Raw genomic sequence first — 72,089 nt, forward strand, 5'->3', positions numbered from 1 at the left:
ATTTAAGGTGCAATGTGCCATAGTGACTCTCGAAAGAGCATTTCATGATTTTGGCCTCCATTCACTATTTTCGTGCATTTCAGTTATTATGAATATTATTTCATCATGTTAGGTGCATTTTTATCATGACTAAACGATGGTTCGATATTGGTTCGAGTTGGTACGGAGTCATGGTTGAAAATTAGTTTGTTGGTCGTGTTTATCTCGTTTTTGGCTCGGATATGAGGTTTTTGCCAAGTTGAAATTATTTGCATGTTTCTCATATTAGAATTTGGTTGCAGTAAGCCTGGGAACGACCCAACTCTTCTGGTAAAAAAAGGGTTATAATTATATTACGTGCATAATATATAAAATGTTTATTTTGAGATATATGCGATATATCTTGTGGCCACCTCACGCTTATGAGATCTCTCCACCCGGCGACTTACGAACGGTTTATGTTTATGTATGGGTACGGACATCCAGTCCAAGGGCTGTGGTGATCTATACGCCCAGTATTCTGTGGTTTAGTCTGATCAGACGTTCATGTTATATATGTTACGGGCCACTTGCGTTGAAACATTATCTCTACTAGGAAGATCTCGATATGGTATTTTTATGACAGGGCTCCATCGAGCAAATTTTTTACGTACGATTTTCAGATATGCACGTATTTATAATTACTCATGACACGATTTTCACCTTACGCTATACGATACGATATTTTTACGTTGCATGCGATTTTATGATATATTACTTGCTATTCACGATATATGCATGTTGAGTTTTTAGACTCACTAGACTTGATTGTTGTAGGTACTGATGAGGTCGAGACTGAGGGCGGAGACCAGTGAGCTAGCTTGGGTCAGCAATAGTAGGAACCTGAGGACCTCACATTTCATCATTTATTTTTACGTTCAAAATCAGTTTTTAATATGTTGAATTATTTCTAAATTGTGGTTTGAACACAATATTTACTTCCGCTGTTATTTTAAAGTTAAATTTATTTATCAGTTTATTTTATGAATGATGCATGTTATTTCCTTTTTATTCATAAAATATCATGTCATTTCCAAATTCGTAAAATAGCATTTTAACAAAAAAATACAACTTTAGCTTAATTCATAAAATTCAATATTTTCATCATAAAAATTTTAAAATATCATTTTGTATGTATTATGATTCTTCGGGACACTGCCACACCTTTCGAACTACCGGGACGTAGGGCACTAAAATTCCCGATTTTGAAGTCTTCTTACTTTTATCGACGCAAGCCTATACCAAACCATCATATAAGCTTAAAATTAATTTCTAATATTTTTCTCTTACGTAACTCGGGCGGCCTTTTGATTTAATAAGTTAATGACTAAACCATGAAGCGTTTTTAACCCGAATAAATTCAAAACTTAATATTTTTTTTCCCAAATTTTAAATATAAACTTTTCATCCCTACACTTAACATGACACCTTAAAATACACCCATAAACATTTATTAGACTTAAAATTCAGCTCCTCAACTAATTTCCTAATTCTTTATTAAACTTAACCGCACGTGCTGGTTTTAACCCGTATCGACTCAAAACTTAACCAAACTTGAACCATAGCTTATTAACACCTTACTAACCCTTTTTCATCCGAAATCAAGCCAATTAAAACCTTTCAACAAGCCTAGAACCATGCTGGAAAATTCTGCTCATTTTCGAAAACCCTAGCTTGCACAAACCCTCAATCCCTTCGACCCTAGCCTATGGCCGAGCCAACCAGCCCCTAGCTGACAATCCTAGGACCATCATTGAACCCTAGAGACTCTGTTGGACCAAGCTTAAAGAGCCTAGAACCCAGGCCCTAAGCCGTGCCCCTACATGCCTTGAACAACCCAAAACGACGTGCAACTTTTATCCTCTCTTTCCAGCCCTTGCACTGCCCATCTAGGACCATGACTAGACTCCTTAGGACCCCTGAACACATCACAAACAGCAGCTATCAGTCTCCCTCTCCTAGGACCCGAAACGCAAACCCTAGTCCATAAAACCCAATTTTCGTCATCAAGGTATCCTATCTTGTTCAGCCTTTAAACGTACACCTAGGGACCCTTAAAAATGTTGAAAAACAACCCTTCCCATAGCCCTATCATAGCAGCCGCTTTGTGCAACAAAACCATGTGTTTAAAAGCATAAAAATCAAAGTTTTATCATGTAAATGTCCCAAAAACAAAAATAAAAGGAGAGTTTCATATTTTTCATGAAAACCGATTAAACACACATATGATTTGAATGGTGCAAAAAAAGGTTTGGAAACGTGCTTTTGCGTTTAAAACGCTCGAAATACGAATACCAAAGCGGTGGAAGTTGGTGAGGAATGGAGGACGATTTTTAATTTTTTTCTACCCTTCTTTCTTGTTAAACCCCACAAAAACCCACCTTTGGATGCAAGGGAGTCGAGTGATCGTTGTTGGAAAGAAGAACAAAGAAGAACAAAGAAGAACGAAGGAGAAAAAAATCGAAACTTCCTTGCCCAAGCTTCCCTTCTTTGGCCTCTGTTCCCCTTCACTTTTAAGTGAATGTGTGTGTGTAGGTGTGTGTGTGTGTTGTGTTTAGGTTTAGGACGTTTTTTTTTTTTTTTTTGCTTTAAATAAATAATAAAAGGCTTTCAAAATATTTAATTAATAGGCTTAATTAACCATAGTTTTAATTAATAAATTAGGCTCATTAAGATTTATAAATCATTAGACCTCAAATAAAAGATTTAAAAATACTCGTTTCCAAAAAAATTCCTTATAAAATACATAAAATTTCTTGCTCTTGCTAATTAATTTTACTTGAACTTAAAAATGCAATAATTCTTAAAATATTTAAAATAAAAATTTAGCTTTTAAATTTTTAACACTTTAATTGTCTCCGGTCCTCCATCCCCAGTCAACCCCCGATATTTATCTGAAAATTTTTTAAATTATGAAACCGATCAAAATTACACAATTAATCATTTAATCACTCAAAATATATCATTCATGCATCTAAAATCATTTAATTAAAATATTTTAGCAATTTAATACTTTTCTCGGGTGTCAAAAAACGATATACCTATCCTACTCCGGGAGATTTACTCCTCTTTGCTATTTTTTTTCTTACACTTGTTTTTTTTTTAATTATTATTATTACATTTCACACTACTTTAACCAAAATCAACCAAATTAATCATTAAACTAATTTCGTTTCATGTATATTAAATGTGATATCATTATATTATTATTATTATTCTCAAATTTTAAAACTTAATATTTTATATTTAAAAATTACGTGAAATTTTTATTTTATAGTAAAACTTTTACGTTTGAGGTCTGAGATTTTCATTTCTATTATTCTTATTTTTGTGGTAGAATCATATAAAATGTAAGAAATCAATATTTTAAAATGTAATTATTATAAGAAATTCTATGTTCTACCCATTTATAAAAGCTAATAAAATTATTGTAGCTATTTTTAAATGCTATACATGTATATATTATTTATTGACAGGAAGTAAATCTCCCGGAGTAGGATAGAATTGGCCCCATTTAATAGTTTTTCCCGGTCAGTCGATAATTTACCCCAATGTTCCGTAAATCTCCAATTGGCATGTTGGAGTTTACTTGAGCTGAATTTATGAAACCTGAAGGGTTGCCGTCGTCAATTATCAGGTTAAAAGATGGACGACGTACTGCGATCAGAAATGGTCCGAAACAAGACCAGAAAATGAAAAAAAAAAAAAAAAAAAAAAAAACGGAACGAAAAGAATGTGGCCTGAGAAATTAGAGCCGACCTTTCTCTTTCATGCGAAAATATGTTACATATTGTATATTTCTTCAATAGTATGCACATATATTTACTTACTTGCAACTTGCAAGGCAAGATAAGTCCTAGAATTAGAAACTTGCTCTATAATTTTGGGATTCCTAACAAACAATCCCCCTAATCTATCTATGGCAATCAAATCAAACAAACATGCTATAAATTCAAATTTCAAATAATCAATCTAGTGAATCAATAATCTCCAACATAGCCTTTTCCCAAGTTGACTTTTGAATAGCAGCACTGGCATTAGGCCATAATCCCAAAAGGAGAGCCTAAACTGGATAGCCAACATTCTATGTTGGCGAATTCCTTAAAATTATTAAGGACTTCACATTTTTATCGTAGAACGAGGTAGGATACACAATGCATTTCTCTTTCCTCTTTCTTAAATTTTAATTTAATGCTCAACAAAAGTAGCAAAATGAAGCATATAGAGATCAAACATGACTTGAAGTAAAGCGATGCCGCCTATTCATACATTTGAGCACACGGATTATCAACTGTAACTGATCGAGAATGTACAAAACCAAAGTCTAGTCAGAGAAATCTTGAGGGAATATACTCGTTGATTCTCAAAGGATAACTGTAAAACTCTTCGTTTCTACTATCGCCCTTCCGTCGCTGGAAAGGCACAAACCATGGAAGGCCTCGGTCTTCAAATGAATGATGAGCTTCAAGAGTGTTGTCTAGGAGCGTCCCAACTATTAGGGCCACGGAAGGTGGTGAAGAGAATATCGTATTCAATATATCATTGAACTGCATGAAACCAAAAAAAGAGAGATGCATCCCGTTTGAAACTTAAGCAATACTGTAAGCATTGAAAGGCAAAAGGAGAATCACAAACGGAAATGAAAATTACTAAATATTTTCACAGTTTCATATTTCTAATACAGGACCAACTTTCTCATGTGCCTACCAATGTTCCATAACAATAGATACAGAAACGTGATGCTGATTGTTCTGTTGTTTACAGTACTTGGGTTGTATCCTTAGAGTCAGTTATAACTTCATAATTTGGGTGCCACTCGATCAAAAGAATATATTAGACTAACAATATAATTTCTCCGACTCCGCTGATCAGTCAATCTGGTAGGTCAACATCATAAAATTTGCTTAGGTGCTTCTCTCTATAGAAACTTAGGACACTAGCAAAGCTTCAAAAATAGATGGAAGAAGATCTTGTAGCACAGTTTAGAAGAAATAGGTAATCTACCATCACCGTTCTTGAGCAGGTAGACTCCTCGCTAGTTGGGGTGTCGCATAAAAATCCTAAAAATAATCAACCAGAGTGTCCTGTGTTCCATGCTAATATAATACTGAGCCTCATGCACACTTCAATATTCTTAATATTTTTTCAAGATGTAAGTTTTTATCCCAATACATCAGATGCTTTTCGGCTAAACATATGGATCCATCCACGTTCAAACTAATAGGAGAAAACCTCAAGTGAATTACAGAAAATCCATACCTTTCCCATTGTTGCATGATATGAAAAATTGGCATCCATTACTACAATATCCTTCATCCCAAATTGTAATGTGTTTTCAATGTTAACATGAAGAAATCAGAGAAAAAGTCAGGACACCTACCCATCCTGCATTCGTTCTGACAGGTCCATGTCCAGACATATCTGTGTTCATCACAAAATATTGAGGAATAGATATACCCAAGAACAAAGAGACGCCCAATACGTAGATGTTTCGCATTGAGTTGCTATTTGCGAACTGTATAAATGAAATCCCAACAGCAGCTGCAAAAAGCTTGCAAAAATGATGAAACAAGTAAAATACATGATGGTAACAGGTACTACTGCTCTGACAAGTGACTCACCAACAAAGCCGTATAAGACACAATATATAGCAGCAAATATTGGCAATGGAATTGATGCGAAAAACGCACCAAATTTTCCTGCAAGCCAAGAATTATAAAATCATAAATTCAAGAATTTGTGCCTCCACCCAAACAACCTTCCGTAAAATACCACCCAGGCCAATAATGAAGAATTCACTCTTTAATCTTATTCAATTATCATCTGCGACTTGCCTAATCTTACATTAATAAAAAATTTAAATGAAAAGAGAAAAAAATTTAGTGAGGCTCAGTTAACAAACCAAATATGGAAAAGAAGATCATAAAAACGGTGGATATCTGAACCACTCTTCTGCTCCCAACACGTGTTAATCCTAGGAGCCCCACATTTTCTCTGCATAAAGGAAGACCAACAATCACATAAAACTTGTTTCATAGGAGTTTTCACTGCAAGGCTGCTCAACTCAAATTAACCTTTAATTACCATAGTCCTACTTCTTCATACTCTTCTCCACTAATATTAGAGACACAATTCAATATTTTAAGCATTTCAGTAAGCTTTAGAGTAAAAACATAATGTTTGCTGACAAAAAAAAATAATTAAGTAGAAGACGAAAAAATTTCTTAAAACTATCAGTTCTAAGCTGTCGTTTGTTTTTCTCATATGATTCTCAACCATTTGATAAGGTAAGTCTGCGATCAGTCATCAGTTGAATATTCAATTTGCACAAACTGAGCTAAGTAGCATTCATGATACCAAACAATTGTACCTACACATCAAATGTTTTAGTTCTATTAAATAATGTTAGAAACTTGATATCTTTTAACAAGTGTTGTGAGACATTTTTGGGCCTGTTTTTGATGGGGATTTAAAAGTTGACGTGGAAAGCAAGAGGTATTCCCGAAGGATTGTCATGAAGTAGTGCATGCAAGTTTCTTTAATTTTTTTTATGAAATGAAATTATATCAAGATAGGAAATCAGAGTACAGGGAGACAAATAATATATCCGCAAAAACACAATACAAGAAAAACTACAATGTCGTCAATAACATAAAAAAATTTCAATCCCTAACTAGATCTAAAATAGATAAATGATTAAACTCTGCAAGCTTTCTTGTCCAACTAGCAACCCTAAATATGATATTTTCCCAAAACTCGTCTATAGACTCTGCTGTATCGTTGAAAATTATTTTGTTCCGCTCAACCAGATTGACCAAAAAAGCAATGAACTACACATTCCAAAAGGTCCGGCATTTCCATCCGTTAGGTAATCCTGGATCCAAAAGAAACATACTGTGCGCCGCTCTTGGGAATATCCACTACATACTCTATTCCAAATTCCAATCGTGAAAGAACAATGCAAAAGTAGGTGATCTTGATTCTCCTCTTTGTTCCAGAAAGTGTACACCAGTTCGGAAATAATTCACAGTTAGGCCACTTTTTTTGCAAAGAATCACAAGTCGGCAATTTTTCCCAAAGTCACAGCCCACGAGAAAACTTGATTCTTATTAGGGATAGGTTCTCTCCCGATATTAGAAAAATAAGGAAAATTAGTGACATGAGAAAAAGACTAATGAAAAGATCTGACAGAAAAGACCTGGAATAGTCCCCCAACCAAGCCCTAAAATCCACCCTATCCAACTCCAAATGAACAGTTTCTAAAACCCCTAACAAAGTACTCAACTCATCAATTTCAAACTCATTCAAAGCCCTTCTGATGCCCAGATCCCAGGCATAGGTGGAATTAACCGGAAGGTCCACCTCACATAAGAAACTGGTAATAAGTTTGTTATGACTCAAGGAGATCATGAAAAGAGATGGAAAAAATCTTTGAACGACAAAACCTCCCATCAAGTATCCTCCCAAAAACGAATAACATTCACACCGCCTTAACTAAAAGATGAAAAACTTGGTAAGATCGAGAGATAAATTTCCAAAGATTTCTAAAAGTCATATTCCTTGCCAACCCCACGTCCTAAGCATTATCTTGCAATCCATAAATGCTTTAAATAACTTTTTTCAAAAAAAGATCCCTTTCATCATAACATCTCCACCATCATTTCCCTAAAAGTGCTTTTATTCCTCAATCAAATATTCTCCAATCCCAACCCCCCCAATTTTTTGATTTGCAAACTTGATCCCAAGCAACCAAATGACAATGCACCTCTCCATCGGCTCCGTCCCACAGAAAATCACTCACAATCTTTTCCACCATTTGCTACTTTAAATAGAGACATGAAATACGCCGGCATTGCACTCAACACTGCCACTATCAAGGTTAATCAGCCCCCTCGATAAAAACGCTTTTTCCAGCTTGCCAGTTTCTTTGACATCTTAGATACCACAGGTTCCCAAAAGTCATAATTCCTTGGATTACCTCCCGGTTCCCCCTAGATATTTAATAGGCCACTCTTCATTTTTACACTCAATCTCTGAATCCAACCCTTCCACTTCCATCTCCGAACAATTTAAACCCAACGCAATGCCTCTTTGATTTAACCAAAAAAAAAAATATCATCCGCAAATTGGATGTGAAAGATCTCTATTTTAACTCAACCAGTTTCCAACCCGCTGACTTCATTCGCAACTTTAGCCCTATCCACCAACCGCCCCAATCTATCAATCACAAGATTAAATAGGAAAAGGGCTAATGGATACCCTTGCCTAAGACCTCTTTCCGCTTTTATTTTACCATGTGGCCTTTCATTAATAAATATTGAAAAAGAGACATCCGATACACAACCTTTTATCCATTTTCTCCATCAATCACCAAAACCTTACTTTTATAGCACGAAATCCAAAAATCTCCAAGCCACATTATCATACGCCATTTCCAAATCAATTTTGAACACCCACCCTTTTTTCTTCTTTCATCTACACTCATCGACTATTTCATTAGCAATAAGACAACAGTCTAGAATCTTTCTCCCTTGTATAAATGCACATTGATTTTCCGTACCTTAGCCAAAATCTTATACATGCTCGTTATCAGACTGATTGCCCTAAAGTCCTTCACCTAGACCGCCCTAGACCGCATATTGTTTATTAGGGATTAGAAAAATGTAAGTTTCATTGGTTCGCCTCCATCAAAGAATTCGTTAAACACCTTCAGTAAATCCTCTTTGACAGTCTACCCAACAACTTTGACAAAAAGCCAATGTAAACCCGTCCAGGTCTGGAGCCTTTGATCCATTGCTATCAAACACCGCTTTTTTAATCTCCTCCTCTGAAAACGGAATCTCCAATTACTCTGCATCCACCCTACCTATAGGGCTCCACTCCATCCCGTCGAACCCCCCCTACACTATCCGATTTCCTATAAAGATTCCTATAAAAACTGATTATAGACTCTTCAATCTGACAAACCTCCGTAACCACAGACCCATCTTTCGGTTCCAATTTATCTATCAGTGATTTATTCCTTCAATTATTCAGTAAGGCATGAAAAAACTGAGTTCTGGTCCCCTTCCCTCGGCCATCTCACTTTTGCTTTTTGAATTTCCAATTGAAACCTTCTAAACAACATTTCTTCCATTTTGCACCTCACTACCTATTCCTTCGAATCTTCAGTAAGGCATGAAAAAATTTCGAGTTTTGGTCCCCTTCCCTCAATCACCTGACTTTTGCTTTTTTACTTTCCATTTGAAATCTTCTAAACAACTTTTCTTCTATTTCGCACCTCACTACCCTTCTTTCCTCACTAAAACATCATACCAAGTCCTCTCTGTCTCTAGCTCATCCAGCTATCTAATTTTTTTAACTAACTCCGCCTATTTCACATCCACATCCCGAAATACCTCTTTGTTCCATTTCGATACCTGAACTTTTAATTCTTCAAGATTCTTCATGAACTTATACCCTTCCCATCTCTAACTATCCTCATTATTCCACTAGGACGAAACTAAGTCTTCAAAGCTTTTATGAGTCAGCCAAGCATTCTCGAAACAGAACGGAGATGGACCCCAAGTAACCTTAGAAGTATCTAGCAAAACTGGAAAGCGGTCTAAGGTAATATGGGTAGCACCGTTTGTCTAAAAATGTCCATTCAACCCCCTAAGAAAATATATTTGTATAGCTTACAGCAAATCGGTATATCCATGAAGTTCGACCGTGGGTACTTTGCATTCAATAAAGGTGGATTGTGCAGTTCCAACTCCTTGATCAATTTATCAAAACACGACATACTCGTAGTTGTTGATAGACTATTCATCTTTTCGCTCAATGTTCTGACAATATTAAAATCTCCTCCCAAGCACCACTTGTCACAACAATTGTTCTCAAACCCGCCAATTCTTCCAAAAATAATTCTCTTTCTCTTGGCTTACATGGTCCGTAAATAGCTGAGAACCACCATTTGATAGCATCATTAAGTTGGATCTCTATCGAGACCGAAAACTCCCATATCAAATTATCGTTGACCACCACCAATCTAGGATCCACATCACTAGAATAAGCCCTAATCTTCCTATCGCCGGTAAGAAAAACCAATCAAGAAATCTAGTCTTTCACAAACTTGTAACAAATCTACTATCCAACCCTCTCTCTTGACTTCTAAAAGCACTGCAATGTCCGGTAATACAGTACAAATTAATCCCCTCTTTCTAGTTGCCCCTCCCCCCAATATTCCAAGAGCATATCCTCTCTCATAAAAACGCATTGAACCCTTGGAAACCAAGCCTTTCTTGTAATTAATCCCGTACTTCAATCTATTTAGTTCTCTACTTAAAACACCTGTTGACTGCTTAACACCTTCCCAATACTCATAAGCTGAATGCACTCCCGACGCCTTATCCTCATCTTGGAACTTATTCCTCATCTCAGCCCCTGTGATATTTAATCTGCCCGACTCAGCATCTATCCTCGGTTGCCCTCCTCCACCTAAAAGACCTCTAGACATCTGCCGAACGAGGACACATGAAGAATATAATGATGATTGAAAAAATGATTTAGATAATGATGATTGAAAGAATGATTTAGAAATGACTATTGAAACAAGAGAATACCTCTCCCACTAAAGGTTTCACATAGGAATGTAAATGAGACGAGCCGAGCCGAACAGTATCAGGCTCGGGCTCGGCTCGTTAAACTATTTGCTCGGCTCGGGCTCGGCTCGGGCTCGGTACGAGCCTTTGGTTTGAAGCTCGGGCTCGGCTCGTTCGGAAGTTATGAAGCTCAGGCTTGGCTCGAGCTCGGCTCGTTAATGGCTCGTTTATCTTGTTTAATGAGCCTGGCTCGGGTTCGGCTCGTTAAACAAGCTCGTTAAGCGAGCTCGTTTCTGCTTCGAATCCAACTCCAAACCACAAAGTTATGCAGAAGCGGCATTCAATGAAAGAATCTTCAAATCTACGTTCATCTCCAATTCAAAATTACCCTTATTACGACACAGCAGAAAGGCCTTATTTGAAGAAGAGTTCCAGCAGATCATATGTCAATGGTGTTAGAATTAGTCTCGTTTTGAATATTCCTCCTATTAATTTTTAATTTATTATTATTTATCATACATAATTATTTTAATATTATAACTCATTAATTATCTCAAATTCGAACTCACGATCTATCTAAACGAGCCGAGCTCGAACCCGAGCTCGTTAACCACTTAAACGAGCCGAGCTCGAGCTCACGAGCCAGCTAAACGAGCCGAGCTCAATTTTGAGCTCGCGAACCTATTATCGAACATGTTCACGAGCTAACGAGCCGAACATCATTAATCTCAAGCTCGGCTCAACAAAATTGTCGAGCCAAAAATAAGGCTCGGGCTCGGCTCGATAAGCTTAACGAACGAGCCCGAACGAGCTTTTTAACGAGCCGAAATCCGAAAAGCTCGCGAACAGTTCGGTTCATTTACATCCCTAGTTTCACTTTCACATTTTCCCGCTGCCCAGTATTTTGCATAGGGCAAAACACCCTTTTCAAGACCAAATTTATTCTCATTAATATTCCTGAATTTTCTTTTGTTATACGTTTTCTCAAAGGTAGGCAGTATATCTTTTGTGCTTTCAGCTCCTCTAAGTCCGATTTGACCCTTGAACCCCTGATTGATCATGCAATGGATAGGTGATCTTCTGAAATCACTAACCTCTTTAGGATGAATCTTTTTAAGATCTTAACGACCTTTTCCCCTAATGGAGGTGCCAACTTAACAGTAGAATTAATTGGTCGACGCTCGGCTTCTTTAGGAAGAACAAAAGTTTTCTCATCTTTCACCAATTCCTCATGGATGCCAATCCCGATACATTCCACTCTATCTCCTAAATAAGGTTCATGCTCTCGCCTTACATCAGATTCTTTGACAGCAATATTAGAGTGACTGATAGATCCCGCAACTCCGTCTTGTTTTCTACGAATATTAGAATTCCCCCATTCCGCCAACATCCTCTTACTATTTACCACGACCTAAGCATACGTAACACTCACAGGCTGCTAAATCAATAGAATCAACCTCGATTCTGATCTCTATAATCCCTTCTTCCAATGGAATTTGCATCCCACTGTTAATAGATCCTCCTTCAGTACCTCTCACATTAATCTTTGTTGCCCCAAGATCTCTAAAGCATGCAGTGTCATAACTTATATCCAACAAACCACCGCATTGATCCCCGATAATTTTGAAAGTATCAAAAGACCATATATTCCAAGGTAGACCAAAAATCCTAACCCAACTGCTGCAACATTCGTAAACCATGTCCTTATTGATTTCTGGTCTCCACTCAAAAACCAAAGACCTTTTCTATAAAAAAAACCTCTAGGTTCAGAAAATATGAATACTTTGTTTGATTGGAAGGCCACCTGTCACGACCACAGTGGGAGGCCACGCAACACATGGGAATTCGAAGGATATGGTTTATAAACGAGACACACACGGCCGATTCAAATCAAAGGATTGAGATTCTTTTTCTGATTTATTTAAGTTGTTTTGTTAGGATTTGGTACTTAGGATTGGATTTATTCATCTTTAGGATATGGTTGTTAGTTATCTTTTTAGAGTTTGGGTAAGCTAGGACTCTTGTGTATTTATATGCACTTAACGTGGAATGAAAAGATATCAATATTTTTCAGCATAACAATTATTCCGAGATCGTGAGGTTCTCTCCCTCGAGCCTCTCATTAATTCACGATTGGTCGACAAGGAAGGAAATCGCATAAACTAACGTGGGATCTGGATTCCACGGTTTCATCTAGCACGCGACCTATTACACGATCCATCACACAGGGACACGACACCACCACACTGCCTTACAAGCGCGAAAAGGAAAGAGCCCGATCCTCTCATTGACAGAATTACTAAGAACGGTCTGAATCTGCTCCCATGAAGTGTTAACCCTTCCCTTAGTAACAATAAGTGCTTCATACCAGTTCTTAACCAGCCTCTACCTTCTACAGCTCTCGACTTCCTTCATCCCTCGATGATGCTGCCAATCAACTTTTTTGTCTTTATGAAATGCGTTGTTAACTCTTCCTCGAGCAACACCACGATGAAAATAGGCTGGACCTTCATCTGATTTTTTCATGCCAATAATACAGCCAATATATTTAATATTCTTTTCCAACCCCACAAATTAAGACCGCTCGGCACTATGATGAGTTGTTTTCTACCGAGCTGGTTATGTTTGTACACTCCAGGAAACTTCCCCGTTTATTGGTATATCTTTGAATGGTAAACAGTAAACACAACATTAGTGTCTCTGAACCCATTGAAAGCCGGACACAAAGATGGAGAGTAAATTAAATCCTTTAACTTGGAGATATCCAATGTGCCCCTTCTCGATCTAATTCAAGCACATAACTCACATTCCTAGTTCTCTCTTACCAACAAATCGAAGACCCCCACTACCCAACGTAAACCGGAACACTTTTTGTTTGATCTTCATTTCTTCATCCCATATCTCATTCCTTGGTGATTGATACAGCCTCCGCTACTAGAACAGATCCCTTTTTAACGCCTCAGATTCGACGACTGTCCTCACTGTATCAAGACAGGTCTTTCCAGCGTGCTTATTTCCTCACTCACACGCACCCTGAGAAACTTCCCAGGAGGTCACCCATCCCAAAATTGCTCCAAGTCAAGCACGCTTAACTTTGGAGTTTTTATGTGATGAGCTACCGAAAAGAAGATGCACCTTCTTGAGATAATAATACAAATCAAATCTTTTAAGTCCTCTTCAACTGTACAGTCCATTACATTGAACAGTCTCGGAATCCCTCTCATTCCCGTGTGGGTCGGTTCATTCATTTTCCCTCCACCTAGAAGCCTGCCAATGAGCCGCTCATTGTCCGTGCAACTGATGGCACCGGCGATCACCCCCAGCCCTCTTCGGCCCCGGGCATCACATGCCCACCAGCTTCCGCTTGGTTCGTCACCGAACCACACGGTACTCAGAGAGGTAGGCTCTGATACCACTTGTAACGCCCCAGATTCGACGACTGTCCTCACTGTATCAAGACAGGTCTTTCCAGCGTGCTTATGTCCTCACTCACACGCACCCTGAGAAACTTCCCAGGAGGTCACCCATCCCAAAATTGCTCCAAGTTAAGCACGCTTAACTTTGGAGTTCTTTTGTGATGAGCTACCGAAAAGAAGATGCACCTTCTTGATATGAGTAGTACAAATTAAATCTTTTAAGCCCTCTTCAACTGTACAGTCTATTACATTGAACAGTCTCGGAATCCATCTCATTCCCGTGTGGGCCGGTTCATTCATGTTCCCTCCACCTAGAAACCCTGCCAGGAGCCGCTCATTGTCCGTGCAACTGATGGCACCGGCGATCACCCCCCGCCCTCTTCGGCCCTGGGCCTCACATCCCGGCTCGGAGCGTACATCCCCGTAGCGTTACTTGAGTTCAGCGAACCAGAAGAAATAATCACGGAAGTGTGATTCTCAATTAAAATACCGAACGAGGTAGCAGCAACAACATAAGGGCAGAGAAACGATGAAGAAACAAGGGCTGAATTGATAGACAAAGTCCAACAGCGAAGGTGGTCGGATGCCTGCGTTGGTCACTTACAACAGGAAAGAAAACGGGACGAAAGACGAAGAAAAAAACAGAAGGGTAGGACGCCACCGACTGCCGGCGCCATGGTCAAGGACGCCGGAGGCACGAGGGAAAAGGTGGGTTATGGAGTAATCTGCCGCCACACTTCATGAGCAAGAGGAGAACATTTTCAAAAATTTCTCTCTCTAGGGTTGACAAGTTGCATCAAGTTTCTTTATTTTGATCACCAAAGGCAGAATATTGTTTGGGAGTGTTTGATAATTAAGTTGTATACTTCCCATAAAACTTTTCACGTGCTTTTTGGTCATTAATTTACAGATTTTTTTGGATATAAGAAGCTTTGTATATGATTACCACAACATCCCGAAGATGATTATTTGGAAGACGGTTTTGATTCCACCGAGACTGGTAGCCTCTTCTCTTCCCAATCCGAGATGCAGGCAAATATTGATGAAGTGGTAGCGGATATCCAGGGGCTGTTTCCTCAGGATGACAATGAGCAGCCTCACAATCAACCTTCGATTCACGGTAACACTAAACCTACAGCGGGTAAGGTACTTTCTTGCTTCCCTTCATCGTATACTAAGCATCCTTTTTCTCTACACTCTTTTTTCCCCGCGTCTTTCATTGCTTTGGGTCAGTCTAGTGGGTTTTTAGGAGGGGGCCAATCAATTGTTCATGATAACCCGGGGTCCGACAGAGTTACTCATTCGGGATTTGAAGGGAAAGTGGAAACAAATGAATCAATGAATCCAGGGATAGACAACAACCATTCGATAGCTGATAAAATTGTTATCAAAGCTTCGGGTAAGCTAAGCAGAGAGCTTGTTAGGTTGAAGAGCGGAGTAAACTATGAGAAAGGATCGACTTCGAAGGGTACCTCTCGTTCGTTATGAAGATTTGTTCATGGAACATTAGAGGGGGAGGATCATCTCGAAGAAGGGCATTGGTGCGTACGGTCATCTCTGATCCAGTCGGTGTTAAGTGCTCTACCTACTTACTTTATGTCTTTATTCATGGTCCCAAACCGGGTAGCGAACCAAATGGAAACATTGATGAGGAATTTCTTGTGGGACGGACCTGATGGAGAGTCGCATTGTCATGTTATTAATTGGACTCAGGTATGCAAACCGAAAGACAAGGGAGGTTTAGGCTTAGGTAACATTCGGTTAAGGAATAAGGCATTACTCGGGAAATGGTGGTGGAGATGCGCGGTCGAGGATAGTCCTTTGTGGAAAAGAGTGGTGGGAAGTATTTACGGCTTTCAGGAAAATGGTTGGGATTTGAGAGTCACAAGAAACTCAACGTTTAGAAGCCCGTGGAAGTACATCTCTCGGACACATCCGCTTTGTCAGCATTTGATTGGCTCGGTCCTTAAGGGTGGGAATCTTTTTCGGTTTTGGGAGGATAGATGGGTGGGTTTGTGTGCTCTTAAAGATTGTTTTCCGCGTCTTTTTCTTTTATCTGTGTCTACTAATAAATCAATCAACCATTTTTACTCGGTTTCTGCTAGTCTGGGTAATAACGTTATTATTCAGTGGGATGTGCGTTTCAGGCGAGGGTTGAACGATATCGAGTTGGGAGAATTCACTTCTCTTTCTGGGATTCTTCATTCAGTCTCTTTGAGTGTTGGGGTTAGGGACATCAGGGTTTGGTTAGGGGACTCTTCGGGTATTTTTTCCGTTTATTCTCTCTATTCTTCTTTTTTTAATCATCTTCCTAGTACACCTTTCCCCTTCATTGCAAAAATTTGGAAAGTACCTATCCCTCAAAAGGTAAAAGTGTTCTCCTGGATAGTTGCGTTGGAAAAACTACAAACAAGTGACAAATTGCAGAAACGGAATCGGACTAACGCTTTATGTCCTCAGTGGTGCGCCTTGTGTAAAAGTGATGAAGAGAATCAAGATCACCTATTGATCCACTGCTCTTTCACAAGAAGAATTTGGATCAAGGTAATGGAACATTTGGGATTTCAATGGACTTTTCCGATACATTCAAGAGATATGTTCGTTATCGATCATGGTTACCTACAAGGAAAGGACCTCGGCCGTTTTTGGAGCATTATTGTGCATTGCGTATTTTGGTCGGTTTGGCTGGAGCGGAATAACAGAATTTTCAACCTCTTAGAAGAGTCTTCAGATAGCTTGTGGGAGACAATTCGACTCAGAGTGGCGAGATGGACATTGACCATACCCGCGTTTCAGCATCTATTATTAACGGATCTTGTGAGGGATTGGTGTTTTATTTGTTCTTGACTAGACCCTAGTTACATTTCGTGGCGTTGAGCGTGGATAGCTTATCCACTACGCTATGTAAACGTTTAATATTTGGTATCAATAAATAGTTTCTTATCAAAAAAAAGAGATATCTAATGGATCACGTGCCTAGCCCATGAGAAAGCAGGCCTAGCACATCTTGCTAAAAACAGTAATAGGTTCCATTGGCTTGTGAGATGCAGCATGTGGCCCCCTACAATTCTTCAATACGATCGTCCAGTTTGCCATGCCGGCAAATAGTCCCAGGCTCCCAGCTAGTTTACCTTGAGACGAGGAAGGAGTCCTATGGAGGCACTATTGCTTTTAGCAGGAGATTTTACAGGTTCCCAACTATCACAATTTCTATAACTAACGAGGTATCTGAGATTGACACTTGATGAGATGGGGTGGAGAAGAAAGAGAGCGAATTGCCAGACACTTGGAGTTTATTTTGTTTTTCTCATCTCCCCTCTTTACGAAAAAAACTTACACATGTACACAAAGTACTAGTTGCGGGAAAAAGTCGAACCAAAAACAGATGTGAGAAAGTAAATAATTCAAGAATGGCATCAGATCTTACACAGAAGCTGTCGTCCCAACAATGGAACCAAAGATTCCTTCAAGCAGCTGGCCTATACCCTGAAAATGAAACACGGAACAGTTTCACATCATCAATCATCATAAAGGGTTAAAATATACCCTTTATCAGAAAACAGCGAAACAAAATCACTAGCTTTCATGAGCTAAGACCTGTAGACCAATGCTCCGGCTTAGGACATATGCAGGAGGTGAAGTAGCACCAGCCAGCCGGGCTGCAGCATAAAATGTTCCAGTAGACTGCAAATGACAGTAATCATAGCACTTAAAAGCAAATAAAACTCGAAGTGCGACTGCATTAAAATTATCAAAAAAAAACTGAATCCGAATGACATTGCCAAATTCTAATATACCATGATAATTAGTAATGCGGCATCCAAATAGTTTTCATCAATAACCAATACTAGTCTCCTGCGCATGTACTGTAAATGTTTGTATATAAAGGATGTTTCTGAAATGTTCTTTTGTAAATTTAGGAGTAAAAAGTATAATATGGACTGAAGGATATTTTAAAAAACAAATTTGGGGCATTTTGCAAAATCAGCAAAAGATTCGACTGGAATTTTTGTGTTTCCTAATAAGGACAACATGTTTAGATCTAGGTACTTCCTTGCTGAATAAGGTAAAGTAGGGACACCATATCATGCACCTTAAGAGTTTTGGAAAAGGATCAACAAACCTCTGCAGAAGAAACAAGAGCGGCACCCATCATCCCAAATACATGACTTGCTCTGAATATTGGTGTACCCCACTGGAAAGGATATGGAATCTTGACCCTGAAATTAAGTAAAACCAAGAAAAGTATATTCCACGACCCATAATCCCTATGTAAGGCCCTGAAACCCCATGCACACATTTTGATCAGTTAAACTGTCACGGCCGAGCATCAGCAAAACAATCAAGGCCCGCCAGCTCGGGTTTATCATCATTTCACGCATAGCCCTTTCAAGCAGGAGGATTAGGCTAGGGTCTTTCTCTTATTTGGTTTATCCTTATCATTCAGTTCGTGTGGATTACACAGTGATAGATTAGATGGTTTGTTTTTTTAATTTTGCTTAACCGTAGGAGTCTTGGATAAGATGAATCTTTTGTATTTAATCTGGCTTTGATGAATAAGGAATTATCAGAAATTTCACTCAAAATAGAGTTCACGAGATCGGAGGTTCTCTCAATCGAGCCTCATCACACATTCACCACCATAGGTCGACGAAGATGAAAATCTAACAAGCACAATTACTCGCTGGATTATCACGACTACGTGGTTAACTGCCACATTACAAGATCCATCTCGCAAGCACGTAACATAAACCCATAAATTTGTATTTCTTCTGGCATGGATAAGTACATAGATGTTTAGCATGGCCATATATGAATCACATTATCAAAACCAAGCTGAACAGCCAAAGCATTTCAAATTCTGGCCATCTCCAGCAGGCGATGAAGTTCAAGTTGTCAAAGATGTTGCATTTCACTGAACTTATTGTATGTGCTAGTGAAACAGTCCTATGAAAACACCAGTTAAGCATTAAGCACTTTCAAAGCCATTTCCTCCATAACCATACTCCCAATCGGCTCTCCATTGAACAATGGTACTTTTGGGCTGGAGGGCGTTAACCCCCCAGAGTTGTACCTTCCCAAGTGTCACAGTGGTTATTCACGCAGCAACGTTTTCTCGAGTTCCTAACCCTTGTGCGGCTTGAATCACGCACTGATTCAATCAGCCAACCTTTCAACACTCGTGTTTAATTATTTAGTGGAATATCGAACTCACAGAGCCAAGCAAACCAAGCCAAAACGTGCAGAATGTAAAGCACACAACGAATTACAGGCAATGCCCAACCTTTGCATTCATCCTCATTCAGAATTACAAAAGGAAGCCTAGGTTTGCACACAAAGAAGGCTCACACTCGTGAATGCCTTGTGCAACTCAAGGCCAAAGCATATAAACACAATACAATGCAGAAAACCGAAATTAACTGTCTAGGACACCTGTCAAATCTGCATGGAGCCAAGTGTAACTGCCATGCACAACTGCCCTGTCTGCATGCCACTTGTTTCTGAATGTTGCCAAGTGTCTCTAACTTCCAACAACTGCTTCAAGCCATCAGAAATGACTGCCATGTGTTCCCAAATCAGCCAACTCGAAATGGCAACCAAGCTCACTATTGCCAACACCTTTTCTGCACCAAACACATCCCCACAATGTGCCAACTTGTTCATATACTTTGTCCAACTCAATATGCCTAAGTTATGTAGGACATAACTAAGTGTTAGGCATCAACACTTTGCTTCATGGCACTCCGCATTCATGCCATGAAATCGAGCCAACTTTAAGGGTCTAACAAACCACCCCCACTAGAAGAACTCGACGTCCTCGTCGAAACCCCTAGCAAGCTCTTCCTTGTTTCATATTCAGCAATCTCATTTTAAAATTGCCATAGATTAACATTTCGGATCCAAGTAGCATCCGTCTCAGAATCACCCACCCACCTGGACTAAGTAATCAACTCTTCGATTCTTCTTACTTTGACCCAAAACTCTGTCATCCAAAATTCGTTCAACTTTTCGATCAAACTCATACCGAACAACTGGCGGTGCACGACTTATCTGCACTCTAGTCTGATCTTCCTGAAACTTCTTCAGAAAACTCACATGAAAAGTTGGATGAATCTTCAACCTATCACGCAGCTTCAACCTGTAGGCAACTTTCCCCACTTTAGTCATAACTTCGAAGGGACCATCATACCGAGGAACCAACCCACGATGCACCGTCTTTGCACTGATTTTCTTCCAAATTTGAGGAGTTAACTTCAAAAGAACTCGCTCACCAACCTGGAATTCAACATCCCTTCGACCTTTGTCCGCATACTTCTTCATTCTGCGTTGGGCTTTGGCCAAGCTATCCTTTGCTTCATCCAACAACTCTTGCTTTGCTCTTGCAAACCGATAAGCAGTAGGACAATCACCCCCACTTTTCTGCAAAGCAACTTCATGAGGTGTTGTTGGTTGAAAGCTATACAACAACTCAAAGGGACTCAAACCAGTAGTCGATGACTTGTGCAAATTATATGAGAATTGTGCAACGTCAAGCAAATCTGCCCAATTACGCTGACTTGCTGTCACATAATGCCTCATGTATTCTTCCAACAACTGATTCATTCTCTCAGTCTGCCCATCAGTTTGAGGATGATTGGCAGTAGAGAATTTCAACTCCGAACCCATCATGTTGAACAAAGCAGTCCAGAACCTTCCCGTGAACCTTGTGTCCCTATCACTCACAATATCTTGCGGAACACCAAAGTATTTGATAACATTCTTGAAAAACAATTCGGCAGTAAGTTCAGCGGAGCATACCTTTGGAGCACCGATGAATACTGCATACTTTGTAAAGCGATCCACCACAACGAGAATGCAAGCCAAACCATTCACTTTTGGAAAGCCAAGAATGAAATCCATAGAGACGGACTGCCACGGCCGCTCGGGGATAGGTAATGGTTGCAACAATCCTGCTTCTTTCAATCTTTCCGTCTTGTCCAGTTGACAAACAAGACAAGTTTTGACATAATGTTCCACATCTTCTTCCATCTTTGGCCAATAATAAGTCCGAGACAACAAGGCCAACATTCGAGCAACACCTGGGTGACCAGCCCATTGTGGATCATGTGTTTCTCGAAGTAATTCCTTTCGAAGAGGGCCGCTTGGAACATAAGCCCTATTTCCCTTGGCAAACAGAAGCTCATCTTCGATCCAGTACTTACGAATCTCTCCATTCCGCACTTGATCAATCAACTTCTGATACACTTTGTCAAGAGGAGATGCCTCACGAATTCTGCCCAAGAAATCCGACTCAATCACTGTCAATGCTGCTACATAGTCATGTACAGATTTTCGACTAAGAGTATCAGCAACTTCATTATGCTTCCCGGCCTTGTGAACCAACTGAAAATCGAACTCCACTCAGGAATTCTTGCCAGCGTGCTAGTTTCGGAGTCAACTTCTTTTGAGTCTGAAAATAAGTGTTGGCCACATTGTCTGTGATTACAACAAACTTTGTGCCAAGCAAATAATGTCTCCACACCTCCAAACAATGCACTACTGCCATCATTTCTTTTTCATGAGTCGTGTACCTCACCTCGGCATCCTTCAGTTTCCGACTTTCAAAGGCAATGGGGTGTCGTTCTTGCATAAGAACTCCACCCAAATCACGGTCCGATGCATCTGTAAACACTTCAAATGGCTTGTCAAACTCAGGCAATCTCAACACGGGTTCTGACACAATGCCTTCTTGAGAGTTTCAAATGCCTCCACACACTGAACCGACCAAACATATTTGTTGTCTTTCCTCAATAAGTCAGTCAATGGTCCAACAATCCGAGAATACTCCATAATGAATCTCCTGTAGTAATTGGTTAAGCCCAAGAAGGACCTTAACTCAGATTCTTTCGTCGGGACAGACCAATCAACAATCGCTTGCACCTTCTTTTTATCTATCTGAACCTTTCCATGGCTTATCACATGTCCAAGGAAAGTAATCTGATCCCTACAGAATTCACACTTCTCCTTTTTCACATACAACTCGTAATCTCTAAGGCGTGAGAATACATCAGTCAAATGCATCAAGTGATCTTCCAAAGACTCACTATATACCACGATGTCATCCAAATACACAACCACAAAACGATCCAAGTACTCAAATAGTACATCATTCATCAGGTTGCAAAACGTCGCCAGAGCGTTTGTAAGACCGAAAGGCATCACAAGAAATTCGTAAGAACCGTACCTTGTGACACAAGTGGTCTTTGCCTCATCTCCTTCAGCAATTCTCACTTGCCAATAACCTGATCTTAGATCGATCTTCGTGAAGTATCTCGCCTTTGACAGTTTGTCAAATAAATCTAGGACATTTGGAATAGGGTACTTATTTTTTATAGTAACCTTATTCAAAGCCCTATAATCGATACACATCCTTAGCGTCCCATCCTGTTTCTTTTGGAACAGCACCGGTGATCCGAAAGGAGCCTTAGATGGTTGAATCATCCCACAATCCAACAACTCAGTCAATTGTTTCCTCAGCTCAACAAGTTCCGAGGGACTCATTCGGTACGGAGCCTTTGCAGGCACCACTGCACCCGGTTCCAATTCAATCTTATGATCAACAGCACGTCGGGGTGGCAAGTGTAGTGACCCGTTCCAGAATCACCTACTAATCAGAACTTAAGGAAGCAAAATTAACATTTAAAACTGAATCAGGTAAACAGCGGAAAAACAGTAATACAACCCAATCGAATCTGTAAGTACAAAATACTTAAACAACCAGATCGAACTAAATTCCAAGAACAAATACCAACAACTACAGGTCAACCTCTGTCAGCTCCCTGACCGCTCCCTCCTGGACCGTCCAACCTGAGACCTGCCCCATCGAATAGGGTGTCCAAAACAGAGATAAACCGAGGACGTGAGCATAAAACGCTCAGCACCGAAAGCATGAGTATACAAGACTATGACATGCATGTATGCAAAATGTACTGGATACCAGGATCTGGGTATAACGAAATACTGCTCAGGTAAATGACGTCAAGGTATGTAGCACTCTGCGCCGTCGCACCAGGAGGTGGCTCCCATACCAAAATAAACCTGTGGATATACCGGTGACCTGACCACCGTCGGCCAACGGGGTCCAACCATCCACAACAAACGAGGGCTGAGCACCCTCTCAACAGGCTATCTCAAAGATAATCAGGCTCAACATGATTATGCAAATGCCGCATAATAAACCATGCATCATATGACAGATAATAATGCAACATATAAACATGCAACACATAGTAAAGCATAATCAATCCTGCTATCTCGGATAGTACTTTCGTAACTCAAACCAGTAGATCCTAGCAATCAGCCCTAGAATCAAGCCTGCGTCCGTAGTCAGCCCACTGATGCCGCTAGCTCCCAACTAGAGCACAGCTCCGCTACAAAACCAGTAGCTCTCTGCTAGTGCCTGAACCTCGGGAAAAGACTAGAAACCCATCAGAAACGACTAAAACGCTCTGGAACACTCGGAATTGGCGAGTAAAAAATGAAGCCTCGCGCCTCTATTTATAGACAACGATCGGTAGATCCGATCCACTTCGGAAGATCCGATCCGGCACACTTCGGACGATCCGAACCCTGATCGGAAGGTCCGAATCCTGCATGTCTTCCACGTGTCCAGCCACCTGTCTCGGACGATCCGAACCCTGATCGGACGATCCGAATCCTGATCGGACGATCCGAATCCTGCATGTCTTCCACGTGTCCAGCCACCTGTCTCGGACGATCCGAACCCTGATCGGACGATCCGAACCCTGTTCGGTCCTTCCGATCTCACTGAAATATAATTAATCCAATAATTAACTCCAATTAGGCATCGGGATACTACAGCAAGGACCTGGGCAACTCCACGGGCATTATGTCATGGAATCGCTCAAGTATAACAGCAACTGCATCGGGCACTTCTTGGTACACATCAGGCTTAATTTCGACCATGGCTGCAACATAGGTAACATCACCATGTTTCAAGCCCTTCTCAATTTGAATGGCCGAAATCAGACCTGCCTTCTTTCCAGAGATTGTAGTCACATCGTACACCCCTTTCACGAAAGAAAGATTATTGACATCCGCAATCAATAATCCACCCAAGTGTCGCATCACTTCAACTTGAGCCGCAACCAAGAATTCATTGCCTAGGATGACATCAAAGTCATCAAGAGGAACAGCCATCAAACCGCATTGTCCGGACCAACTCCCCACCTTAAGTTCCACATTGGTCACCCCCTTGATTGGCTTTGCTTCAGAATTCACTGCCTTTATTTGACTCGTGTGTTGGGCAAGTTTCAAACCCAATGACTAACTTCCCTTTCAGCAACAAAGTTATGTGTTGCACCTGTGTCCACCATGGCCATAATCTCACGACCATTGATGAGGGCTTTTACATACATTAAGCCCTTAGACTGAGACGAATTAGCATGTAGAGCGCCCAACCATTGTAAAGGATTCACCAACGAGGGACCATCATCCTTCTGCGTCTTCTCCTCTTCGGCCACCAATGCAGATAGTTTCTCCTTCTTTGGACAATCTCGCATTCGGTGGTCACCATTGCATATGAAGCATCCACGCTTCGTTTTATCAAAGACATAAGTTTCCTTGGTCTCTTTGGTGATGTTTTCACCGCCTTTCTTGCTCTTATTTTTCCTAAATTTGTCAGATTTGACAAACTTAGGCTTGCCTTTGTCTTTCGCATCATTTCGCTTCGGAACATCACTAGCACCAATAGCTTTGAAATCGACCAACCTATCGGCAGCAGCAATGGCGGATGGCAAATCTTTGACTCCTTGCCTTCGCAATTCAGCTTGAGCCCAAGGTTGCAATCCTGCGAGGAAATTGAAGAGTTTGTTTTCCTCGGACATATCTCTCACATCCAACATCAACGAACTGAAATCCTTCACATAATCCCGAGTAGTTCCAGAATGCTTCAATTTTCGAAGTGACTCCCTAGCAAGCCACGAAGTATTGCTAGGCAAGAACTGCTCTTTCAATTCTCGTTTTAGGGTCTCCCATGTCTCAATCTTGTCACGGTTTGCACTAGCATCATCAGATAAACGAGCCCGCCACCATAACTTTGCATCCTCGATCAAATACATGCTTGTGATCGACTTTCTCTTAATCAGGGACTTTGGCAGCCTGGAAATAAGTTTCCATGTCCCACAGAAAGTTTTCCAACTCTTTGGCACTGCGTTTTCCACCAAATGGCTTAGGATCATGGACTTTGAACTTTGTTGAAGCAGATGCATGTCCGGTCGTTCCAGCACCAACGGCCTTCTTCAACAAATTCAACTCAAGTTCGAATCCATCACATTTTGATTCGAGATCTTCTCCAACAGACACCATTCTTCGTTCCACAAATTCCGTCAGATCTGCAATGCTACCAACATTTGAATATGCAATAGCATGCAATCCTTCAACTTGCTGGTAAAGCGTCTCTGTGGGTGATCCGGTTGGAACACCAAGGAGCCCTTCGATCCTTCGCATTCTAGTTTCAAGTTCTAGAATACGATCCCGCGCCGAAGTATTGTTCGTTCCTGAAGTGCTAGACGAATCTGCCATGATTTGATCGTCTGCAACTTCAACAAATTCGAGCAAACCTGGCTCTGATACCAACTGTCACAGGGGTTATTCACGCAGCAACGTTTTCTCGAGTTCCTAACCCTTGTGCGGCTTGAATCACGCACTGATTCAATCAGCTAACCTTTCAACACTCGTGTTTAATTATTTAGTGGAATAACGAACTCACAGAGCCAAGCAAACCAAGCCAAAACGTGCAGAATGTAAAGCACACAACGAATTACGGGCAATGCCCAACCTTTGCATTCATCCTCATTCAGAATTACAAAAGGAAGCCTAGGTTTGCACACAAAGAAGGCTCACACTCGTGAATGCCTTGTGCAACTCAAGGCCAAAGCATATAAACACAATACAATGCAGAAAACCGAAACTAACTGTCTAGGACACCTGTCAAATCTGCATGGAGCCAAGTGTAACTGCCATGCACAACTGCCCTGTCTGCATGTCACTTGTTTCTGAATGTTGCCAAGTGTCTCTAACTCCCAACAACTGCTTCAAGCCATCAGAAATGACTGCCATGTGTTCCCAAATCAGCCAACTCGAAATGGCAACCAAGCTCACTATTGCCAACAACTTTTCTGCACCAAACACATCCCCACAATGTGCCAACTTGTTCATATACTTTGCCAACTCAATATGCCTAAGTTATGTAGGACATAACTAAGTGTTAGGCATCAACACTTTGCTTCATGGCACGCATTCATGCCATGAAATCGAGCCAACTTTAAGGGTCTAACACCAAGCCATGCTCGAGGTAAGAAGATTGTTACCTTTTCCGTAGCTTTGATGCTATTGTTACATAATTGATTGTTTGTTTGTCAAGTTTCAAAGTTGTTAAAAGCTAATTGGTATGATACTGTTACGCATTCTGTTCTCAAGTAAGGTTGTTATGTCAGTAAATGGTAAATATCTCAAGTTATCATGATGCTTTGTACATTATTGATGTTGTGGCAATTGAGCGTAACAATCTCTGCTTCTAAAATGGATATGTTGATAGAAAGAGGCTTACGTAGAGTTTAGTTTGCCACATTAACTATATGATTGAAGCTATGTTTATTGTTTGCCCGTATAGCTGCATCTCTATACTTTAATAGGGTTAATTATGCTAAAAGTGTGATTATCGATGAATAGCTGAAAATGTTGTGGGAGCATATTGCTTTTAAATCCAGAATTTTAGAGCTATGCCATAAAACCATTGGCTAAACAAGTTATTGACCATGAATTTGATACTATTATAAGATGCCTCGAGCAATCCAGCCTAGGCCAACAAGTTTAAAGTATGCTATGATCCGTAACATTTGGCAGGTACTATATTTTGGGTAACACAGGTCGCCTCTAGGCTAACAATATTACGTGGTAAGTGTTAAGAGTATGCCCAGCAAGTCAACTTGTCGCTTGGACTTTTATTGACACTAATGTAAAACGATAATAATGTTTTACGATTTTATTCAATTATGTCATTATGCTTTATTTGTATACTCATCCAAGCTGCATAGATAAAGTCTTTAAATATACAATAGGTACCATGAGGTCTGCCTCGCAACGTAAGACCCTGAAAATCATTAGAAGGTGTACTTTATATTCAAAACGAGCTCCTTGTCGAATCAAACGCCTAAAATAAGGATAAAAGTTGCTTAAGCTCTAGACTAACATATGTAATGTATACGCCATGTTTTACGTGCAAGGGCATGGAGATGTCCATCTAAACAGATGAGTCATCATGATGATGCACTGAACAACCCTACCTCGAACTGTTCAAGTAGTTCTCACTTATCGAGTGGAGTAGTCCGCAGTTATGGTTATACACCATTAGTCCTTTGACCCGGGACAATGTAAGGGTCATATATACTAGCATGCACTTTGATCTGTTTACCGACTCAATTGAGGGTTATCGGGTGGCGAGGTTAGTTGTAGTTTCGAAATACGTAGGAACAAATGCATTTTAGTCAGGAATTCACCATTTGCCTATGGGTGAAGTTATGCAATGTAATCTCATAAGTTAACAGTGCAAGAAGCCTCTGGCCAGAGCAAGATATGTGCTTTAGGGAAAGGTGCTTTCCTAATTGCACATTTCATACCACTGTTAATACTCAAAATAAATCATATCGTTATCAAATTCATATGCAACTCTCGATATATCAATAGTTACAGATTCGATCGGGATATATGTATTGAAAGGACCATACTGTCAGCTAACCATGACTTAAGGTTCTTGCAAGCATTATCAGCGATACCTAGGGGATTATGGGGCGATGCTACTAAACATTATTACCATGATCCGATGGGTGCAATCAGCAACGAGTTCTGACATTATTGATCAAGGAGTTGATGAAAAGAATTGGGCTAATTAGAGTAAGCTCGAATAAGAATAAAAGTTATTCTGAATCATATGGAGACGTGAACTCATGGCTAGCTGTACCCTTGAACCATTGAGGATCACACAAGTATCAGGCTATGTGCTCCCGTTGAGAAAGTCAAAGTTCAAGGAGTTGAAATTGGCGACTATAGTTTGATGAAGATCAAACAGAATGCTTATAAAGGAATTTATAAGTTGATCTCATAAGATGGAAGAAATTGAAGTTATCATAATTGCTAATTAAGGAAGGATAATGGTTGCCTGTTTTGGTGAAGGATTCACTAAACTGGCAGTTTTCCAATATGGTAAATGAAAATTTTGATCTTTGAAATTTTTGGTTTTTATTATATGAACAATAGAATTTAATGATTAAAGGATGGTACTAGTGGTGGTGTCTACTCGTGTACAAATTCTTATAAAAAGTTTACAGGAGTCTAGAATTAATTAACTAATGAGTTAATTATATAAATTAAATAATGGATTAACATGTCTATGCATGCATTGATTGTGCATGTATAAATGTATTAATGTTTATTTATATATATATATATATATATATATATATGTATATACACTTTATATGGAGTTATAAAATATGTATATATATAATATTAATATATCATGTATTATCAAAGGTTGATAAACACATGATATAATATAAATAATATGAGAATTTTATTATAGTGAAATAATAATCCTTGTAAGGACTCTTGATGGGATCAGAAATCGCACTCTATAAATACACCAGAAGGGGCATAATAAACAAGAGAAATTTTTGCACACAAAATTCAACAAAGATCCTTCCTTCTTTCATAGCAAATCTCGCCCATCTCATTTTTGTGGAGAATAAATTTCGACCAATTGGTTTTCTTCCACGGCCGCGCCCCGTGCTGCTGCACTGACTCCGAATTTTGGAAATTCGGACAATCCAGTCTCAATGCTAAACTTTGTTTGCGATTACTAGTGCAATCCAAACAAGGAAAACAATCTCTGATCATAGACCGGATTTGACGATCAACAGGAGGGAGATCCGTTCGTAGGGATTTATAAGAAGGACCATCTCCGCTTAAAACTCGGAAGAGTTTGGAGCCAGCGATTGATGCGCAAAGGTAACAATCTAAACATCCTATGAATGATTTTAAAACATACGACACCCAAAGACTGTTTCGAATGTCAAAACAAAAATTTTAAACTTTTGTTGCGTCTTAGGTACGAGAAAACGGTGCCCCAACAGTAAGTGCATTACTTGTCTACCTATGTGAAGAAATCGGTACTTGTTAACATGGTTCTACTTCGGGATAATGAGATGATATGATTGAATGAGTAATGATTCTCATCTCGAATAATTTATGGATTATACATGTACACAGGATGTTCGACTCCATGATTCACATAGTATAATTACCTTGATTGATATTTAGCACCTCGAATTGATGATAATGTCTGGATTAAAGGGGTTTTGCATATCTGGAGAAAGTGATGGGTTATAATCTAGGATGTGTATGATCCAGTGGGACTTTATTCCGCATAGTAGTCTTAGTTGATGTTTGCTTTGAGCTACGATAGGAGTATATCCCCAATATGATCGATCAGATGAGTGTGGAAATCACCCATATTTTTATTTGGACACGTGTGGTTCCTTAAGCATGAATACTGCATCATACCTCAACTTTATAAACTGTTGCACACTATTGCAGAAACATGTTATGTTGTCCATTTCCTAGAATTTCTCATGCTACATGGCATACATGTCAACCGCTCACATCCAGCTTCAGGGGACCAACTCATCACCTTGGATAGTTTTCTTGTAGATAGGCTTTGAAGCTGAGCAACTTGGTCAATGATGAAGGATAGTCAGTCTTGGAAATAGTTCAGATTGGCCTTTCATTAAAATGAAAGGATTCAGCTAGTTTGGAGGAGTCTGTCTCCATGTAAACCACTGTTCTTGAAACTTATATTATGCATTGTGTGCACTTATTAGTAATTATGTATTGTTGTGTTTAGTCGTGGAGACTGTCACCGTTAATATGCCCATCTTAACAATTGAAATAAACGTTGTTGACCAAAATTAATGACAACTGCATGATACTAAGATGAGGATCTCAGGTCCCACACCTCAATATAGGCTTACCATGGAGCAGACGACATGAGATAAGAACGGTCCGTGCGGCAGCTTAATTTAGTCTGCTCACGAACATTGTTGTACGCACCCGCAACAGTGAGAATTGCAGCAAAAGCCCAGACAACTCCAACGCACACAAGCAAAGCATATCTCTCCACCATAGGTCGAGCAACTGAATGGATGTGTTGCAGGTACTGCATGTAGTATATATTTATTCTTGAAATTTTCCCAATTAGAAGAGAATAGAGACATAAATTCTCACAAGCAAAATGAAATCTTACTTGTTGAGAGACAATAAGCAAAATCAACATGGGTAGGCCAATTTCTATACAATTAGCAAGCTGCACGGAGTGCAAAGAGACAAGCTTGAGCCAAATAAAATTCTTGTATTGATCATTATTTACTTTGATGAAGCTTGCGAGAAGAATACAAAATACCTGAGGAAAGCCTCTAGCAAATAAACCAAGACCTACCACACAGACAGCTGGCACTATAATCACTGGACTAAAGTACCTGGAAGGCGATAAAGTTGATCAAGAAAAGAGACAAAAAAGAGAAAACTAACAAATAGTCCAAAGTTGCTGCATGTAAGTTAGGGTAAATAACGCCTACTAAAGTTAAATGCACAAGAAGAACGGAGAATATAAATATGTTTACCTGGTAAGCTTTCCCCAGGCACTGCTATATCCGAGTATGATGTTCACAAACGATGACACTATCAATGCTCCTTGAATAGATCTTATGGAGTGAGTGAACCTCTAGAAGCATCCATATTTAAAACAATTTCAAAGAAAATTTCATGTCAAAACAAGGGTAAAAGGGTCGGAGAAGTATATATGACCAAGGCATCATATGGCACAATCTAGAAGTCCTTAACCAGCTCTCCAAAAGGACCAAAACTATGTTTGTCAATACATAAAGTTTGAGGTTGCAACATAAGGTTGACATGTGTAAATGGAAGCCCAGAGTTTAAGTATTGATGCTGAACCAGAATCACCCAAAAACACACAATCTTAAAACTGATAAGGTCATGGAATTGCTAGAACGGAACAGTATAATCTCAAGGAAATGAAAATATATTCTCTATCTCGCTGCTCTTTTATCCTTCTAAATTCTTCTTCAATTTTTCTTCTTTTCTTGGACCAAACACTTCCTTGAAGAGTGCTTTAGCGATCTGTATATTTGAATTCTACAGCTAAGTCAACGTGGATGTATGTTAATGCTAAAGGGTGACTATGACTACATCCAGAAATGACGATATGTAAAGGCTGTAAAGATATATATGGATTTCAGAAAGAGGGCAACTTCTACAGATATACCTAGCTCGAAACTGGGTGACAATTTAACAAGAAAAACTTGATTCATTTTGAGACAAGAACGGATTGATCCTCATGGTAGGATAAAACATCAGGTTGAAGAGAAAAAAACATAAAAACCGAACTTTTAATTGTAGCCAAGAAATTGCATCGAATGCTTAAAAAATTACAATCAAGTTTGCACTAACAGATTAATTACAAGCATTATCGACGTATATGAACAGCATAAGATTAATTTCTAAGAATCACTAGTAAGAAATAATTTTTCTACCCGATTAAAGATATTTTACCTCCTTAGAGATGGCTACAATAAATAAGGCAATAGTAAATTTCAAAGCAAGAAACGGTGCAGGAGTCTATATCATTAAAAAAGAAAAGAGGGACAATAGAGTGTTTGAGCAAGCACACAGGCAAAAAATTTAACACCCTCGTGTGACATCTAACAATAAATTTTACATACATGTTGGTCGTCTGAAAATGTATCACTAGATATATCGTTGACAATTCCCAGCACCGATATGACATAGGAAAATGAAGGGCCCATCACAGTTGGAAGGCGTGTGCCAAACCACGTTTGCAAAAGGGTGTTCACTCCTGACATAAAGAGCAATGACTGAATCACTCGAGCTCTATCACCCTGTTTACAAATTTTGAAAATTTCCATTATAAAGCATCAACAAACCACTACAATTAATCAAGCCTCCCAACAATGTGAGCATTACAAAAAACTTACAGAACCGCCACCCATCGGAGTTACGATTGTATTGGCGATCAATACAGTTGTTCCAAGCATGACGACGAAGTGTTGGAAAGCTAATGCCACAGTTTGTACTGCAATACGTGAATTAAAGAATCGGCTCAAATACATCAAAATAACTTTTGGTTATTGTTTTGTGGTTTTATTGCCCACTCAATCCACTGAATGAAACCTAAAGTCCATTCTGAGTGAAACCAGTTGCATCAAAACTGAGTCAGGATTGCCAAATGTGTCCATATTCCAAAAAAGACCGTATACCAGGGGATGTGAACATGAGTGTTCGAATCAGGAAATTGACAATGGACAACAAAATCCATAGTATAATTTATACGCCTAGAAAACAAAAGGTCAACATTTATGATTGGTTACAATTCAGCACAAGGGACCAAGTAAAGCAAGAAGAATCATAGATTCTTATTCAAAAGAAAATCGAAACAAGATTCCATCATCTAGGGCAGTCCATCGTTGAAAAGATTTGACCATTTTAGTCAGGATACACTTTCTTCCACTTTTGACAAGATTAAAAATAATGAAATACAATTCACCAAACCTTTTTTCAACAAGATAATATAACACAAAACCCACAAAATAAAATAATAAGCCAGAGACAAAACAGCATTAGCACTAGTACACCGGCGTAAAACACAGCTCCACTCTCTCTGTGTGTGTGTGTGTGTGCAGGTGACTTTTGGCTTAATAATTACAAACCGAAAGATGGGTTGGAGTGGATGCAGTAATTGAGCTGCAGAAGCTGTTCCGCAGGTGGGAACAGAGGCCCTCTTGTAGAACCAAGTGGCGGTGCTACTACCGCCGGCGGTGGCGGCTGACTCGGCGGTGGCTGATGGTGATGGTGATGATGATTACCCGTCTCCACCATCTTTCTCCTTGATTAATACTTCTTTCGGGCTGTGGAAATTATAACTTCCCGTAGTTAAAAAAACAAGTTTATAGCACCGACACACACACTCGAACTAAAGATGCAATGTACCGTACACAAACCCAACTCAGCTACATTATTTTCAGGGATAATGCCCATTTTCGTCCTTCTCGTTAACAGCTTTTTCCGTTTCAGTCCCTCGTGATTTTTGACTGCTTAATTAATCCTTCATGTTTTCAAAATATTCTCGAATTGGTCCCTACCATTATCCTGACGTTAAGGTTAACGTTGACTTGTGAAAAACGGTAAACATTAGCGACGGTTTTTCAAAAGCCGTCGCTAATTAGCGTCGCTACTATTTCCATAAAATAAATTTTAAGTTTTTTTTAAAAAATTATTAAAATTAATTTTTTTTATTTTATGGAAATATTAAACCGTCGCTAATTAGCGACGGCGTTTTAAACACCGTCGCTATTAGCGACGGTCTGTTAAACACCGTCGCTAATAGCGACGCTGTTTTAACGCGTCGCTAATTAGCGACGGTTTAATATTTCCATAAAATAAAAAAATTTAATTTTAATAATTTTTTAAAAAAAACTTAGAATCGGACTATGCTAACAATATTAATGATCTTAATTAACACTTAAAAATTTACAAAAAATTAAAGCAAAAAAGTTTACCTTTTCAAATTAAACAATTTAACTTTTAAATAAGTAAATTTATAAACCCACATATATATACATGTAAGGATTAAACAATTTAACTTTTAAATAAGTAAATTTATTTATTAATATAAATATTAAAAATAATTTCAAATTGAATATGTTATATATGTCAATTAATTATTGGTTCAAAGAAATTAATAAAAAATCACATGTTATAGTTAAGTACAAAATTTATAAAATTCTATTAAAAAAAATCTACAAAAGTCTATAAAAGTCTTGCAAAAAAATCTACATAAATCCACATAAATCTGTTTATAAATCTGTGAGATTCCATAAAAGTCAATAAAAATTTATCAAATCCATAAAAGTCTATCATTTAAAAAAGTCATTAAAAGTCATCAAAACTCTGAATTGAATACACCCCACTTAAAATTTTTCTCTCTTACACGATTTTAGTTTCGACTTAGGTTAAACTTTTTCGCTTTAATTTTTTGTAAATTTTTAAGTGTTAGTTAAGATCATTAATATTGTTAGCATAGTCCGATTCTAAGTTTTTTTTTTTACATTATTAATTTTTTTTATTTTATGAAAATATAAACCGTCGCTAATTAGCGACGAAGTTTTGAAAACCCGTCGCCAATTAGCGACGGTTTTATAAAACCGTCGCTAATGTCAAGTCAAACCGTCGTTAATGTCAAGTCAACGTTAGCCTTAACGACAGGATAATGGTAGGGACCAATTCGAGAATATTTTGAAGACATGAAGGATTAATTAATCAGTCAAAAATCATGAGGGACTGAAATGGGAAAAGCGGTTAACGAAAAGGACGAAAATGGGTATTATCCCTTATTTTCGGCTTCAATTCTTTGAATTTCCTTTAAACGAAACACAAATTTCTTGGAGGTTCCCTAGAAAAATAGAGTTCCTTCTCTTTTATGTTTACTTTGAAAAAAAAAAAAAAAAAAAAAAAGTTCGACGACTCGATTTTTTTATTTTTTTTTTATTTTATTTTGTCCCAAATGAAGTTTCCCAACAGAAGCCAAGTAAACTCTGGATTAGATATACAAGGAATTTTTTTTATATATTTAAAAATTGTATGATTAAGACAAGGAAAAGTTCTTAACGAGTAACCGTTGGACGAGATATTCAAAGAATTCTTTATATCTTTATAAACAAACATGTATGACGAAGACAAGTAAACAAGAAGCGGGAGGTTTTGTCCTTTTCCAGGAAAGCGCGTGAATTACCGAGAATGCCCTCGTAGTCCTCTCAATTTTTGCCATTCACAGAAGTCTTACCAGATTTTTTTATATTTGATCTGATCGAGGTGTTTTGGGATTATATTGTAAATTGCAACAATATATTTTTATTATAAGTTTTTTTAACTAAGATTTCTTTGTTAGTAAGAATATTTTTGGGATGTGAAATATCGATAAATTTTCAAATTGTTACATATATTATTATTACAAAATTATTAAAATTATTTTAATTGATATATAATTCAACTAAAACAATTTAAGTGCTTGATGTTAAGGTAACAATAATTGGATATAAAAACAGTTTAGATTAAGGGTAAACATTGATTTTTTTTAAAAAAAATTAATTGGAATAGGGAAGAGTTTTATGTCTATTTGTTAAAATTTTAAAATATTTTATATTGGATTTGAATATAATATGACAACATATTTTTTATAGGGAATTATTTATGTGGTGACCCGAACGCCAATTCATTTCTTAATTATCTTTGGGAATAATTGGATCAATTAAATAAACTGGGCCTAAAATTATTTTTTTAAAATGGAAATGCGGAACATAACAAAATAAATCCGATATACATGTCAAAAGTGAAAGTACAAGTCTTGTACAATTACATTAAAATCAACTAGGGTTCAATCATTGAACATCAAGTGCTGAAACATATTCTACTTCTGGGTCCGAATCTCCACGCTAATGTTGATCTCTCATCCTCGTCTTGACCCTGATCCTATCTCACCTGTTGTCATGCACACATACAAACACAACAACAGCCGGATAACTCCGGTGAAAATGATATTTCCAGTATAAACAACATATACATGCAATCATATGAAAACATATATAAAAGCATATAACAATCATCAATAATATGTATCAATCTGAAACATGAAATGATATAAAACTATAACTCAAACTCATATCTCTGACTCGACTCTGATCTAGTCTAGTCTAGGGATCCCGGTTCCCGGACGTTGGCACATAAATCGAATCTCAGCAATAGAAGTCGATCTACTTCTAAGAAACATCGATATAAACCAATCATCCAATGTCTAGGCACCTCTGCCACAGACTTGGCACCTCTGCCAATGACACATTCTCATAATCTATCTTCTATTCTCTAATATTCTATAAGTCAATAGAATAGACATATACATTCAAATAATACAAAGGTATTAAAACAATAACAAAAAAGTATGTGGTTTAAGGAAACTCAAGTCGAATCTAACTCGAGTCAATCTCCCGGTTAACATTGATTTATACTTTTCTATTGTTGATCTGATGAAGTCGAAGTCTCGAATTCGAGGCCTGTCAATATTCTGGCAATGAAAATATCGAGGAGTACAATATCAATATACCACTCAATCAATACTGGATATAATCAGAACTCAATCTAATTCTGTTTCAACGGCATAACTGCACAAGCTCAATATACCTAGCAGTACAAATCAACAGATATCAATTCCCACAACTCATAATCGATCGACAAGTATATTCTGATATCAAATCTATATAATCTCAATCAAATCAACTCTGAAAAATCATAACAATTTCATACAGTATATGTTCTTCAATCCGGTTTCGATTATACGATGTCTAATATCGTAAGAACACCATATATGAATCATATCTTATTCCTTCAATATCATATTTTCAAATCGTATCAAAACATAAGAAAACTTACGTCCGTGTGAAGTCTTTGTCGAGAGGATCACAGTACTGAACTCAGATCGAAATTCTGACGGGCGGATCTTGCACAATCACAAATCTAAAATATGAAAAGGCGTAAGGATTTTCCGTAGCTTTCTCGTTCTTTTTCTTGCTGCTGATTATGATTGAACATTGAAGGATTATATATATATAAATATATATATATATATATGTGTGTGTGTGTGTGTGTGTGGCTTCATATACTTGCCGCACGTCTCGCGCATATGCGCGAGACCTACTGGTCTCGGCACCTTTCTTCTCGGCAGCTCGCGCATATGCGTGCACCATCGGCGTGCATATGCGAGAGACCTACTGTATCCGCACATTTTCCTTGCACATGCTCGCGCATATGCGCTCACTCACTTCGCGCATATGCGCGAGGTCCTCTGCCCATCTCGCGCATATGCGCGCATCGATGCCACGCATATGCACGATGTGTTCTGTCCTCGCACATTCGATATCACACGTTACCTCAATTCGTGACTCAGAATGTTCCTTCATAATCATACCAATGCAAAATCAATAGTCACAGAATAACAGCAAATAAATCTCAGGCATTACATTTCTCCCCCCATAAGATACGATTTCGTTCTCGAAATCACATGCAATGAAATCATATCAGAAAGAAATGTATAACAGAATCAATCTGAATAGAAAACTCACATCAGTGAAATAACTCTGGGAATCTCTGTCTCATGTCTGAGTCAGTCTCCCAGGTAGCTTCCTCGATGTCATGACGACTCCACTGAATCTTCACAAGTGGAATAGTCTTCGTTCTGAGTTGCTTTTCTTTACGATCGAGAATCTGGATCGGCTTCTCGAAGTAACTCAGTGTATCGTCAAGTTCGACCTCATCTGGCTGAATAATATGTGAAGCATCGGGAATATGTTTCCGCAATAATGATATATGAAAGACATCATGAATTCCAGATAGAGAAGACGTGTAGTGACCCGTTCCAGAATCACCTACTAATCAAAAACTAAGCAGGCAATTAACCTAATTAATTATAATCAGAGATAACAGCGGAAATATGGCCAACAACAATAGTTATACAACCCAATCGAAATCGAAGTCTAGACTAACTCAAAATGAAATATCCAGTACAACCATATCGAATCAAATGGAAAACACTGAAAACTAAACCAACCAGCTACTCAACGTCCTCCCCCTGCTCCTCCTGAGCCATCCAACCTGAGGCCTGCCCCGTGGGAATGGGGTGTCCAAGAATAAACAAAACCGAGGACGTGAGCGATAAGAACGCCCAGTACAAAAGTATGAGTATACAAACCTATATGAAATGCACATGCTATGATATGATACCAGGGTAGTCAAGAAACAGGAATCACAAAGGATCTCAAAATGCTCAGTCTAGAGGCGCCAAGTGGATAGTGCCGCGCGGTCCAACCTCTGGGTCACTGCATCCACTACAAGACAGACGTGGACCTAAAATGTCCCGGACCACCGAAGCCCTCCCGACCCGTCGGCCACTGTGTACTCTCGGTGTCCATGCGTCCACAAGACAGGGCTGAGCGGCCCCAAGATATAGCTTATCTCGAAAGAGATACAGCTCAACAGTAAAGGCTATCTCGAAGGAGATACGGCTCAACATGATATGCAATATGCATCATAACTCGTGACATAATAGCATGCATCATATGACATATAACAATGCAGCAAATACTCATGCAACACATATATGAATGTATACTCAACCAGGATATCTCGGATAGTACTTTCGTACCTCTATCACAGCAAGCCTAGCCTTACGCAACACCGCTAATCAGGTCTAGCACAAGCCTACGCATCAAAAGCATACTCAATCAATACTACCATGCTCGACTAGCAAAACCAGTACTCCCTAGTACTACCAAAGGTTTAGGGTTTACCTTCGTCCGTCGACAGCCCTTTGATGTCGATTGCCTTGAAACTCAGGCGCCGCTACGCTACTACTCCTGGCAGCTCTTGGCTATCGCTCGACCAACAACTAACCCTAGAAACCTTCCAAATCCTCTCAACTATGAGGCAAAATCATGAATTGGCAAGTCACAAATGAGAAATCCGAGCACTATTTATAGGCCATGTTCGGATCCTCCGAACAACACTTCGGAACGTCCGAACGCTACGTGTCCATTGGCTCTTGACAGCTCATGATCGGATCCTCCGATCATACACTTCGGACCGTCCGAACATGCATGGAAAATGACGTGTCGATCAACACTTGACACCTATGATCGGATTCACCGAACTACACTTCGGATCGTCCGAACTCTTCGGTGCTTCCGAACCCTCTTCGGTCCGTCCGATCATGACCATAGCCAAAATTATACCTTAAACCTTCTTAATCACCATTACTCCGTTAATTACCCAATTTGGAATTCGGGCTACTACATTCTCCCCCCCTTAAAAGATTTCGTCCTCGAAATCAGGCTTAGAGAATGAACAAAACGAAATAACAACATCATTAATACATCTCAATTGTTGTTGAATACAACTGATACTATGATTACAACTGAAAACACAAACTTATACAAAGCACAACTCAAAAGAGCTCTGGATGCTCCGAACGCATACGACTCTCTAACTCCCAAGTGGCTTCTTCAGTGCCTCGACGCTGCCACTGCACTAAGACAAGAGGAATGATCTTATTCCGCAACACCTTATCTTTGCGATCTAGAATCTGAACTGGTCGCTCCACGTAAGACAAATCCGTATCAAGTTGAACTTCAGATGGATGTAAGATGTGCGACTCATCTGCTACATAACGTCTCAACAAGGATACGTGGAACACATCATGAATACTTGATAGGTACGGCGGCAACGCAAGTCTGTAAGCTAAATCTCCCACACATTCCAGTATCTCGAATGGACCAATAAATCTCGGAGACAGCTTACCCTTGAGACCAAATCTCAAAATCCTGCGAAAAGGCGAAACTCGGAGAAACACCTTCTCACCTGGCTGAAAATGAAGAGGTCGACGCTTTGTGTTCGCATAACTAGCCTGTCGATCCTGAGCAGTCTTAATCCGCTTCTTGATTACTGCAACCTTATCTATAGCCTGCTGGACTAACTCCGGTCCCTCTACCTGTCGTTCCCCGACTTCATCCCAGAATAATGGAGTACGACAACGTCGCCCGTACAACGCCTCAAATGGTGCCATACCAATACTACGATGATAGCTGTTGTTGTACGCGAACTCAATCAAAGGCAAATGATCCTGCCAAGTGGGTCCGAAATCCATAACACAGGCTCGCAACATATCCTCAAGCGTACGGATAGTCCTCTCTGATTGACCGTCAGTCTCCGGATGATAAGCAGTACTCAGACTCAGTGTAGTACCCAAAGCTGACTGGAAACTACCCCAAAACCGTGAGGTAAAACGAGGATCTCTGTCACTAACAATACTGACAGGCACTCCATGCAAACGTACAATCTCCTGAATGTACAATCGAGCCATACGATCGAAAGTGAAATCACGATTATACGGCAGAAAATGAGCAGACTTGGTGAGTCGATCCACCACTACCCAGATAGCATCGCTGTTCCTCGAAGATAATGGCAAGTGAGTAATGAAATCCATCGTAATATGCTCCCACTTCCATTCTGGAATAGGTAAGTTCAACAACAATCCTCCCGGTCGACGGTGCTCTGCCTTAACCTGCTGGCAAACTAGACACTTGGAGACAAACTGATACACGCTGCGCTTCATCCCTTTCCACCAAAACCGCATCCTCAAGTCTCTATACATCTTGTTGCTTCCTGGATGAACACTTAACTTGCTTCGATGCGCCTGAGACAATATCTCGTCCCTCAAAGTGTCATCCTCTGGTACTACAACCCGATTAGATAAGCACAGAAGACCATTGGACTGATAATGGAAATTGCTATCACCACCAACTAACCGAGCTAATCTCTGAGTCTTGAGATCAGACATCTGAGCTTCTCGAATCCGAGTGAACAAATTGGGCTCAGATAAAATGGTAGCAACACGAATGCTCTCCATACCTTTCCGATGCTTGAAGTTAAACCCCAACGAGCAACTATCCTGGATGGCACTAGTCATAGCACAAATCTGAAGTGCAGAGGCTCTCACCTTGCGACTAAGCGCATCAGCTGTGAGATTTGCAGAACCTGGATGGTACTTGATCTCGCAATCATAATCCTTCAGCAAATCCATCCAACGACGTTGCCTCATGTTCAACTCAGCCTGAGTGAACAGATATTTCAGACTCTTATGATCAGTAAAGATTTCAAACTGAACACCGTACAAATAATGACGCCAAATCTTCAGCGCAAACACAATAGCTGCCAATTCCAGATCATGAGTGGGATACTTCTCCTCGTGAGATTTCAGCTGTCTGGAAGCATAAGCAATCACATGACCGTTTTGCGTCAACACACACCCTAAGCCTTGAGTGGAGGCATCGGTGTAAACACTGAAACCATCAGATCCTGACGGTAACGCCAAAACAGGTGCAGAAGTCAGAAGTCGACGAAGCTCTCTGAAACTATCTTCGCACTCGGATGACCACTCAAATGGAACATCCCTCCGAGTAAGTTGCGTCAATGGTCTGGCTATCTGAGAGAAATTCACGATGAAGCGACGATAATACCCTGCCAGACCTAGAAAACTACGGATCTCAGCCACCGTCGTCGGACGTGACCAATTCAGCACTGCTTCAATCTTGCTGGGATCCACAGAAACTCCTTCCTTGGAAATCACATGACCAAGGAATACCACACGATCAATCCAGAACTCGCACTTACTCAGCTTAGCATACAATTGCTTCTCGCGAAGAATCTGCAACACAATCCTCAAGTGTTGGGCATGCTCTTCCACACTGTGGGAATAGATCAAGATATCGTCAATGAAAACCACCACAAACTGATCCAGAAAATCTCGGAAGACTCGGTTCATCAGATCCATGAACACCGCTGGCGCATTCGTCAATCCGAATGGCATAACTAGAAACTCGTAATGCCCATAACGAGTACGAAATGCAGTCTTGGAAATATCATCATCTCTGACTCTCATCTGATGATAACCCGATCGCAAGTCGATCTTGGAGTAAACAGAAGTACCCTGAAGCTGATCGAACAAGTCATCAATACGGGGTAAAGGGTACTTGTTTTTGATCGTCACCCGATTCAGCTGGCGATAATCAATGCACGACCGCATCGATCCATCCTTCTTCTTGACAAACAAGACTGGAACTCCCCAAGGCGAAACACTCGGGCGAATATAACCCTTATCAAGAAGATCCTGCAATTGCTGCTTCAGCTCTCTCATCTCTGACGGAGCAAGACGATAGGGGGCACGAGAAATCGGTGCAGTCCCTGGCATTAAATCTATGCCAAATTCCACCTCTCTAACCGGAGGAAAACCAGGAATCTCATCTGGGAAAACATCAGGAAATTCACAAACTACTGGAATATCCTCTAGACCAACACTACCTGTGGATGAATCAATCGCATAGATGAGGTAGCCTTCCCCGCCCGACTCTAAAGCACGACAGGCTTTCAGAGCAGATACCACTGGCATCGGAGGTCGCGCTCCCTCACCATAGAAAAACCAACTAGAGCTTTCAGTCGTACGAAACTGAACAAGCTTCTGGTAACAATCCACAGTAGCTCGGTAGGTAGTCAATAAGTCTATACCCAAGATACAATCAAAATCTTCCATCTCTAGGATCATAAGATTCGCAGTCAACTCGTTACCCTCAAAATCTAAGGGACAACCCATCACTAGACGCTTCACTAACACCGAATGACCCATCGGGGTAGAAACAGAAAGAATGACGTCTAGAGAAACATAGGGTAACCTATGACGCTTAACAAATCGTGCAGAAATGAAGGAATGAGAGGCTCCTGTATCAATAAGAACAAAAGCAGGAATACCGCATAAATGAAAAGTACCTGCTATGACTCTCTCCGTCTCATCTGCAGCCTGATCCTGGTTCAGCGCAAAAACCTGACCTTGGGCACGAGGTCGAAGATTCGAACTACCCACTGCCTGACCCTGCCTCCTCTGCTGAACAGTCGTCTGAGATCCAGAACTGGATCCTGCTCCACCTCGCAACTGAGGACAATTCTTCTTAATATGCCCCATCTCTCCGCACTGATAACAAGCTCCTGCGGCTACTCGGCATTGCTCCGATGGATGGTTCTTCCCACAATGCGCACAAGACTCCTTCTTCTTACCAAAGCGGAAAACACCACTAGATCGAGATCCAGATCCAGAAGAAGATGAACCAGATTTCTTGAATGACTGAGATCGAGGCCTCAAAGTACTCGGAGGTCTAGAAGAAGAAAGAATAGCCCTACCACGCTGGAGACTGATCTCTGCCTGGCGACACCGGTTCACTAACCCATCATAAGAAGTAGGATTATCACAGACAGTGACTCGATCAAAGATCTCCTGATTAAGGCCCTGGAGGAAATGATCATACTTGGCCTCAGAACTGCCACTGATATGAGGAGCGAAGGGTAACAACTCAAAGAATTTCTGCTGATACTCATCAACAGACATACTCCCCTGCTTAAGGTTCAGGAGCTCAATCGTCTTGGCCTGGCGAAGGGCTGGAGGAAAGTACAGCTGCATGAAAGCTGCACGGAAATCGACCCAAGTCACCCTACCCTGGGACTGGACTATCGGCGCAGAAGTCGATCGCCACCACTTGCGCGCACGGCCCTCGAGAAGAAAGCTAAGGGTCTCTATCTTCTGCTCCTCGGTGCACTGAAATGCACGGAAACAACTCTCCATGCGCTCTAACCAGTCCTCAGCATCATCGGGAGTCTCACCACCAACTAAAGGCTTAGGCCCCATCTGAATAAAACGATGCAAATCAAAACGCCTAGGACCATCCCGACGATGACGATGTTCACGGTAACGCCTACGATCGTCCTGATCACCCCATCGACCTACACTCCCCTGACTACTCCCGTCATCAAAATGGTCAGCCATCGCTACAAGATAGAATAGGGAAAATGGTAAAATGGTCAACGGAAATCCCAAAACAGAATCTATATCCCAAAATCATACGCATGCTCTGATACCATAAATGTAGTGACCCGTTCCAGAATCACCTACTAATCAAAAACTAAGCAGGCAATTAACCTAATTAATTATAATCAGAGATAACAGCGGAAATATGGCCAACAACAATAGTTATACAACCCAATCGAAATCGAAGTCTAGACTAACTCAAAATGAAATATCCAGTACAACCATATCGAATCAAATGGAAAACACTGAAAACTAAACCAACCAGCTACTCAACGTCCTCCTCCTGCTCCTCCTGAGCCATCCAACCTGAGGCCTGCCCCGTGGGAATGGGGTGTCCAAGAATAAACAAAACCGAGGACGTGAGCGATAAGAACGCCCAGTACAAAAGTATGAGTATACAAACCTATATGAAATGCACATGCTATGATATGATACCAGGGTAGTCAAGAAACAGGAATCACAAAGGATCTCAAAATGCTCAGTCTAGAGGCGCCAAGTGGATAGTGCCGCGCGGTCCAACCTCTGGGTCACTGCATCCACTACAAGACAGACGTGGACCTAAAATGTCCCGGACCACCGAAGCCCTCCCGACCCGTCGGCCACTGTGTACTCTCGGTGTCCATGCGTCCACAAGACAGGGCTGAGCGGCCCCAAGATATAGCTTATCTCGAAAGAGATACAGCTCAACAGTAAAGGCTATCTCGAAGGAGATACGGCTCAACATGATATGCAATATGCATCATAACTCGTGACATAATAGCATGCATCATATGACATATAACAATGCAGCAAATACTCATGCAACACATATATGAATGTATACTCAACCAGGATATCTCGGATAGTACTTTCGTACCTCTATCACAGCAAGCCTAGCCTTACGCAACACCGCTAATCAGGTCTAGCACAAGCCTACGCATCAAAAGCATACTCAATCAATACTACCATGCTCGACTAGCAAAACCAGTACTCCCTAGTACTACCAAAGGTTTAGGGTTTACCTTCGTCCGTCGACAGCCCTTTGATGTCGATTGCCTTGAAACTCAGGCGCCGCTACGCTACTACTCCTGGCAGCTCTTGGCTATCGCTCGACCAACAACTAACCCTAGAAACCTTCCAAATCCTCTCAACTATGAGGCAAAATCATGAATTGGCAAGTCACAAATGAGAAATCCGAGCACTATTTATAGGCCATGTTCGGATCCTCCGAACAACACTTCGGAACGTCCGAACGCTACGTGTCCATTGGCTCTTGACAGCTCATGATCGGATCCTCCGATCATACACTTCGGACCGTCCGAACATGCATGGAAAATGACGTGTCGATCAACACTTGACACCTATGATCGGATTCACCGAACTACACTTCGGATCGTCCGAACTCTTCGGTGCTTCCGAACCCTCTTCGGTCCGTCCGATCATGACCATAGCCAAAATTATACCTTAAACCTTCTTAATCACCATTACTCCGTTAATTACCCAATTTGGAATTCGGGCTACTACAAGACGGTAATGCGAGTCGATAGGTACGATCTCCTATCTTCTCGAGAATCTCATACGACCCAATATAACGTGGAGACAACTTCTCTTTCTTGCAAAATCTGACAACTCCTCTGAAAGGTGAAATCTTCAAGAATACTCGGTCTCCTGCCTCAAATACCAACAGTCTACGTCGAACATTGGCATATTTGGCTTGTCTATCTTGAGCTGCCTTCATTCTCTTCTAGATCAACTTCACTTTCTCTGTCATCTCTCGGATCATATCAAGCCCAATCTAAGGTACCTCAGATACATCGTCCCAGTAAAGAGGGGATCTGCATTTCTTACCGTACAACGCTTCAAACGGTGTCATCTCAATACTCGTCTGATAGCTGTTGTTGTACGAAAACTCACAGAGTGGCAAAGAATCTTGCCAAATAGTGCCACAATCAAGCACTACATCTCTAAGCATATCCTCCAATGTCTGGATAGTCCGCTCTGACTGTCCGTCAGTCTGAGGATGATATGCGGTACTTAGATGTAACTTCGTACCTAGAGCCTGCTGCAAACTATGCCAAAAGTGCGAAGTAAACCGAGAATCACGGTCTGATACAATCGACTTCGGCACTCCGTGCAATCTGACTACTTCTCTGACATAGATCTCTGCCATCTGGTCATGTTTATACGTCATTTTATATGGGATAAAACATGCGGATTTGGTCAATCTGTCAATCACCTAAATCGCATCGCAACCTCGGGAGGAACGCGGTAATTTCATCACAAAATCCATGGAAATGTGATCTCATTTTCCATTCAGGAATAGACAAACTCTGCAACATTCCTCCTGGTTTCTTTCTTTCCGCTTTTACCTGTTGGCGATTCAGACAATTGGATACAAATTCAGCAATATCAGCTTTCATCTGTTTCCACCAAAAATGTCTTTTAAAATCATTGTACATCTTTCGGCCACCAGGATGAATACTAAATCGACTGCTATGCGCTTCTGACAATATCTGTCGTTTCAAATCCGAAACATCTGGCACAACAAGACGATTATTCACATATAAAACACTGTCACGATCCTGATATTCTGATCGATGCCCTGCTCTGATCATCGTTATCGAATTCTGAACATTCTGATCAACTTTTTGAGCCGCTTTAATTCTCAAAATCAGCTCTGGTTCGACTTGAACAGCATATACTCTCAACGGTTTACAATATGTCTCAAATACTAATCCAGACAAACAACAATTTTCAATCAAATTTGAACATCAATCGTCGATAAGGATAAAGAACATACCTTTTGACTTAATGCATCAGCTGCTGCATTCGAATTTCCTGAATAGTACTTGATTTCACAATCAAAATCTTTCAATAAATCAAGCCATCTTCGCTGTCTCATATTCAATTCTGACTGTGAAAACAAATATTTCAAGCTTTTATGATCAGAATAAATCTCAAACTTCTCACCATACAGGTAGTGTCGCCAAATCTTCAATGCAAATACAATGGCCGCAACTCCGTTCGATGAAAGCCAGTCCATACCCAAAATTATGTCGAACTACGACAAAGGTAACACAATCAAATATGCCTGCACCGCATTCTTCTGTAACCGAAACTCCAATCTCTCACTATCTGAGATGTAAACATCTGATCTCCGAACATAATCGATACTCTGAATCCCAAATCCATAGCCTCTGGTATCATTTCTAGTCGCTGGACAAAAGATTCGGATATAAAAGAATGTGTATCTCCGGAGTCTAGCAAAGCATACGTGGCTACACCTGCAATATATATCCTTCCTGCGACAAAACATACCATCAAATCTAATTACGTTGAAACTTAAGAAATTTACTATCAGTGATTATCCCAAAAGTCTCGAAAACTACTGATTTAATTCTAGTACCCAATCAAAAATCTTGAATTTTTATCTCAAAAATTTCGGAAATAGCAATTTGGCCCTACAATTTTTCGAAAATTGGATTTTGTCCCCATAGAAATTTAGAATTTAGTCCAAATAATTTTTTAAAATTTTCGAAATTTATCCTCAAAAATTTGAAAAATTCGAAAATAGTCCCTAAAATTCCCAGATCATTTAATTCAATCTTAAGTCCAACTAGGTAGAGCATGCAACCTAATTTATTCTAGGTTCTCCATCCCAAAGTAACTCAACAACCAACATAATAATTCATGCATTCGAGGTAGTAAAGAAATGAAACTTTTAAACATAAAGGTTACCGGTGATCAACGTAGAGTTTGACTCGGCTTCTGCCTTCTCGACATGCATCACGTAGGCCCTGACAGTAGTGGGCCATTATTCCTCGGGCAGTCAGCTGCTTATAGTCCTCTTCTTTGCATATGAAGCACTTGAAAGTCTCCCACATACACTTGCCATAGTGAAGTTTGTTGCATTGTTTGCACGGCAGTCCTCACTACGGCTTAGGAGCCTCTGGTGCCTGAGGCGGTCGCTGCTGTACAGGCCTCTTGAACTGACCCTGGGGCTTCTGCTCCCCATGCTGTCTCGGTGGCCCTGAATACTGCTTCTTCTACAGCTGAGTACTATGTTGGGTCTGATGCCTCCTTCACTGCATATCCATGTCGATATCTGTCAGAGCCTACTCTGCCTTAATTGCACAAGCGGTGGCCTCATCATAGCTCGTCGGCCTCATCAGCATCACATCCCCACGTAAAGTGGGTCTCAGTCCATCCCTGAAATGCCTCAGATTCTGAGCGGCATCTCTAGCAATAAGGGGCACAAAGTGACCGCTCCTGCCAAACTTCCTTATAAATTATGCCAAGGACAAGCCCCTCTGTCGAAGACTCATAAACTCCCTCGTCATGCGACCCCTGACATCAGCTGGAAAATATTTGTTGAAGAAGATCTCTTTGAAGTGGCACCAAGTAAGCATAGACAAGTCCACCTCGTGAGCGGCTCCCTCCAAACATTGGGATGCATCATCCCTCAGCATATAAGTGGCGCACTTGACCCGATTGCCATCCTCATATCCAGATACTGAAAATGTAGCTCCAAGGATCGAATCCAACCCTCCGCCACGAAATGATCTGTGGTACCCCTGAATTCCTTCGAGTTAATCCATCTGAACTGCTCATAGATGTAAGTCTGGGGTCTGCGAGCCTGCTGCGCCTGCTCCATAAGTCTGGCAATACACTCAAGTACACGATTAGCTGCGTCTCTTGGCGGTGGTGGTGGTGGAGGTGGGCCTCTGCCACCTCCTGAAGTTTCATCCTGACGGTCTGTGATAGGAGCGCGTCTGGGAGACACGATAGCTGAATACAGTCCAAATTCTAAAGGCAACCCATTATGCAATTTAATCTAGTTTTCAAAACATTTAATCTTTAAATCATGAAAGTATCAAAACATGTACTATAAATCGCTGTAAAACATGTATCGTGTAATCATGCAGGTGATAGAATTAAAACATTTAAAACACTTAAACATGCAAACTTACAGACTTGAGGCTTGAAGACTGAGCTGCAGAAGCTGGCGGTGGCACAATCCTATACAGGACAATTGCTCTGATACCAACTGAAACGTCTACTGTTTAAAATAATATTAGCTTTTTTTTAAAAAAAAAACTCATGTTCGAAAATATACATACATACGGATGCATGCAACCACTGCAAAATACCCATTTTGAAGTAATAGTAATTTACTAACAAGTCAGAATACTGCAATTAAAATTCATGCCAAATCGTCATCCCCCAAGCTTATGTTTTAAAAATAAATCAAATACGGAAAATGTAGAAATCCTAACAACTATCAACATATTAAAAAGAACGAGCATGAAAATATCCAAATCCCTACTATCTCATAAAAATGATGTGCGGAAGAAATAAGGTCATCGGGTTCGCGTGCGCACATCTAAATCTGCCTACTCAGTCTTTGGCACCTCCAATCTCCTGATCAATAGGCTCACCTACATAATTCATACCTAGTGAGTCTAAAGACTCAACACACCTGTAATGTTATAGCAAGTGCATATCATGTAGGTGTTCGTTTTAATTAATTAGAATTTCGTTCATTAGTTGTGACTTTCGTATCATCGTGTTAGTCGATGGATCCATCTACGTGTAACCGTGGTACCCGGAGACGGGGACATCAGCGATAGCATTACCAACTGAGCCTTGACCTTGCATGTCATCGTGCTATCGTATTAGTCACAACCAACTCTCATCCTTCAAAATATGTCATCATATTCATCACTTAATAAAACCATTCATATATGTAAATTTTCCTTAAAATCAAGCATGCAACGTATTTTTTTTCATAATTACATAAAACTTCATATACGTGATAACATAAACATTTTAAAACATGATTAATCGTGTTTAGGGTGATGCCAGGACTAAAAACTCAACCCAATTGCAAAATGACCATTTTGCCTCTGGGAACATTAATTGACCATTTTGTCCCTGGACCTCTAAATTTCAACCCGAATCCACCAATCTCTTAAAACACCTCAAAACATATTTATAATTATTTCATAGACGTAAACTCGAGCCCGTTTAAGAATTTACACGATTCGTTTTAATATTTGGACCGTTGTCTCGATTTTAACCCGAAACTTAACCAAAGTTTCCTAAATTTTAGCCACGACTTATTAAAACCCTACCAGCCCCTAATCAAACTAAATCAGACCAATTAGGACACTCATAAGTCATTGGAACCTCGCTGTAATTTTCTGTGCGTTCAAGTCGTAACCCTAATCGCACCAAACTCATGTTTTATTAATCATAGACCTAACCATCGAGGACCAGCCCCAAACTAACTCTCCCTAGCCCACCTCGGGACCATCCTGGACCGACCTAAACCAACCTCTCAGCCCCATGCATGCAGTGGAGCGCACACTGCACAACCACGATACACCCGAGATGCGACCAACCGAGGCCAACCTTCAAACAACTCGCTCGATCAGATTCGTGATCATGTCCAGCAACGTTCAAGCCATCTTAGACCACGACTCAGACCCACCAGGGTCTATTCCAAGGCTAGGAACAGCCCTTACACCCTCGGCTCGCTCATATCCTCTGATCTAGCCACCCCGACGCATGTAACCAAGAAATACCTTACGACCTTTGCTAGTTCTCGACCCCCAACCAACTCTAGCCCCATGAAACCCTATTCCTCGATGTGTAAAGCCCCATAGGGTCATGACTCGACAGCCCCTTATAGGAACACAAAGAAAAATCGGGAGTATATCCATAAACATGCGTATTTCATGACAAGCTAAAGTAAAAAAACGTTTTAACATACAAGGACCAAGCCATATTCATACACGGCACACATATCAGCATATATAAAGTATTAATGATGAGAAAAAGAAGATACATGGCGTGCCTTAACGTTTATGTGCTCAAAAACCCGAAGATATGCGTGTGTGATTTGCACCGGAGAAGTGGGGAAGAAGTTTTCTTGAAAAGTATGGAGGATTGTCGAGACTTGCTGCTGAAAACCTTCGAAAAGAGGCTAATTATGGTGGGGAGGGGCGGCCAAATGGGTGTGCTAGGGTTAGGGTTTTCTAATGGTGTGTTTAAATAAAAATTTTTAAGCATAAATGGTGTTTAATTAAAATTAAATTAATTTAAAAGAGTTTTGGGCCCACTATGCACTAAAATAAACCCATCAAACCCAAACAGACTCCCGAAAAATATTTTGTTTTGGTATGTTTTTGAAAATATTGTCTGAACTCTCAAAAAGTCCTCTGAATCGTTAAAATTTGATTACATATTAAAAATATGACCTGGCGAGTAAAAATACCCAACCAAGTCCCAGTTTTAAAAATCATACTTAAATACACCATCTATTAAATAATTAAAAATAATTATCCAATGAAAATATTTTTCCTGATTATCTCTAGTCTCCGTTACTCGTTCGAGCGTGAAATGCAACTTAAAACTCTAATGCATGAAACTCTTAATATATCCATGAAATAACACATATCCATGGAATACTCATGCAATAAAATGAATAAAAACATTAAAACAAATATTTTAAATAAAAAACCTAGATTGCATACGTGGCTTGAATTTCCTAAAACTTGCATTTTTGGGTGTTTTTAAAGTTTTTAAATCAAGTCGTCTCCTCGAGTCAAAGTTTAAGGTCGTCCGGATACATATTGCGTTGAATCGTGAGCGGTCGGTTCGAGGAAAGTCGAGGGTGGTTTGCAACTTCCTAAAACAATTCAAAATCATGTTAAATTTTATTTTTAGAATATTTAATGTATATTCATGATATATGCTATTTTTAGAAGTTTTAATGTATTTTGCACGTATATGATATTTTTAGCAATATCGACGTATATGAATGATATAAAGAATCTTTTTGGGAATTTTTAAAGAATATGGAAATTTATGAATGTTATATGAAATGATAGAGTAAAGGAAAATATTTTTGAAGAATGTGAAGTGATTGTGATGAAAAAGTAGTAAGGGATCCGTTGAAAACAGGAACGGTGAACTTGTAATGAAAAGGGAGTGAACCGTCGAAAACGGGGGCGAGAATCTCAATGATAATGGATCAGTTGAAGAAGTGAACGGTGAAGTTATTTTTGTGATATTCAGTGGGACCGTCGAAGAAGTGGACGTTGAACCCGACGGCCTAGTACTATGGTTTATAGATTGATCAATCGAATGAATGTTGTCACTTTCGAGGATCATACTTCACGTAAAATTATAATTTTAAATGGAAAATGTTCATATCTATGCATGGTCTAAAAAGTTTCATATTTTGAAGGTTTCATGATTGCATAAAAAAATCTATTGTTAGTAAAAGTAATTTTTATGCATGTGAGTGTATGTCTACGTATTTTCTATATTAGTTTTGAGCATGCTGAGTCATTAGACTCACTATGTTTGAATGGTTGCAGGTGATGACGATGTTGAGTCATGAGGTGCAAACTATCGAGTCATCCGGGAGGCGTAGTGCATACACGATGACTTAGAAATTCCGCATATGTTAAAGACATTTGAAGATTTTATGGATTATCGCTTCTATTTTGGACTGTTACGATACTAAAATTTATTGAGTTAAAGTTTAAAATTTATTGAGTTAAATTTTAGACTTTATTGTTTATTTTACTTATTCCGCATGAATGCTTATGGATGATATGGAGTTTTGTTTATTTGATTATTTGTGTTAGTTTGTTTACGATGATTTAATTATGCAATGTAAAAAAACTATTTTAAATTAAAATTAATTAGAAGAGAGAGTCTTTGGTGTTCCACGCACGGCTGAAGAGGCTGGATATGGTAAGCGCATGGCTATGGCACTTCCTAATCGTGGCCACGTGCAAGGCTAGGAGAATCATGCATGTCCTCGTGCATGGATAGCTAGGGATGGTCCAGTAGGTTCCTAAGGGTCCGATCTAGGTCCTAGGATGGCTGGTTAGGGGCTGGTCACGTTGGATAATGGCTAGGGTCAAAGGAGCCCATAGTTTGTTCGACTAGGGTTTTGTTCATAAGGTGCAGAACATTCAGTAGGTTGCTAGGCGTATCCGTGGGATCTAATCGGCTTGATTTGGTTTGAAAAAGGGTTGGTTAGGTGTTAATAAGCTATGTGAAAGTTTGGTTAAGATTCAGACTGATTCGAGTTAAAACCGGGACATCGGTTTAAGTTTTAAAACGAATTACAAATTTATTTAAAGGGATTAAGTTTACGTCTAAGAAATGTTCTTGGTGTGTTTTAAGGTGTTATGGTAAATTTGGATGGGTTTGGGTCTAAGTTTTAAGGTCCAGGGGTAAAATGGGAAAGTTAAGGTTTAAGGGGCCAAACGATCATTTACACCTGAAAATAATAGGAGTCCTGACAGTGTCCTGAATGCTATAATGAATGTTAAATTCTTTATTTTCAAAGAATATGGAATTTTTATGGAAACTATTAAATGCTAAAAGAAGTGTTGCATGCTTGGTTTAAAAGAAAAATGATATTCTATGCATGTATTTTTATAAAGTGATGGAAAAAATGTAAATGTTTTGAATGAAGTTACTTAATTGTGATGGTAAGGAAATGGGGATTCGTGAACCTCAGTGAAACCCGATTGAGAGACTAAGCCCCGTGTGAACCTAATACCGAATTTCCATAAGCCAAGGCCCGGTAGCAGAAAAGTGGTTGCTGGTGTCCCCGCCAACTGCAGACCAATGCACAAAATGGAAAATTGGTTACTATTGTTGTAAGGACCGTGTATCGTACTATCGTAAATCTTATGTAATTATCGATAATTTATGAAACTGTCATGTGATTATGTATTTGATGAATATCATGACAATGAAATTGAGAAAATGAATATGAATTGACGTTGTAAGAGCTCAAGTGGAGAAGCCGGACGCCAATATAGTACAAAAATCAATATTTGGACAGAACATGTGGCGCCCGAGCGGTAGAAGATTACCGCCCGAGCGCCAGTGTAGAACTTACGAGTGTTCGGACAGAACATTCCGCGCCCGAGCGGTAGTTTTTGACCGCCCGAGCACGGTGCATTTGAAACTCGGGGACAGAATTCTCGCGCCTCGGGAGGTAATCTTCTACCGCTCGGGCGCCACATGTTCTGTCCAAATATTGATTTCGGGCGCGAGAATTCTACCGCCCGAGCGCCGAAGCGGTGGGGATAAGAATCCCTTCTTTCCTTGTCGAGGGAAAGTTAGATAATTCGATTTCTTTCGTCCGAATCGACTTCGAAACGCTGTCTAAACGCAAAACAAATTATATATTCGGAATCATCGCGTCGAGGGCTTCTGACTGAGGTAAATTTCTTCTGGTCCCAGCAGCTCTAATTATCCAAGTGCTGGAATAGCATGTATTTGAATTTGAAATTCCTATATGTAGTAGAATAACCGACAAGAAACTCGTATTCGAAGTCGGAATTGAATTATATATTGATTTGGAATTGATATGAATTTTTGAAGTTTCAAATGATATTTGAAACTCATATTAATGATTTTGGATTATGTTATTGATTGGAATGAGTATGTTATTGATGTAGATAAAGTATTATACCGATATCTTCAGGCTACATCAACTGGAAACGAAGAATTGATGTATGTTGCGACCGGATAACATACGACATGTATCTGTATTATATGATATATGTTGGATTGGTTTGATTTATTGGAATGAGAATACATGTCTATATGCCTTATTTGTTGAGTTTATGTGGCATACATGACATTGTGATTTGAATATCGATGTATAAAATAAATGTTTTGTTAACACACATCTTTTGATGCATACATCGATACATGACATGCACGTTGAGCTATGATCCTTGGATACCCTGATATGATTTGATTGGATTCTGGGGTTTGTGAACACAATGCTATGTTTGGTATTATATGACCCTTAAAACATAGACATTTGTGGCTCCGACGATTGATTTGAGATTTGGGATTTGATGGCGCTTCGTCGACGCTATCATACAAGTATCCCTTATTGAGGCCGGTGTGCCAGCTCGAGCATTGATTTGATAGCGATTCGTTTGATTCCGACATGTGCTCAGTGGATGGGCATATTACCTGATACCTCCACGACATATATGGATTGCATATCATATATCATTGTTTAGATACTTGTGGTATATATGATGGTTGTTCCATACGGAGCTTTGCTCAACCCCAAGGGGGGCTGTTGCTGTCTTTGTGTGTGGACAATGGCAGGTACTCCAGGATATCAGGAGACCGGAGAGGGTACTTCTGGAGGGAGTCACAGTTTGAGTTGAGGTTTATGCTTTGTTTCCCAGTATATATGTATATGTATCTATATACCGGGGCATTTCCCGAGGATATGAGTTGTTTGTATATGATTGGTTTTGATTACGTGTGGGCATGTTTATGATGTGAGATGAAATACTATTTTTAGTATTCAAATAAAATGATTTGGGCTCATTGTAAAGAAAATTTAAACTCGTTTTCCCCTGAAATTAATTAACCCTAATCAGATTGTGTTGTAATAACGATTAGGAGTTAAGGGCCCCACACGGAGTGGTATGAGAGTATAGCTAGGAATGCTCGATTGAGTCTTGTGTACACTTGAATACGCACAAATGAATTTTGTGTATGTGTTTGATTTATTTGTCTTACTTGCTCCTATTTGATTTAGTTTGGAGCATGTTATTGATGAGATTGATGATATGAGATGATGATGATGTGAAATTGATATTGATTTGTGATATTCATCATTTGATTTGTAGATAGATCACACGAATGAAACTGCGAGTTGCAGTATTGAGAGAATAGTTGGAAAATTTGAAGGATTGTCCATGGATGTGGTGATGGCTCGATTCCAGGATCTGAAACCACCGAGGTTCTTTGGCACTGAGAGTGCTGAAAGAGCAGAGGCCTGGCTGAAAGATATCGAGCACTTATTTAATATTGTTGAATATTCCAAGGCTCGGAGACTGAAACTTGCTCTTTATCAGTTGAAAGACCGAGCAAAATCTTGGTGGGAAGCTGCTGAGATTGGATTGAAAGAAGCCGGGATTGAAGTCACATGGGATGTCTTCAAGGCCCAGTTTTTGGAGCAGTATTCCCCTCCATATTATTATACTGCTCAGGAGAATGAATTCAATAATCTGCAGCAGGGAATGATGAATGTTGCAGAGTATGTTTCCAAGTTTTCTACGTTGTTGAAGTATGCACCTCACGTAGCTGGGAATGCGAAGGAAAAATATAACAGGTTTGTGAATGGATTGCATCCTGCTATATATACTTATGTTGTTTCTGGATTGCCTACTAGCTACACAGAGGCAGTTGAACGAGCTAAAGCAGCCGAGGCTTGAATTAGGCGAGGAGGTCCACAGTATACTCCTCCACCACCGATGTCAGCTCAGCAGTCTACATTGCGCCCAAGGGCCAAAAAGTTCAAGAAGGCTGGTTATGTTTCTTCGTCTTCTTCGAGTTCTAGTGGATCCCAGAGAGGGAGTCTTGTGATTGCCCCTTATTGTAGCCATTGTGGGGGTAAACATACTATCGAGCAGTGTCGAGGTATGTTTGGTACTTGTTATCAGCGTGGGCAGGAAGGCCATTTCTCTCGAGTATGTCCGAACAGGGGTACGACTTCTTCCCAACCCCAGCCAGGATTTAGAGGTGGCCCTGGTATGATGAGACCTGTTGTTCCTGTTCCTTCTTTTCAGCAGTCAAGTGTCCCACGATATCGAGGACCAGGTGGTCAGACTGCTCAAGTTCCTCCTCAAGTTTGAATGTATGCTAAGACGGAGGATCAGGCGAAAGAAGCTCCTGGCGGTGTGATTGCAGGTTTTGCTTGCTTTGCGATTAGCCTGCACGTATTTTATTTGATACAAGAGCATCTCATTCATTCATATCTCATGCATTTGTTGCATCTCATGGTATTGAGTGTACCCTGTTGTATGATACTTTGTCGATAGCCACGCCAGCAGGAAAGATTATTTTGTCTGAACAATTTGTGCATAATTGTGTATTGATATACGAGGATAATGTGATGTTCTTGAATTTGATTGTCCTCCCAATGCACGACTTTGATTGTATTGTTGGCATGGATATCTTGACGACAAATCGAGCTACTATTGATTGTTTTCATGGAGTGATTCGATTTCGACCGATTGATGGACCTAAGTGGAATTTTTATGGCAAGGGTTCCCAAGCCAAAATTCTATTGGTATCTTCTTTGGAAATGTCTCGACTTCTGACTAGCGGAAATGAGGGTTATCTTATCTACGCTATTGATGTCTCGAAGAAGGAGCCTTCTTTATCTGAGATTCCTGTTGCGAAAGAGTTTCCAGATGTATTTTCCGACGAGATTCCTGATTTTCCTCCTCATCGAGAAGTTGAATTTAGTATCGATTTTGTGTCGGGGACTGCTCCCATATCTAAAGCTCCTTATCGCATGGCACCTCTGGAATTGAAAGAATTGAAAGAACAATTACAGGATCTTCTCGATAAAGGATATATTCGACCGAGTGTATCAGCTTGGGGAACTCCAGTTTTATTTGTTCGAAAGAAAGATAGTACGATGCGAATGTGTATCGACTATAGGCAACTGAATCGGGTTACTGTGAAAAACAAGTACCCAATTCCTCGTATTGATGAATTATTTGATCAGCTTCAGGGTACTTCTGTATACTCGAAGATTGATCTTCGATCTGGTTATCATCAAGTACGAGTCCGAGACGAAGATGTGCCTAAGACTGCTTTCCGTACCAGGTATGGCCATTATGAATTCTTGGTTATGCCTTTCGGTCTCACGAATGCTCCTGCTGTGTTTATGGATATAATGAATTGTGTCTTTCGAGATTATCTTGACCGATTCGTTATTGTGTTTATTGATGATATTCTTGTCTATTCGAAATTGAAAAAGAAGCATGATGAACATTTGAGAATGGTACTTCAAACTCTTTGTAATGGACATTTATATGTTAAATTGTCCAAATGCGAATTCTGGATGGATCGAGTATTATTTTTGGGCCATGTTATTTCCGAAACATGGAATATCTGTTGATCATGCGAAGGTTGAAGCTGTATTGAATTGTCCGAGACTTACGATTGTTCCTGAGATCCGTAGCTTCATGGGTTTAGCTGGATATTATCATCGTTTTATTGAAGGGTTTTCGAAAATAGCTAAACCTATTACTCAACTGACACAGAAGAATCAACGATTCATTTGGTCTGATGAATGTGAAGTTAGTTTTCTTGAATTGAAGACGAGATTGACCACAGCACCTGTGCTTACTATTCCCTCAGGTACCGGAGGATTTGTGGTATGTACAGATGCGTCTGGGAAAGGTTTGGGTTGTGTTCTGATGCAACATGGCTAAGTGGTTGCTTATGTGTCTCATCAATTGAAATCTCATGAAACACGTTATCTTGTTCATTATCTCGAATTGGCCGCCATTGTATTTGCTTTGAAGATTTGGCACCACTACTTGTACGGAGAAAAGTTTGTTATCTATTCAGACCATAAGAGTTTGAAATATCTATTTTCTCAATCTGATCTGAATATGAGGTAACGCAGGTGGATGAACCTCCTGAAGGACTTTGATTGTGAGATTCAGTATCACCCTGGACCGGTGAATGTTACTGCGGATGCCCTTAGTCGGAAAGTTTATGATTCTGTTCTAGCTTCTGTCAATGTCGCCAAAGTACACGAGGATATATGTACTTCTGGCTGGACTTTTCACTCGAATTGGAATTCTGTCACCATCTCAGCATTGCAAATTGAGCCGAACTTGATATCAAAGATACGTAAGGCCCAACGAAGCGATGCTCAGGTCCAAAAGTCGAAAGAACTTGTATCTCTAGAACATCAGTTTGGATTTCAGATCTCTTCTGATGGTTCTTTACGACTTAATGGTCGGCTGGTAGTTCCTGATGATTCTGATTTGAAATCTGTCCTTCTTCGTGAAGCACATTGTAGCAAATACAATATCCACCCTGGAGGTCGAAATATGTATTTGACACTGCGACTACAATTCTGGTGGAGACGTATGAAGAAGGACATTGCTGAGTTTATTTCTAAATGTCTTGTCTGCCAGCAAGTGAAAGCTGAGAGAATGAAACCTGGAGGATTGCTCCATAGTCTGGAAATCCCGAAATGGAATTGAGAACATATTGCTATGGATTTTGTGACTCATTTACCTCGTTTGCCCAAGGGCTGCGATGCTATTTGGGCTATTATTGACCGGCTTTCAAATTCTACACATTTTATTTCGTATGAGCGGACTTATCCTTATAAGAGAATGGCCCGTTTATACATTGAGAATGTTGTTAGACTTCATGGTAAGCCAATCTCAATTGTATCTGATCGTGATCCCAGGTTGCTTCTAAATTCTGGGGTAGTTTCCAAGAAGCTATGGGTACGCGTTTGGCTATGAGTACTGCTTATCATCCTCAAAATTATGTCCAGACTGAGCGTACGATTCAAACGTTGGAATATATGTTACGTACGATTGTGATGGACTTCAGAATGGGATGGCAAGATGTCTTACCACTGGTTGAATTTTCTTATAGTAATAGCTTTCAAACGAGTATTGGTATGGCACCGTTTGAAGATCTATATGAGAGACGATGTAGATCACCGTTATTCTGGGATGAGATTTGTGAGAGACAATTGACTGGACCTGAAATGATACAGGAAATGAATGATAAGGTTCAGTTAATTCGACAGCGGATGAAAGTTGCTCAGAATCATCAAACGAGTTATGCGAATAAACGAAGACGACCCTTGGAATTCCAGAAATGTGATAAAGTGTTTCTGAAAATATCTCCCTTTATAGGCACTGTTCGATTTGGCATGCGAGGTAAGTTATCGCCTCGATATGTTGGTCCATACGATATTCTTGATCGAGTTGGCAATCTTGCTTATCGATTGGCATTGCCACCAGCTCTATCTGCCATTCACGATGTGTTTCATGTTTCTATGTTGAGGAAATATGAGCCAGATCCATCACATGTACTTGCACCTGACGAAGTTGAACTTGATCCTTCTCTTTCCTACGTTGAACAACATGTTCGCATTATGGATCGAAAGGAAAAGATATTGCGAAATAAATCGATTACGTTGGTTCGAGTACAATGGACACGACTTGGGGTGGAAGAATCGACGTGGGAATTGGAAAGCAATATGCGAGAATCATATCCGCATTTATTTGATGTTATTCCACCTGTTCCATTGTATTCAATGTATACTGATCCGTTTACTGATTTTAGTTTTGATATGTACTATAACTGGTGACATATATATGTTTGCCAATGTTATGTATATCGAGATGTTTGAGATTTCGAGGGCGAAATCTTTTAAGAGGGGGAGAAATGTAAGGACCGTGTATCATACTATCGTAAATCTTATGTGATTATCGATAATTTATGAAATTGTCATGTGATTATGTATTTGATGTATATCGTGACAATGGAATCGAGAAAATGAATATGAATTGACATTGTAAGAGCTCGAGTGGAGAAGTCGGACGCCAATATAGTACAAAAATCAATATTTGGACAGAACATGTGGCGCCCGAGTGGTAGAAGATTACCGCCCGAGCGCCAGTGTAGAACTTATGAGTGTTCGGACAGAACATGCCGCGCCCGAGCGGTAGTTTTTGACCGCCCGAGCGCGGTGCATTTGAAACTCGGGGGCAGAACTTCTCGCGCTCGGGCGTGAGAATTCTACCGCCCGAGCGCTGAAGTGGTGGGGATAAGAATCCCTTTTTTCCTTATTTTCCTCCCTCATTTCATTTCAACAACTTCGAGGGAAAGTTAGAGAATTCGATTTCTTTCGTCCGAATCGATTTTGAAACGCTGTCTAAACGCGAAACAAATTATATATTCGGAATCATCGCGTCGAGGGCTTCTGACTGAGGTAATATTCTTCTTGTCCCAGCAGCTCTAATTATCAAAGTGCTGGAATAGCATGTATTTGAAGTTGAAATTACTATATGTAGTAGAATAACCGACAATAAATTCGTATTCGAAGTCGGAATTGAATTATATACTGATTTGGAATTGATATGAATTTTTGAAGTTTCAAATGATATTTGAAACTCATTTTGATTGGAATGAGTATGTTATTGATGTAGATAAAGTATTATACCGATATCTTCAGGCTACATCAACTGGAAACGAAGAATTGATGTATGTTGCGACCGGGTAACATACGACAGGTATCTGTATTATATGATATATGTTGGATTGGTTTGATTGATTGGAATTTGAATACATGTATATATTCCTTATTTGTTGAGTTTATGTGGCATACATGACATTGTGATTTGAATATCGATGTATAAAATAAATGTTTTGCTAACACACATCGTTTGATGCATACATCGATACATGACATGCACGTTGAGCTATGATCCTTGGATACCCTGATATTATTTGATTGGATTCTGGGGTTTGTGAACACAATGCTATGTTTGGTATTACATGACCCTTAAAACATAGACATTTGTGGCTCCGACGATTGATTTGAGATTTGGGATTTGATGGCGCTTCGTCGACGCTATCATACGAGTATCCCTTATTGACGCCGGTGTGCCAGCTCGAGCAATGATTTGATAGCGATTCGTTTGATTCCGACATGTGCTCAGTGGATGGGCATATTACTTGATACCTCCACGACATACATGCATTGTATATCATATATCATTGTTTAGATACTTGTGGTATATATGATGGTTGTTCCATACGGAGCTTTGCTCAACCCCAAGGGGGGCTGTTGTTGTCTTTGTGTGTGGACAATGGCAGGTATTCCACGATATCAGGAGACCGGAGAGGGTACTTCTGGAGGGAGTCACAGTTTGAGTTGAGGTTTATGCTTTGTTTCCCAGTATATATGTATATGTATCTATATACCGGGGCATTTCCCGAGGATATGAGTTGTTTGTATATGATTGGTTTTGATTACGTGTGGGCATGTTTATGATGTGAGATGAAATACTATTTTTAGTATTCAAATAAAATGATTTGTGCTCATTGTAAAGAAAATTTAAACTCGTTTTCCCCTGAAATTAATTAACCCTAATCAGATTGTGTTGTAATAACGATTAGGAGTTAAGGGCCTCACAATTGTACCGCCGCCTGGTACCATGATTACAGTTGATATTGATCAATTGACAGAAAGATTAAAGGATGGTCACAATTAATGAACGGATTTCACCCCAAAAAGAAATGTATATGTATACATATACGATGAAAGAAAAATTATGATGAAAGGAAAAGTATATGATGAAAGAAAAAATTTAAATTTAATGCATGTCATGATAAAGCTATTTTTATTAAAATTATTTTCACTGTTCCACGTAGATGTATACATATTACTTGTTACTATGGTTAAGGCTTACTGAGTTAATAGACTCACAAGGTGTCAATGATGCAGGTGAGAATTTTGATGTTGAGACAGGAGGATTGGATGACTTAATTAGCTAGGCGGATGGTACACTAACCCGAGGAACTTTTCTAGTTTTTATGCACAGTTAGGCTTTTACATTACCTTAAAGATTTTCATGACTTTTGGAAGTAAGAATTTTTTAAGAAGATTTATGATGTTTATGCTATTTTTGAAAAATGCTAATTTTAGGTTTGGTTGGACGTTTACGATTTTATGACTTTTACAGCACTTATGCGTTTCCAGAAAGCTCAGTCGTCAAGCCTCAAGCCTGTAAGTTTAACTTTCTTAAATGATTTTAATGATGGCACCTGAATGTTTACATGATTTATATGCTTAAGTTACATGTTTAAGTGTTTTTTGAATTTAATTGGCCTTTATGTTTAAGTTGAGCGATAAATGGTTCTTATAAGCTAAATGGTTAGACACTTAGATTTAATTGCATGTTGGTTATGTTAGAATTTGGAATATGTTCAGATATAATGCTTAATAAAAGCGCACCTAGTACTGATAGACAGACAGATACTCATGATGATCGTAAAGAGAATGCACCCCACCTCCCAATGGGGATGCTGCTACTAGAGTGCTGGAGGGTATGACACGCTTCTTTGAGCAGCAGGCTCAGCATGCTTCGAGGCCACAACATGATATGTATGTTCAATTCAGGAGGCTGGGTCCGAAGAAGTTTTCAGGTAGCACCGACCCATTTGTTGTTGAGGGTTGGATCAGATCCCTTGAGTTGCATTTCCGTTATCTGAATCTAGGGGGATGCTGATCGAGTTAGATGTGCCACTTACATGCTGCGGGATGATGCTTCCCTTTGGTGGGAAGGAGCTGAGCAAGGTGTCAATCTAGCCACCCTTACTTGGTGTGATTCAAGGACATCTACGAGAAATATTTCACTAGTGACGTCAGAGGACACTTGAAGAGGGAGTTTATTAGTCTCATTCAGGGAGACATGTCTGTGGCTGAGTTCATGGGGAAGTTTGATAGGGTTTGTCATTTCTTGCCCCTTATTGCTAGAGATGCTGCTGAAAACTGAGGCATTTCTTGGATGACCTCCAACCCATTATTCGCTGATATGTAATGTTGATAACACAGGCGAATTACGCAGCTGCCATTGCTTGTTCTTTCCAAGCTGAATAAACCTTGAAGGATATTGATTTTGAAATGTAGCACAAGAGGCATCATAACTCTCAGCCAATCAAGAGACAGTTTACGGGACCTCCCAAAGCTCAGGGGCAACAAAAGCCCCAAGGATAGTGGAAGAAGCCAGGGCAACAGAAGCCACCATAGTTTGGAGCTGCCCCAAAATCTGAAGAAAGGCCACTGTGCAAAGAGTGCAATCGCCCACACTTTAGCAAGTGCATGTGCATCATTCAAGTGCTTCATTTGCAAGGAGGAAGGATATTAAACAATTGACGCCCAAATAAGAGAGGACCAATTGTTGCCAGAGCTTATATCATGCATGTTTAGGAGGCAGAGGCATAGCCAGACGCGACTCTGATAACTGGTAAACTAGTTTCTTAACGTTTTTACATTGCATTATTGCATGCAATGATAATTTGGTTAATGGAATTGATTGGGATAATAAGGAACTTAGAAGAAAATAGGTTGCATGCTCTAATTTAATTGGATTTAAGGGATGACATTGAGAATTACATAAATTGGGCATAAAATATAGCTTTAAAGATGTAAATGAATGAATTGAACCAATTTAAGAATTATGGATGCATATTGCGTAAGTCGAGAATTAGAGGGGCTAAAGTGCAAAAATCAAGAGCTTGAGGGTTTAATTGAACAAGGCCGCGAATTCAAGGGCTAAACGATAATTTTAAGAAGTCTATGGACTGAAATTTAGGTAACCAAAATTTCTAAGCTGAAATATGGGATTTTCGAAATTCACGGACTAAATTGCAAGTTTGATAATTTCTGGGGTTGTTCTGTGAATTCTAGAAAGCAGGGGTTAATTCTGTAATTTCTAGAATTTTAGGGATCAAAACAATGAATTTAGAGAAGTTAGGGAATGAACTGATTAAATCTGAAATTTATTGGGAAAAAGATGCAATTTTCGAAATTTTAAAGGCCAAATTGGAGAATTTCGAAATCTTAATAGGCTGAAATGCAATTTTTGAAACTTATTTTGGGTGACTAATGATAGAAAATTCTCTAAGTTTTCGATTCGATTGGATTTGATGGTATATTTTTCGCATGGATTATAGTTATTTAAGTTGTAGCTACCTATGCATTGCTAGATTTAGGAGCTACACACTCAATTATATCCGAGACATTTTTCAAGCGACTGAAGATTATACCCAAGGATATGGATTTGGGTTTTAGAGTTTCTATTCTTTCTGGTGATCAGATGGTTACCACGAGCATTGTGAGGAATCTAGAGCTTCGTTTGCTGAAGAATGCAGTTCAATCATATCTCATCATACTCCTGATGCCTGAGTTCGACATCATTCTTGGCATGTATTGACTATCTGTGAATGGAGTTTCGATAGATTTCCCGCAGCGGTTAGTATCCATTCGACCACCCAGCGAGAAATCTTTTATCTTTGAGGCAACAAGGAACAAGAAAATGCCTCACACTATCTCCTGCATCTGTGCAAGGAAGATTATGAGACGAGGCTGCCAAGCTTTTCTAGCGAGTGTTATTTCAGTGCCTGTTCTAGACAGTCGAAAGCTAGAGGATGTTGAGGTTGTTAGAGACTTTCCTAGCGTCTTTCCTGAGGACGTTTTTGGAATTCCACCAAATCAAGAGGTGAAATTTTCTATTGAGTTGATGTCGGATACAGTGCCAATTTCTAAGGCACCCTATCATCTAGCACAAGCCGAGATGAAAGAGTTGGAATATCAAATTCAAGAGTTGCTCGACAAGGGTTTTATTCGCCCGAGTTGTTCTTCTTGGGGCGCACCGGTATTATTTGTTAAGAAGAAGGACATTAGTATGCGAATCTGCATTGACTATAGAGAACTGAACAAAGTCACCATCAAGAATAAGTATCCCTTACCTAGAATCGAGGAATTGTTTGATCAACTGCAAGAAGCTTCGATTTTCTCGAAGATAGATCTTCGTTCAGGATACTATCAGCTGAAGGTGAAGGAGCCAGATGTTCATAAAACGGCTTTCAGAACTTGATATGGGCACTACGAGTTTATGGTATTGCCATTCGGGTTGACCAATGCGCCAGTGACTTTCATGGATATCATGAATCGCATATTACATCCGTATCTGGATCAGTTTATCATAGTTTTTGTAGATAATATTCTGATTTAGTCGAGGAGCAGAGAAGAGCAGAGTCAGAGCTTAAGAAAAACTTTACAGATATTGCAAGATTGAAGTTGTTCGCTAAGTTCGGCAAGTGCAAGTTTTGGCTCGAGAGAGTGACATTCTTAGGCAAAATTATTTCTAGAGATGGAATTGAGGTCCATCCCAGCAAGGTCGATGCAGTTAGAGAGTGGCCAGTACCAAATAGTGTGACCAAGATGGAATTAAGCTTACTAGTTGGCTACTACTAGAATTTCATTCAAGGATTCTCTTCTATTGCAGTATCCCTGACCGCCTTGACGAAGAAAAACACAAAGTTTATTTGGGGATCAAACTGCCAGGAGAGTTTCGAGAAGCTGAAGCAAGCTTTGACTTCAGCGCCAGTTCTATGCCATCAAGGCAAAGAGAATATGTTCTCTATACAGACGCTTCGAAGCTTGGTTTAGGCGCAGTTCTGATGCAGAATGAATGAGTGATAGTATATGCATCTAGAAAGTTGAAGGTTCATGAGAAGAATTACCCGACTCATGACCTCGAGCTAGCAGTAGTAGTATTTGCTCTGAAGTTCTGGAGACATTACTTGTATGGGGAGAAGAGCAAGATTTTCACTGATCATAAAAGCTTCAAGTAATTCTTCACTCAGAAAGAGTTGAATATGAGGCAATGAAGATGGTTAGAGCTGGTAAAGGATTACAACTGCGATAGTAGCTACCATCCGGGAAATGCTAACGTGGTTGCAGACACTTTGAGTAGAAAGATAGCTGTTATCGCTCAATTAATAGTTCAGAGACCATTGCAAGCAGAGATTCAGCAATTCGAGCTTGCAGTGTATGCTAGGAGCGAGGCTCCTAATCTTTATGCTATGAAAGTTCAGTCGACCCTAAGGGATAGAATCCATGAAGGTCAGTCTTTTGATGAGCAATTACATAAATGGAGACTTACAGATGAATCAAAGGGTCGGAAGCTCTATTCAGAGGGGGATGCATAGTTCAATATCGAGATCGAGTTCGGGTTCCTGGTGGTGATTCACTTAGAGAGGTCATTATGAAGGAAGACCATAATACTCCGTACTCCATTCATCCTGGAAGTACGAAGATATATAAAGATTTGCAGACATTGTATTGGTGGCCGGGCATGAAATCAGAAATCTTGCGTTTTGTATCCGAGTGTTTGACATGCCAGCAAGTTAAGGCACGACACCAGAGGCCAGTAAGTAAGCTTAAACCACTTCCTATTCCCATGTGAAAATAGGAAAATATTACAATGGATTTTGTAGTGTGATTGCCAAGGATTACCAGAGGATTCAATGCCATTTGTGTGATAGTTGATTGTCTTACAAAGTCAACGCACTTTCTACCTATTAATACGACATTCACCATGACTCAGTATGCAGAGTTGTACATCCGAGAGATAGCCCGACTGCACAAAATTATAGTATATATTGTTTCAGATAGAGATTCGAGGTTCACATCGTCCTTCTGGAAGAGCCTGCATTCAGCTATGGGGATGAAGTTGTGGTTTAGTACGGCATTTCATCCTCAGACCGATAGTCAGTCTGAAATGGTGATTCAGATTCTAGAGGATCTACTTCGAGCTTGTGTGATCGATTTCCAGGGCAGTTAGGAACCGAAGTTATCTCTAGTGGAGTTCACCTATAACAAAAACTACCAATCGTCAGGTATGGCTCCTTACGAGGCATTTTATGGGAAGAAATTCAAATCACCGATAATTGGACGAGGTTGGTAAAAGTGGAGAGTTAGGACCAAACTTGATCAAGCAGACAGCAGAGCTAATAGTAAAAATCCCAGATAGGATGAAGACTGCTCAAAGCAGTCAAAAAAGCTACGTTGATAAGCGGCGAAAGGAATTAGAGTTTGCAGTAGGTGACCATGTGTTTGTGAAGATAGTACCTTGAAAGGTGTTATGAGATTTGGAAAGAAAGGCAAACGCAGTCTGAGGTTCATAGGACCGTTTGAGGTTCTGTAGAGGATTGGAACCTCAGCTTATAGAGTGACGTTGCCATCGATGCTGGCTGGAGTGCATAATATGTTCCATATCTCGATGTTGCGAAAGTACATGTCGAATATTTCACATGTGCTGAATTATGAACCTCTACAATTGAATCCGAATATGTCATACGAGGAAAGGCCTATGCAGATTTTGGATAGGCAAGAAAGAAGGTTCCGGAATAAGGTCATTCATATGGTCAAATTCAAGTAGCTAAATCATTCGGAGGAGGAAGCTACTTGGAAAACTGAGACTGACATGAGGAGTCGCTACCCAGAGTTATTCGGTGAGTCATAATTTCGATGGCAAAATTTCATTTAAGGGATTGAGGAATTGTAAGATCCAAAATACGATAACGTAATCCAACTGCTTGCAAATATAGGAAAATAGAAAATGCCTAATTAAATAATTTTAATTGCATTAATTAAATGTAGTAGGCGTGTTTATATGCTAAATATATGGTTTTCTATTAGAATGCATAAAATTGTGTTTTCAAGGGTTATTCGAGATGCGATAGAGGAACGGAGACCAAGGAAAAAAATATTTTTATTAAATGATTATTTTCTATTATTTAATATATGGTATATTTAAGGTGTGAATTTTGAAAATGGTTTCTTTTGAGATATTTTTACACGCCGATTCATATTTTAAACTGGTAATCAATTTTTGAAGAAAACAAGAACTTTTTGGAGGCTCGGTTATTATTGTCGAAAATTTTCGTAAACGAGATATTTTTCCTACTTTATAATGAGCCTATTATACCAAGGTTATTGGGTCTATCTTTCTTCCCAATTATTCATATCAAAATATTGAGTTTCCAAAGCCTAAAAATCTTCATGCCTCACGTTTAAAGAATTAGAAACCTAGGTTTGACTCCCCACCCCACACGAACACACACCACACATTTTTGAAGCAATTCATGTCAGTTTTGAAGGGAAAACACAGCAAGGATTCCCCGTCTCTCCGCCAGTGCCTTTCGCATCTAGAAATGAACCTTCGTGCTTGAATCATAGAAAGCCAGGCCTTATTTCTTCTTTTCTCGTCATTCATATCATATTATGTGGGATTATGTGTTCTTGCATGAATAATCTCAAAGCATTATAATATTTTTTTAAGGGTTTATACATGGAAAACATGGTTTTTCTTGCATGATTCTTAATGGTTTTTGTTACAGGAAGGGGATGACAGGTTAGGGATTTTAGGGGCTCAATTTACAACGTGTTTAAGTACTTTAGATGCAAGGTTAAGGGATGGAAAGGACGGGAAAGGGCTGTACGTTTTTTTTGGGTTTCAACACAAGCTAGGGCATGATTTTGGAATGATAGAAGAGGAAGGCCACACACGTGCTTTCTAGGCAAGCGGCTGGGCTCACGATGGTTCTAGCATCGAGCCATGGTGGTCCACGCATGGCTAGAGAGGCTGGATAGGCTAGGCGCACGGCTAGGGCACTTCCTAGTCGTGGCCGCACGCAAGGCTTGGAGAACCATGCATCTACTCGTGCATCGCTAGCTAGGGCTGGACTAGTAGGTTCCTAAGGGTTTGATCTATGTGGGGCCCTTAGCTCCTAATCGTTATTACAATGCAATCAGATTATGATTTAATTAATCACAGCGGAAAACGGGTTTAAAATTTCTTTTACGACGAGCCCAAAACATCTCTTCTAGATTTATAATACTAAAAATAGTATTTAATCTCAAATCATAAAACACGCCCACACGTAATCAAAACCAATCACATACAAACATCTCATATCCTCGGGACATGCCCCGGTATATAGATACATATACATATATACTGGGAACAAGACATAAACATAAAACCTCAGCCCAAGCTGTGGCTCCCTCCAGAAGTACCCTCTCTGGTCTCCTGATATCCTGGAGTACCTGCCATTGTCCACACACAAAGACAACAACAGCCCCCCTTGGGGGTGAACAAAGCTCCGTATGGAACAACCAATCATATATACCACAGATATCTAAACAATGATATATGGTATGCAATGCATGTATGTCGTGGAGGTATCAGGTCAAATGCCCATCCACTGAGCACATGTCAGAATCAATCGAATCGCTATCAAATCAAATCAATGCTCGAGCTGGCACACCGGCCGATATGGGAATACACATATGACAACGTCGACGAAGCGTCGTCAATCCCACATCTCATATCCAATCATATGGGGCCACAATTGTCTATGCTTTACGGGTCATATAATACTGGCATAGCGATTGTGTTCACAAACCCCGAAATCCAATCAAATCATATCCGGGTATCCAAGGATCATAGCTCAACGTGCATGTCATGTATCGATGTATGCATAAAATGATGTGTGTTAACAAAACATTTATTTTGTACATCGATACTCAAATCTCAATGTCATGTATGCCACATCAAATCAACAAATAGGCATATAGACACGTATTCCAATCCAATCAATCAAATCAATCCAACATATATCATAAAATACAGATACCTGTCGTATGTTACCCGGTCGCAACATACCTCAATTCTTCGTTCCAATTGATGTAGCCTGAAGATACTGATATAATACTTGATCTACATCAATAACATACTCATTCCAATCAATAACACGCTCCAAAACCATTAATATGAGTTTCAAATATCATTTGAAACTTCAATAATTCATATCAAATCATAATCATATCATAATTCAATTCCGACTTCGAATACGAGTTTATTGTCGGTTATTCTACTACATATCAGAAATTCAACTTCAAATACATGCTATTCCAGCACTTTGATATTTAAAGCTGCTGAAACCGGAAGAAAATTACCTCAGTCTAAAGCCCTCGACTCGCAGATAACAAATATATAATTTGTTTCGCGTTTAGACGGCGTTTCAAAGTCGATTTGTAAGAAAGAAACTCGATTCTCTCGGTTATTCTCGAAATGTAGCGAAGGAAATAAAGAAAATTAGAAAGAAAGCTCATTCTTATCACTCCACCGCTCTCGCGCTCGGGCGGTAGAATTCTCGCGCCCGAGCGCGAGACATTCTGCCCCCGGATCGCATTTGTGCCGCGCTCGAGCGGTCAAAAACTACCGCTCGGGCGCGGCATGTTCTGCCCGAGAACACGCTTCATAAGCCCTGGCGCTCGGGCGGTAATTTTCTACCGCCCGGGCGCCACTCGTACTGTACAAATGTTTTATTTTTTGTACTATTTTTGGCTTCCGTCCTCCAATCGAGCTCTTGCAACGTCAATTCATATCCAATATTCATTCTCAATTTCATTGTCACGATATACATCAAATACCTAATCCATGACAATTTCATTAATTATCGATAATCAACATAAGATTTACGATAATACGATACACGGTCCTTACATTTCTCCCCCTCTTAAAAGATTTCGTCCTCGAAATCTCAAACATCACTATATACATAACATTGGCAAACATATATATGTCACCAGTTATAGTACATATCAAAACTAAAATCAGTAAAAGGATCAGAATACATCGAATACAATGGAACAGATGGATGAGTATCAAATAAATGCGGATATGATTCTCGCATCTTGCTTTCCAACTCCCACGTTGATTTTTCAACACCATGTCGTGTCCATTGCACTCGTACCAGAGGAATCGATTTGTTTCTCAATATCTTTTCCTTTCGATCCATAATGCGAACAGGTTGTTCAACATAGGAAAGAGAAGGATCCAGTTCAACCTCATCATGTGCAAGCACATGTGATGGATCAGGTTCATATTTCCTCAACATAGAAACATGAAACACATCATGAATAGCTGATAAAGCTGGTGGCAATGCCAATCGATACGCAAGATCACCAACTCGATCGAGAATCTCGTATGGACCAACATATCGAGGAGATAACTTCCCTCGCATGCCGAATCGAACAGTGCCTCTAAAGGGAGATTCTTCAAAAACACTTTGTCACCTTTCTGGAATTCCAAGGGTCGTCTTCGTTTATTCGCATAACTCGTTTGACGATCCTGAGAAGCTTTCATCCGCTGCCGAATTAACTGAACTTTATCATTCATTTCCTGTATCATTTCAGGTCCAGTAAATTGTCTCTCACCAATCTCATCCCAGAATAACGGTGATCTACATCGTCTCCCATATAGAGCTTCAAACGGTGCCATACCGATACTCGTCTGAAAGCTATTATTATACGAAAATTCAACCAATGGTAAGGCATCTTGCCATCCCATTCTGAAGTCCATCACAATCGCACGTAACATATCTTCTAGAGTCTGAATCGTATGCTCAGTCTGGCCATTTGTTTGAGGATGATAAGCAGTACTCATAGCCAAACGCGTACCCATAGCTTCTTGGAAACTACCCCAGAATTTAGAAGCAAATCTGGGATCACGATCAGATACAATTGAGACTGGAACACCGTGCAGTCTCACAACATTCTCTATGTATAAACGGGCCATTCTCTTATAGGGATAAGTCCGCTCATACGGAATAAAATGCGCAGATTTTGAAAGCCGATCAATAATCACCCAAATAGCATCACAGCCCTTGGGCGAACGAGGTAAATGAGTCACAAAATCCATAGCGATATGTTCCCAATTCCATTTCGGGATTTCAAGACTATGGAATAATCCTCCAGGTTTCATTCTCTCGGCTTTCACTTGCTGGCAGACAAGACATTTAGAAATAAACTCAGCAATGTCCCTCTTCATACGTCTCCACCAGAATTGAGGTCTCAGTGTCAAATACATCTTCCGACCTCCAAGGTGAATACTATATTTGCTACAATGTGCTTCTCGAAGAAGGGCAGATCTCAAATCA

The 72,089-nt window shown here is 39.8% G+C and overlaps 1 protein-coding gene across 3 annotated transcripts; it reads right to left on the reverse strand.

Annotated features, from left to right (window-relative positions):
- Positions 1-4,240: 4,240 nt before the first annotated feature.
- On the reverse strand, positions 4,241-33,199 carry LOC140837289 (nucleobase-ascorbate transporter 3-like). Of its 3 annotated transcripts, none has more exons than XM_073203405.1 (15): positions 33,158-33,199; positions 32,878-33,075; positions 32,146-32,243; positions 31,873-32,049; positions 30,754-30,854; positions 30,534-30,609; positions 30,378-30,437; positions 30,106-30,290; positions 18,141-18,237; positions 17,615-17,701; positions 17,445-17,503; positions 5,921-6,012; positions 5,640-5,717; positions 5,399-5,559; positions 4,241-4,565 (listed from the first exon to the last, which is right to left on the reverse strand). In XM_073203405.1, exons 2-15 carry the CDS (start codon positions 33,044-33,046, stop codon positions 4,347-4,349), a joined length of 1,659 nt encoding a protein of 552 aa, XP_073059506.1. In that variant the 5' UTR covers positions 33,047-33,075; positions 33,158-33,199; the 3' UTR covers positions 4,241-4,346. The 3 variants fall into 3 exon arrangements, with proteins under 3 accessions (XP_073059506.1, XP_073059507.1, XP_073059505.1); XM_073203406.1 differs by having other exon boundaries at positions 33,163-33,179; XM_073203404.1 differs by lacking the exon at positions 33,158-33,199 and having other exon boundaries at positions 32,878-33,151.
- Between the last annotated feature and the right edge of the window lie 38,890 nt (positions 33,200-72,089).

Source organism: Primulina eburnea, chromosome 7, assembly GCF_022965805.1.
Source record: "Primulina eburnea isolate SZY01 chromosome 7, ASM2296580v1, whole genome shotgun sequence".
Lineage (NCBI taxonomy): Eukaryota > Viridiplantae > Streptophyta > Magnoliopsida > Lamiales > Gesneriaceae > Primulina > Primulina eburnea.

Bases quoted from the DNA above. Each gene is read 5' to 3' on its own strand.
- LOC140837289 (XM_073203405.1), bottom strand. From the start codon at position 33,046: ATGGTGGAGACGGGTAATCATCATCACCATCACCATCAGCCACCGCCG. The intron at 30,610-30,753 runs GTAAACATATTT...ATCGCCTTCCAG, and splicing joins GCCTGGGGAAAGCTTACCAG to GTACTTTAGTCCAGTGATTA. The intron at 17,504-17,614 runs GTCTTAGCTCAT...TTTCATTTTCAG, and splicing joins GCCGGAGCATTGGTCTACAG to GGTATAGGCCAGCTGCTTGA.